This window comes from Protomyctophum parallelum (assembly GCF_964188405.1).
Source record: "Protomyctophum parallelum genome assembly, chromosome: 12".
Lineage (NCBI taxonomy): Eukaryota > Metazoa > Chordata > Actinopteri > Myctophiformes > Myctophidae > Protomyctophum > Protomyctophum parallelum.
In genome coordinates, this window is record NC_139712.1 from 5,011,700 (window position 1) to 5,083,788 (window position 72,089).

Genomic DNA, 72,089 nt, shown 5'->3' on the forward strand with positions numbered 1-72,089 from the left:
GACACCGTGGACGCACTTTTATTTCTTCATGCGTATGGTGAAGGTGAATAGAATAGGGCAGCTATAAGACCTTTGTGAAGAACTTGTGTTTGCACCTTTCTTGTGTTTGTTTATGTAAATTTATTAAAATAGTAGTGTTTATTTTTTAGATGTGTTTATTTGCAATCAGAACTCGGTCTCTATTGCTTAATTTGCTTGCTTTTATTCTTAATCTTAATTAACTTTATTGCTGCTGTTTTTAAAGCACTGTGCATAACAAGAAACGCGGTTTCTGTTATTTATTTTTGCACCTTAAATTGCTGCTGTTTTTAAAGCACTGACTGACTGCACAACAAGAAACACGGTTTCTGTTATTTTGTTAAAGTTTAGCCCTATATATCTGTGTGTGTGTGGAGTCTGTGGACCTGTGTGTTTAGTATTTCATATTTAGTTTATGTGTGTGCACTGCTGCGTGGCCTATTCTTTGTCAATAAAGTGTTAAAGTATTGTTTGCTTTTGCTGTGTTTGTGTTACACTTTATGAATATTATAAATAACTTATGGTCAATCATGAAATAGGAAGGAAGAACAAACTGATTCAAAGCTTTTATTTGTCCCAAAATGATTGATGAGTATATAATTAGAAACGAGTGCCGACTGAGTCTGCCAAGTGCCAACTGCTGCAGAAGAGTTCCTCTCGTCATGATAAGGTAGTGCGATGCGAGAGCAGTGAGAAGACGCATCATATATGCGCTTAGTTCAAATTACACTATCTGACTGTGAGTGTGACTGTCTCACGTCGAGGCGGAGAGAGAGAGATGCAGGATAATAGGATTTAACAACTTCCAGCATCTCTCTCCGCCTCCCCAGGCCCCCCGCCCCGACAAGAGAGACTATCACAGTCAGATAGTGTTATTTGAACTAGCGCATACAGTATGGTGCGTCACTGCGTCTTCTCTGTAGCCTATAACCTATATACCCCTATAGTGTATACTGTATACTGTAACTATACTATAGGCCTGCCGCCTAATAACAATTTACAATGTGAAGTTTCCATTTTAAGCGACTAATACTATTAGTCCGTTCTGCAATTAAAATCAATTCAGGGCTTTTTTTTGGCACTGCAGCGTCAAAAGGAAGCCAAATGAAGCGCGGTGGCCCCGCCTAGTGGCTATCTTCTTTTTTTTCACAGTCGGGCTTTTGTCGGGCTTCGGGCCCAACATTATGGTAATCTTTAGGGCCGGGCCGAGCCTCGGGCCCACCCAGTTAGGGTAGGGTCGGGCTGGGCCTAAATTTTTGGGCCCGTTGAGAACTTTAATTTCCGCTCCCCACTAATAGTTCTCAGGTCTGGTGTTTGGCCAGGCGGCCGTTTGGCCTCGCCTTACTGTAGATACATATGCAATGTATCATTTATAATTATACTCCAATATTGAATTGTTCGATTTGAGCATTTAAAAAAAAAGTAATATGTAATAGTAATATTAATATATTACTCTTGCTCAGACAGTAATATGTAATACAATATATTACTTGATAAATTAAGGTAATTAAGTAATAAGAAATATATTCCAAATATAAAGTAATATTACCCAACACTGGTGACATCATCCTTTGGTCCGGCCGGGGTACTTCGTTTGAGATGTTCTCATTGCACCGTCCTTAACCCATTCTGACCTGAGATCAGATTATATAAAGGTCTTCTACATCCTGACAGTTTACCATTCTGACCTGAGATCAGATTATATAAAGGTCTTCTACATCCTGACAGTTTTCCATTCTGACCTGAGATCAGATTCTAAAAAGGTCTTCTACATCCTGACAGTTTTCCATTCTGGCCTGAGATCAGATTCTAAAAAGGTCTTCTACATCCTGACAGTTTTCCATTCTGACCTGAGATCAGATTCTAAAAATGTCTTCTACATCCTGACAGTTTTCCTTTCTGACCTGAGATCAGATTCGATAAATGTCTTCTACATCCTGACAGTTTTCCATTCTGACCTGAGATCAGATTCTAAAAAGGTCTTCTACATCCTGACAGTTTTCCATTCTGACCTGAGATCAGATTCTAAAAAGGTCTTCTACATCCTGATAGTTTTCCATTCTGACCTGAGATCAGATTCTAAAAAGGTCTTCTACATCCTAACAGTTTTCTGAAAAAGCTATGTTTCTATGTCAGTCGTTCTTCGATTTTTCAAAAAATAGCAGACCTACAAGCTCGTAGCGCGCCACTCGGTGGCGCGCTACGAGCTTGTAGATCTGCTATTTTTCAATAGCTTAAAGCATAACCTAATGCTAACACCAAAAGGGGTTCCGCCCAAAATGGGTTAATAATGGACCCAGGGCTATATTTATAAGAGGTTACCAGATCCACTGTCTGGCCATTCATGACACTATACTCTGAGGAGCTGGTGGACGTATCGTCTGAAATCAATCTTTAGTCTGTGTGACATTAAAGGACAACTTTAGTTTTTTTCAACCAAGGTTCATGTTTTAGGTTGTTATTAGAGAAACTAAAAGGTGTGTGTAAATTTCTTTTCATTTGCTGCTTTCTTTCGTTTTAGGGATTTTAGCAGTTTTTGACAGGGGGGCGGGCGCATTCGAGCATGGGGCTAAACATGTATTTTTTTTACAACATTTTATGGATATGTCTTTTTTATTATTTACTATAGTCCTACTATACCCCAAGAAATTACATCTGATCACAGAAGATCACAGGATCTACTGAATGTGTCAAACTAACACACAGTATAAGCCTCCCCCAGTAGGCTACCTTCACATTCAGTAGATCCTGTGATCTTCTGTGGCCAGATGTAATTTCCTGGGGTTTATTAGGACTATAGTAAACCATAAAAAAAGAAATCGCCACAAAATTGTGTAAAAAAATACATGTTTAGCCCCATGCTCGAATGCCACCCCCCGCCCCCCCCTGTCAAAAACAGCTAAAATCCCTAAAATGAAAGAAAGCAGCAAATGAAAATAAATTGACACTCATCTTTTACTTTCTCTAAAAACAACCTAAAACATTACATTACAAAACAAAAGTTGTCCTTTAAGTTGTATAAACTATAAATGCCTTTTCACCTCCATGTCTTTAGTCTGTGTGACATTAAGTTGTAGATAATAGACATGTCTGATTGATAAGAGCGCCCCTCACTTCACACGAGTGTGATTTTTCTTTTTAGATGTAAATGCTGGCTTGAAACCTCTCAAACAACTCATCTTCTTTAAAGGACCACTTCACCACTTTTCAACCTTCATATAATTGGTCCTCGCTAATAATCATGAAAAAATGGTGCGATTTCTTTCTACTCAGTCTGTGTCTCATAGGAGGGCTGTGGGCAGTACAGAAACCGTCTTCCAGTGACATCATCGATGGGGAATACAAGCTAATAGAAACTGCAGGCTTTCTAGTCCTGAAAAGTTGCAATGCGAAAATGGAAGCCATCGTTCTCACGATAATGAAAATCTAAACATTTTTGTAAAAAAATCTTGTTTAAAAAATAATCTGCCTAATGATGATGTCACTGGAAGACGGTTTCTGAACTGCCCACAGCCCTCTTATGAGACACAGACTGAGTAGAAAAAAATCGTGCCATTTTATCATGATTATTAGTGAGGACCTATTATTTGAAGATAGGTTGAAAAGTGGTGAAGTGGTCCTTTAAAGCAATGTACACAATTTAAGGAAATGTTGTCCTTGGAATACGAGTCAATCAATAAATAGTGAATAAATACATAAGCTTAAGCAACAAAATATAGTTTATTGTTTTATCAAGGTGGTACTGAACAGATCAGTGCAATTCTGTAGCAACAATTATAGGAATATATTCAGGATTGGGTAGCCTATAAAGGACATTCTGTATAAAAACAAAACAATACTTCAGAACAGTGGAATGCACATTGTGGTGCGCGATTAAAATTTGTACATTTGCGTTCTTTTTTTTTCTATAAATAATGAATTTGAAATGAATCAGTAAAAATCCCTGCGCTAAATAAAAATATCTTTTTTTTGCTCTGCTAGCTGAATATCTGAACATCATTATTCATGCATATTCATACATTTAACCCATTCTGAACGGGAACCCATTTTGGTGTTAGCATCATGTCGTGCTTTAGCTATTGAAAAATAGCAGATCTACAAGCTCATATCGCGCCACCGAGTGGCGCGATACGAGCTTGTAGGTCTGCTATTTTTGAAAAATCGAAGAACGACTGACATTTTTAGAATCTGATCTCGGGTCAGAATGGGTTATAATCAGACCAGCGGGTGTCCAGTGGAAACCTCGTATGAATCTCGCACATCTCCAGGAATTCTACAGGTGCTGAACAAGAAATATACGTACAGTGAAAAGGAAGGGATGTCCGTACAGTCGAGCGGACAACCCTTCCTTTTCAACAAACCGTACTATAGCATAAGAAAGAGGCAACACTTGTGAAAATCACTGATCTACAAGCTCACTTGTATAGCAGATGTACAAGCTCGCGTAGCGTCAGCGTGCATGGCACCGAGTGACGCGCTGTGTGAGGGCTTGAATATCTTCTATTTGTGAACGCTTGAATCTAAAATGACACATGCTTTCCTGGTGTTAATGCGTTAAAGTGGTTAAGGCTACAACAGTTTGTACTCAGTGGTCTAAAGTCATTGAGACTTAAAATTAACCCATTCTGACCTGAGATCAGATTCTAAAAATGTTCTTCTACATCCTGACAGTTTTCTGAAAAAGCTATGTTTCTATGTCAGTCGTTCTTGGATTTTTCAAAAATAGCAGACCTACAAGCTCGTAGCGCGCCACTCGGTGGTGCGCTATGAGCTTGTAGATCTGCTATTTTTCAATAGCTAAAGCATAACATAATGCTGACACCAAAAGGGTTTCCCGCCCAAAATGGGCGTATTTGTACTTTACTGAGTATTTTCAATTCAAATACTATAAGTATTTCTACTCCACTACATCTCAGATCCTAATATTGTACTTTTACTCCACTACATTTTTTTGGAAAACTTTACTTACTAGTTACTTTGCACATTTTTATTATTATTACAGTAACAAGTAACTTCAGCCCAATATACATTTCCATCATTTGATCTTACTAGCTAACATTATTGTGACTCTGACGCATTGAGAGCTTGTAGATCTGCTATTTTCAAAACGATTTTTAGACATTTGAAAACTTGAAATGATAGACATCCTACATAATGAGTACTTTTACTTTTGGTACTTTTAAGTAAATCTTAATGCCAGAACTTTTGTAGGCCTACTTTTGAATTCCCGTCTTTTACTTGCAACATATAGTATTTTTAATTCTGCAGTATTGCTACTTTTACTTAAGTAGAAAGTACTTTTCCCACCACTGTTTGTACTTAAATGTTTGGGTTTATATGATCTTCACTACTGATTACTACTGTAGCAGAAACACTGAGCTGCAGTTTGATCAATGAAGTGAAAACCATCACTTCTCACACATTGAGCGCTTTGTATATGAACATAACGTATTAACCCATTCAGGTATAATGTGTTCCCTCAGGTCAGTCCAGTAATGGTACATTGCACAGTCTCCTTCATTCATTGGTCCAGTTCTCCAGTACCTGCACAATAAACACACTGTATTGAACCACATGGACTCATTCACTCACATACAGTACCAATATCTGCACAACAAACACACTGTATTGAACTACTTACAGTGACTTTGATAGAATTACAATATAAAAACATGTTAAATGTCTCACGTTGTTGTCAGTGGTGTTCCATCCAGCCACGTCCAGCCGTCCGTCTTGACAGTCAGACCATTCCTGGTCAGACCAATCCTTGCAGTCCTGGTCAGACCAATCCATGCAGTCCTGGTCAGACCAATCGATGGAGAAGAATAAGTAGCAGGGATCAATCCACGGATGAATACCTGATTATGAATGAATGAATGAATGAATTTTATTTGTATAGCACCTTTCCAAACGTATAGATACAACGTGCTTTACAGACAGGTTATAAAAACAGTAATCATAAAAACAACAAAACATCAGGACATCAGATATAATAAAGCATGAAGAAAATAACAGGTCAATAAAACAATAAAAAACAATATTAGGAAAAACACTTGGCATACAGATGTGTTTTTAAAAGCGTTTTAAAAGAAGGCACTGATTCTGCTAATCTAAGAGCCAAAGGCAGGGAGTTCCAGAGCAAAAATGTGAAATCACGCACATGCTCACGCACACACACACACACGGACACAACTAACCTGTTCTGCTCTACTGTTAATGACCACCAGATCAGCTCCCAGACTCCGACATTCGTCTCTACCATCCCACCATTTTTTATCTTCAGTAGTCAGGTAGTAACAGCTGGGTCCAAACTTCTTCCACGGAAATGGACACGACTTGTCTAAAAACATCAAACAGGAGATTTACTGATGGATTTTCAATGTACTGATAATGAATTCTAACACATAGTTGTAATAATAACAGTATAGAGATGTAGTGGAGTCACTGGAGTGGAGGCTAAAACTATTCATCTATTATATCAATGGTGTTTTCTACTCCACACATTTACTCGAGTAAACCTTTCTGCTATTTGTACTTAGTTAATTAACCCATTTTGGGCGGGAACCCCTTTTGGTGTTAGCATTACGTTATGCTTTAGCTATAGAAAAATAGCAGATCTACAAGCTCATAGCGCGCCACCGAGTGGCGCGCTATGAGCTTGTAGGTCTGCTATTTTTGAAAAATCGAAGAGCGACTGACATAGAAGACATTTTTAGAATCTGATCTCAGGTCAGAATGGAAAACTGTCAGGATGTAGAAGACATTTTTAGAATCTGATCTCAGGTCAGAATGGAAAACTGTCAGGATGTAGAAGACATTTTTAGAATCTGATCTCAGGTCAGAATGGGTTGAGTATTTAAATGTTGTGGTAGGCCTATGTAGCATTACGCAGAAGCGTGGATTGAACCCGGGGGCGGGGCTCCGTGCAGCCTACCGTGCCAACAGGGCTGAGCCCGATTAGCAGGACTGTTGCATGCTGGGTCTTGGCTGCATGGAGGCTACACCTACTTCCTACTACTACAAATATTGTAGTTTTTACTCCACTACATTTATTTGACAGATTTAGTTATACTTTATATATTTAGATTATTAATATGAAATCTATTTCAGCAGCCATCCCCCTTGATGATGTCATTGGTAGGCAGGTTTCTTAACTGTCCACATAGACAAATTATGCCATGTTATAAATAATGAGCATTAGTGACGCCGATTATAAAGATGAGCTTGAAAACGGGTGACGTGCATCATCTGACCTGAGATCAGATTCATACGAGGTTTCCACTGGACACACACACACTGGTCTGATTAACACATTCTGACCTGAGATCAGATTAAAAAAATGTCAGTCGTTCTTCGATTTTTCAAAAAATATCCATTACCATTTACTTGCCGAGCACAACAAGGAAGTGATGTGGCTCTGGCTCGCTCGCTCTGATGGCGCAAAGCGTAGATACTTTTGTGAATTTAATAGTTTTATTAGGTTAATATTGCTATATGTTTGTAACCGTTTTTAGAAAAGCATTAAGCCACTGGAGGCCCCAGGCAGCTTACCGGGTATTTTACACTGTCTGGGGGGTAGAAGACCCTCCGCTGCGCGTGGGGTCTGCCTACGCCCCCAGCCAGTGTAAAATACCCGCTAACCTGAGACCTCTCGTGGCTTATTGCTTAAAGCGCTGCTGATCATGATGAGGTCAAGCATCTGCGGTGGAACACTTTATTTGAGAAAGAAAATCTCAACGTTGTTAATTATCCTTTTTTCATGTGCATTGTCACTTGTCAACACTACTTTATTCATCATACTTTTCAGGTGCATATCATGCAATGCAATAATACAAAAAGAAACGATTAATTTGATTACAAAAATGAATAAATAATAATAATAAAAAGGTCAACATTTTGGGTTAAAGCTGTGGTGGCCTTAATTGTTTCCTGTATGGTGTTAGAGGGTTAATAGTTGTTTCCTGTATGGTGTTAGAGGGTTAATAGTTGTTTCCTGAAACTAGTACTTGCGGAGTGGTGCAACTCCCCTCTCTCTCTCTCTCTCCCCCCTCCCCTCCTCTCTCTCTCTCTCATTAGCAGGCAACAGTGCAGCACTGTCTCTCTCTCTCTGTTTCTGGCACAACAGCGCCCCTACTGGTACTCGTAGTCATACTGGTGCTCATTAACGTCAGGTTAGCCTCGGTAGCAGGCTTTCATTTTTGTTGCTGCAAAAATGTAAAGCCTGGAGGAACGCATTGGCTGCTCTGGTCTAAAAGTGGGAGTCAACCCTTCCGGGTGGGCTTCGCTCCAAATGATGTGACGTAGCGCTGCACTAGGGGGGAGAGGAGGGGCCGGGGGTGACGGACAGATCGATGAGATCCAATCAGGGCGTACGCAAATCTCAGCCGCGACCCGCCCCTCTAGACCAGAAACCTAACACGTTAGCTCAGGCTAACGTCAGGTGAACCAACACATAGGTGAACAAGGACTTTGCTGTTCCTTGGAGCGGTTGCACCACTCAAAAACATGTCAGTGTATTTTAAATAGTTACTGTACCAATTTCAAATCATTGAATCATTGAAAGTAAAGAGAGCCTACTGGTAGACCTGAGGTCTACCATTGCGTGTCATATCATATATGCACGGAATGTTCACAGGCTTCTGTGTGCGGCCTACAGGGCATCTGAGCATGTGCTGCACCATACCTCTTACACCATGTGTCCTTTGGGAAACCGGGCCATTATTCTAAAAAAATTAAAAATAAATTAACGCTAAACTAAAGTAATTTTCTATTCTCCAAGCATCAAATGAAGTAATTAAAATGTATTATTATTATATTAAATTAAGTATTGTTTTCCCTCTCCTGCCTGCATCCACTGGACGTCATGGAGTTCTGATTACCTTGACTGTCCTTCTTCAAGGCCTCCACACTGGTCTCACTGCTGCTCAGTCTGCTGCTCAGTCTGCTCTGAAGGTCTTCCCGCTCTTTCTCACCGGCACTCAGTTTGGCAGCCATTTCTGAAGAGAAGGAAATCACAGAGAAACTGTTACACATTTTAAAACGCACACATCAGCCCTTATCTCCTTTAACTTTAACTTCTTTAACAAAAAAGAATGAATCACATTTTCCACAGGCACAAAAAAAAACATTGTAGTTTCTTAAATAATCCATTCCTGACCTGTAATCTCCTTGGCCATCTGTTCCATCTTCAACTTGGTGGTGAACAGCTCCATCTCGGCTCTCAGTTTCTCAGTGAACTCGGCTCTCATCTCGGCTCTCAGTTTCTCCAGTTGGGTCGAGTGGTCGGGTTGTAAGACGGTGGCTGGTCCTGCGCCGTTGCCTCTCTCACTGGCCGAGGCCACTGGGTCTCCCCGAACTCGGACCTCAGAGAGACACATGAACAGCAGAACCAGCAAAGCTCCGGCAGCGTTCATTCTGGATGCAGAGTGGAGATACTTCATCCTGGATACAAGTTAACACATGGTAACTATCTTGATTATTACTCTTAGAGTCCTTGATTGGTTTAATGAAAATGGCACTTATCATGATTTTTAGTAAATTATCTACTTAGTTAATTCAGTCAGAGAACTCACAAATAGACATAAGATGTAATGCGAGCGTGAATGCTCTTTTATCTTGGCATTCGGGGCTTTGCTACAGTTTCTCTCTCTCTCTCTCTCTCTCTCTCTCTCTCACACATGCACACGCACACACATGCACACACACAAACATATACATACTGTAGGAGAAAGGAGGGAGGGAGATCATTTAAAATCGTTGACCCTATGGTTTTAAAAGGTTTAACCCTCTAAGACCCAGCGTTGCTTTTTAGCAACAATTCTATTTTAATTAATTCATTACTAAATTATCTTATTTTTTCTGTTCTTTTTTCACCTAAACGTCCTCAGTGATGTTCATTGCAATGCCATTTCAATGCCATTGGTCATGACATTTGCATATAAATACAGATGCTGAAATACACACAAATTAAAAATGTCTGGACATTGTCTGAACATTTTTTAACCTAAGACTTTTGACCTTTACCCTAATAAAAGTAGGTACAATAATTGTAACATATGTTTTTTTGTGATCATTAGAATGTCCAGAACATGTTTTATTCATTATTGTGAAAGATATCCCCCAAATGTAAATTATGAATTTATTATATTATTATATAATTATTATAAACTTTTCATCAAACTTTATTATTTATATTTTTTATAACATATTTTTTTGTCTTTAGTCCTAGTAGTACAAAGTAGTAGTAAGGTTGAAATCAATTTTTTACAAAGTATAAATTAAAGCGGGTCTTAGAGGGTTAAAGGTGTTTTTTAGTCTTAGTAATATCTCTTACCAGACGGCTTCTTCTGGCTCCGTAGATCTCAATAGACGCTGTAGTTTTACTGTAGTATATTAATGTTGATAATGGTGGAGAATACACCATGCGGGTTCAAAAGAACAAAGTGAAGTCCCTTTCTTTCCAATATCCTTTATCTCAGATCAGCCAAAAGCCTCATGACAGACCGGAGGAACGCTTTCCTGAAAGTGAAATGGTGCCCAACACGAGGCTCTTTATATACTGATGGTGTCTATGTACATGTACTAAATCCTGTGCATGTGTGTGTGTGTGTGTGTGTGTGTGTGTGTGTGTGTGTGTGTGTGACTGTGTGTTTGTGTATGTGTATGTGTGTGTTTGAGTGTGTGTTCGGATGTGTGTGTGTGTGTGTGTGTGTGTGTGTGTGTGTGTGTGTGCTTAGAAATGTGTGTGTAGCTCAAACCCTAATATCACCCAGATGTTACTTGTTGACCTGGCTCCCTGACCTGTATGACCCCTGACCCCCTGTATGACCCCTGACCCCCTGTATGACCCAGGCCTGGACAGAGCATTAGCTTAGCTCTCCCTTTAGTATCACTCATACCATATCTTAAGAATAGGCTCACTTTAAACATGGGCTATGTATGTGAATCTAAACAACTGCTCATCTCTCAATGTGAAATACATGACATAGCATATAACATTGTCTTGTTGATGTAAATACAGGTGTACCTCTATGTATTTATGACTTGATGAGAACAGAAACATCTTGACATAGTAGGCTACTAACTTCTGTTCTACCTCTGAGGGGGAAGGGTGGCTTGGTTTGTGAACTGATCCCTCTGCATGCCCAATTTGACTTCCTCCAGCTGTTTTAGTTGGAGGCATGCAGTCAGATTACTGGGTCTCTCCACATATCTACCCCATATTGTGTCCCCAACTCTATTTATCTATATATATATATATATATATATATATATATATATATTAAGTGCACAAAGGGCAGCTGCTACCCGGCCACAGGAGACCTCCTCATCGGTAGAGCCCACCAGCTCCACAGCACCTCAACGTGTGGAGTCAAACAGCCAGAGCCTTTCTGTATCGTCAGCCACTTACAGGTAATGCTGTGCTGGAAGTGCTGCTGCTGTAGTCTCAAAGGGGAAACCATTGCTTTCGTGACTACAACTGTCGTGGACGTGGGATGTATTTTTTTTTTTTTCCCTATACAAAATAGGCGTTTTGTGTTTTGTCTGACATGACTGGTCAGTTTAAGGCTAATGTTAACAATTTAATAATGACCATGTAGGTTAGTACGGTTTTTCACAATTGTCTCCACAAATCAGTCCAGAAAAGAGCAATTATTAAGCCCACTCCATATTAACCTATTTAAGCAGAAGATTCTGTAGAAAAGTCTAATATTCATCACAGTTCCCTAACTTAAATTGCCCCTTGTTGTTGTTGTTGGCATTTTGGCATTCACTTTATTACATTTAATGAAAGGTTTATAGTTCAGCGCATGTCCACTCCATGGGGGTGGAATTTATGAATAAACAATCTCCAACTTTTCTTTGAACGCCTGCTCTCGTTGTCAGTGCAGTGTAGCCAGGAGGAGTGTGACTGCAGCAAGAAGAGTGGAGGGAGGGATGGTGGTTCTTGAATGTCAGGACCCTCTCTCCCTGACTTGTCTAGACTGTTTCCTCTGCCTGCAAAATAAAAGGCACCCCTATTAAGAATAGTTGAGGTTGATGATGGCGACCAACAAAAGGCTTTTCTTGAAATTAATTTGTGTTCTGTCAAATGTTGTAATATATCCAACAGGCTGTGTACTGATAACAGGTACTTGTACGTGAATATGCAATGTACTTATATATGTGTATGGTGCACTGAACTGTAACATACTTTATGAGCTGCTAGGGCACGCTGAAGGCCGCATGCTGGCAGGCAGGGATTGTGATGTCTAGTCAGTGACGTCAGTAGGACATGAAGTATCCAAGCATATATATGATCCTGTAAGTGTAATAAACCTTGTGAGTGAATTGATGTGACCCAAGTCTCGTGTCATGTTAATCTCTTCTCCCGAGCAGGCCTGCCCGTATATGTCCGTCTGTCCGAACCATGGAAATGTCAACCGGGTCGTCACACACCAGAACCAGACGAGGGTCCGAGTACTTAGATAAATAACATAACAATCAAACATCTGCTACAGATGGGGGTTTATTGTTCTCGCCCAGACAGACGTGGATGGAAGAGGCTGCTGAAATGTTTAACCCATTTAGACCTGACCTTTAGACGATTCTACAAATGTCTTCTAAATCCTGACAGTTTTCTGAAAAACCTCATGTTTCTATGTCAGTGGTTTTCAAAACATTTCATGTCAAGGACGGCAAACATTATATGTAATTGGCCGCCGACCCCCATCTGGAAATATGTTGTTGCAGGGATCCCCAGAAGCAAAGATTTGAGTTAAAAATGTTCACTCTGAAATAATATATATTCAAAGATTTGCAACACATTTTCACAATTTTTCAAAAATAGCAGACCTACAAGCTCGGCACGCTATGAGCTTGTAGATCTGCTATTTTTCAATAGCTAAAGCACAACATAATGTTAACACCAAAAGGGGTTCTCGCCCAAAATGGGTTTTAAACATGGGCGGAGCTTGAGGGGGTTCAGGGGGTGCACTGCACCCCCTGGCAACAAAAAAAAAAACTTTTTTTTAAAGTAGGCTATGGCTTTCCCGATGTATTGTGCAGGAGGCCATCCAGCTGGTTTATGCCAGTACAAGGTTTCAGCCTCCTGAAGGCCTTATGACCCAGGGTGCTGCCATACCCTGCGTAGAGCAGGGTATGCTCTGCTGTGGGCCTCTGCTGGAAGCAGCAGCATCAAATATTTGCGAGAAAAACAAAATAGGTCAAAATGGGCATATTGTTTTACAGCCCAATAAATCGTCTTCCATTGGCCTTCATTGAGTTGATTGATTGACAGCTGACATGACAAGCCTCTGTTACGGGTCTCAGGGCTGCTGAGTACCTCATTAATAAAACTGAACGTGAATAAACAGGGATAAAGACGGAGCAATGAGTGTTGCTTTTCTTTCCAGAATGTAACTGAGGGGAACCGGAAGCTGCGCTCCTTATATTGGGACCCCAGAGAACCTGGGCTAGAACAAACGTTCCGTCCTCACTGCATGTTACACTTTGCTAGTGCAATTAATTCACAGCATTAATTGTAATTGTAAACCTTCATGAAATTATTAAATAATTAAACAGACTCTTAAAACACATTAAGTTGGGTCACACTCTCCTGGTGCTGCAACACCTTTGTTGATTTAATCACCATTGGGGCTAATATGTCAGCCCCAGAGCCTATAGTTCAATCACATTGGAAGTGGCTCGGGAGGCATCCTTTGGTTAGACATAAGGTTGGTGTGGGGTGCCTTAAGACGACCGGATTAAGGTTGGTGAGCGTTAAGGGTTAGGTTAGGTGTGCTGTCCCGTGGGAGGTTAGGTTAGGGTGAGGGTTTGAGATGGTTAACATCGGTAGACAACTTGACTGCATGTGCGTGCGTTTATCTTGATTTGTGAGTTCTCTTGTCACAGTACCATGGGTGTGTACGCATAACAAAACCATGCTGCTTCTATGCAACGATTGGTATGTGGTAATGTGTTTGACATGCACTGTAGGAGGAGAAGATGAGTTCAGATAATATGTACCAGTGCCACTGTCTGCTATTTTGTTTAAAGCGGCATTACACCTCAAGCAGACTGTAATTATGAAACCTTTTAATTCATTGTCTGGTTTGGGTGTTATTTTGTTCATAAAGTGCATGCTATTCTTGTGTGATCCTCAACACAGGATTTGATATATCCAGACTAACATTATTAGTATTGCCTTCACCACCAATAACCATGATAGTACAGCAGCTATCTGCACCCGGGGGCATCACTATGCCAGCTTGTGCATGTGATCGACATTTGCATTAATGTTTTATTTTTGCCACGGACATGCAAAACAAGTGATCAATGATATTACCAGAACACAAATAGCCTACAGTACTAATAGACTCTTGACGTGTCATATATTGTCTACTCTATTCCACTGCGCTACACATTTTAAAATAAGTCACTTCTTTTTGGGGAAAAGCTACAACACATTACGGCATGTTGTGACCTTGTAGATCAGCAATTGTCCTTTCTTCTTAGCCTATAATGACATGCCCAAAATCAGGATGTCAGGGTTAAAGTAGTTAGATATATAGTTACCCAACTAACTTACCCAGCAAGACTGGGAAGTTACTGCTTGTTTTTTAATGTCGTTGCCTTGCTTTTCTTTTATTCTCCATTGTTCTGTAAAGCACTTTGAGCTGCATTTCATGTCATGAAAGGTGCTATACAAATAAAGTTTTATTATTATTATTATTTTTATTATCCACTGTATACTGGCAGGTGGCCGTCCTGAGACAGGCATTATATGTTCTTTTGACTATTTTTCTGTACTGCATCTCGGTACCCTACTTGTTTGTTTGATTTAAATATTGTTTGTTGATCGCTATCATCTAGGCTTTTATGTGATGAGTTTCCTACGAATATCATTGGGGCTCACCCACAGAGTATTGATTGCCCTGTACCCCTGCAGCTACTGATACACTACCCTATTATCTCAAACTAGTACATTGGTTAACAAATACCTCCTAACCTCTGTGACTATATATATTTATCTTATTATATTTTTCTTCAATCATGTCAATTTTACTTTTCACCAGTCAAGACAGTCACTGTCCAACAGGTGGAGTCAGTGTATCATGGTAGCAGACTAAAACCAATGCAGCTGCGACTGCTTGGGACTAATTATGTACTCATCACACTGTGTATATACAGCCTACCACCCATAGTCAGATCATTACCTGAAGAAGACCCAAGAGGTCGAAACGTTGTAACCTTAAATAAAGAATTGGAGCTCATAACAGTGTGCGGACCTCCCTCCTTCCTTTCCAGGCATTATATGTGGCATAATGCATGGTCCAAGTATATTCCATGTTTGGGATTTCAATAAATGGGTCTTATACAGTAAGTACAGTTGCAGTCCGAGAAAGGGACCCTTAGCTGCAAAGGTGAATGGTGAATTATTGCAGATGGCCTTTCAGAGGACAGTGTTACTTGGGGACATGAGGAGACAGGAAGTTCTACAGGCTAAACCAGTTTTGTTTGCCAACGTAGCTTAAATAGTTGGTGTCAGTTCATTAAAGTGTATACTCTAGGTTGATGAGACAACTATGCAATGGAAACATACCTGAGATTCAAAACAGATAATTAAGTACATGATGAGTGATTCATGAAGGCCATGCATGTCAGGATTTAAAAGGAATGTTTCACTGTTCACTGTTTCACTGTGTTGTTGTGGAGCATTTGCTATAACAAAGTAGATAGACTAGACCAGTGGTTCTCAACCTGTGGTACGCGTACCACCAGTGGTACTTGAGCCCCCCCCAGGTGGTACGCGGAAAATCTTCCCAAAAGATCAGGGATGCCGTGATCTGATCCACAGATCGGATATCAGGTCGATATCAGCCAAAAAACGTGATCTGGATCAGATCGGACTACAGCGAAAATGACCGATCCCAAGCACTGCAAGCACTCCACTCCAGTCCATTCCAGTACTCCACTCCAGGCCATTATTCCTCCAGCAGTGTTCATAGACTGCTACAGACACAGTCATATGGACAGTAGCAGACTGTGCAGGCTGCTAGGCTAACCACTAGCCAGCACTGCTGCTCAGAAAGCAGCACTGACAGCCGCTCGCATGGGAGTATTATATATTATAAAACGAAAAAGACAGCCGAGTGCAAAAAAATAAAGGGATGGATTTGCCACCGTGGCAACTACAGCAGCAAAGTTTCAGCCTTAGCTCCATGCAAGCTAATCTTTAGCATTGATTAGCATCAACATCTTAGTAGACGAGAGAGACGGAACAGCGCAACAAGCTGACAGCTGAGCATGACGACATGCTCATGTTCTTAAAATTATATCTCCCCACAGTCCCCAACAGTTTTGTTTGACAAATATGACCGCTGTTTGTCAATACTTATGTGACAGACCATGCTATGATGCTAATAACTGCTTAAGTGCTAACTGCCAACCAATGCTTAAATAGAACGGACATCACTATAGTTACATTGTCACGGACAGACACAGTGCTGTGTAGGACAGTAGGCTATGGTTTTTAAAGTGGGATCAGGGGTCCCCACTCCCAGCCAAATGATAGGTTCCATTTGTACACTAAGAGTTAAATTGACATTGATTTTACAATATGAACAAATAGAAAATAATAATTTGGGGTCCCAGAGATACAAATGGCTGGGTCCTTAATATTAAAATGATGTGAATTGATAGATCCATAAAAACACACAGCTGCTGTATTGGGGCAAATGAGTTTCAAAACCTGTATTCAGAATTAATGTGTATAGCCTACCTATGCTATTGATTCATGTATTAACTCAAAAAACCTGGGGATGCCTGTATGGCTCCTCATTGTAAAGTAGTTAAAGTGCCTGTTTTGTACAGCATGATTTTGGCTGACGTCTGTGAAAAATAAATAAATATTCTTAATTTCTTATTAGGAATATTTTTTTCTCCTGTGTGAACTGTGCATATATGTATATATTTTCACATAAGTTATAATGGTGGTCATATTGTCATTATCATTTTGATAACAGTAGGTAGGTACCCGAAATCCATCATAAACCAGCCAAAAAAGCATCAATAACCACTAATAGCACGCGCGTGCACGTTTGGCGGTGGTGGTACTTGGAGTGATAGAAAAAATCTGAGGTGGTACTTGGTGTAAAAAGGTTGAGAACCACTGGACTAGACCCAGACAAATTGACAATTGTCAATTTGTTTAAGATACGTTGAGCAGCTTGAAATGTTTTCTGTGTTTTATTGATTGCTCAGCATCTCGTGGTGCAGCTGCTATAGTGGACGCTATAAACACAGGACTGGAGGTTTAAAAAACATCCCAATTGTTGCTCAGAGTTATGACGGTGCCTCCGTAATATCGGGTCACATTTCAGGCGTGCAGCAAAAAAAATGAAACCCCGTGCTGTGTGTGTGTGTGTGTGTGTGTGTGTGTGTGTGTGTGTGCACACACACAGCACTACGGGGTTTCATTAGTACAGCAGGTAGTAGTGTGCTGCTGTACTACCTAAATAACTATTTTTGTAAGGGGTTAGGGCATTGTAAAAACGCTAAAATATTAAAATAAAGGTTTAAAAAATCGCTGGTCGCTCGCCAAGCTGTCGCACCCCCTGGCGTCTAGTTCAAGCTCCGCCTATGGTTTTAAACAGCCCACAGCTGAACTTCAAAAAGACTTTTATCGTACAATGTTTGTTGGTTCTTCTGATTAATTCCCTTTTATGGTTTAAACGAAATTGCAACCAGATGTTGTTGTGTTAACACACATTATTTCTTATTCCATTCAGTTCCCAATATACTTATCTAGTTATCAGATAAGTTCATACAAAAAAAACCAAGAATTCACTGTAAGGAAAGTTAGACACAGAGAGGCTTTGGTCCTTGCAGAGAGCCTCAAATTAAATCAGTATGCAGCAATGAGCATGGCCTGAGTACTCTCCTTTTAGAACTTATCCTAATGTTATCACTGAAATGAACAACACGTTGAAGGAGGATTTTTTCCCACTAGCCCCGTGTTTAGCCTTAAATAAATAACGACGTTATCACCTATATTTGGACACACACACACACACACACACACACACACACACACACACACACGTTAAAGGTATATTCAGTGATTTCACTTAATTCAAATATCACTTATTTTTTTGTTTTGTTGTGATAATCCTCTCTACTATAGAGTGTGCTGACCATATAAGGAGTTCCTCCCTGTCCCCAGTTAACCCCTGGGGGTCAAAAAACCTTAGGTTTCGTTTTTGACTCTCTATCCTGATTGGACGAAAGGCTGGGTCCCACAGCCAAAAACGAAACCTAAGGTTTTTTGAGTGAAATCACTGAATATACCTTTAAATATAGGCCTATGTTGTTCTGTGTTTAGTCTAGGGGAAGAATACAATGTGATTCATTTACATGTGTCAAAGTCAAGAAGATAGACTCCCATGCATGAATGAGCTCCTCAAAGTCCAATCCTTATCTCCTCTCCTCGTCTTCCATTCACTGGAAGAAATCAGCACGGCATCAGAGGAATTCCTCTTGACAATAGTCCCTTCTCTCTCCCTGTCTCTCTGCCCTCCCCCCCCCCCCCCGTTCACCCTAACCCAGGAGGAGAATAAATGCTTCACGTGTGACTCCCGGGTAAACCGTGGGGAGCGAATGGACCAGAGCAGCGGTCACCTGATCGAGAACGTGGTCACCATCTACGGCCCCAACCGCCTGAAGACATGGTGGCAGTCAGAGAACGGTAGGAAACGTCCTGGTTGTGGTGGTGGGAATGAAGACATGGTGGCAGTCAGAGAACGGTAGGAAACGTCCTGGTTGTGGGGGTGGGAATGAAGACATGGTGGCAGTCAGAGAACGGTAGGAAACGTCCTGGTTGTGGTGGTGGGAAGGGAAGGGAACGCAAAGAAAACGCCATCTAGATTTAACGCGTTTCGGACGGGAACCCCTTTTGGTGTTTTAAGCATTATGTTATGCTTTATCTATTGAAGAATGTGTCTCAAATCTTTGAATATATATTCTTTCAGAGTGAACGTTTGTAACTCAAATCTTTGCTTCTGGGAGGTCCCTGGAACAACATATTTTCAGATTGGGGGTCGGTGGCCAATTACATATATTTTTGGGGGTCCTTGACATGAAATAGTTTGAGAACCACTGACACAGAAACATGAGGTTTATCAGAAAACTGTCAGGATTTAGAAGACATTTGTAGAATCGTCCTCCGGTCTAAATGGGTTAAGACCCGAGGACCAGATTATACAAAAATGTTCTTCTAATCTAAATCGATCATGAAAGTTTTCTGAAAAACCTTATTTTTCTATGTCAGTGATTATCACACTTTTTCATGTTAAGGACCCCTAGAATGATCTGTATTTAGCCATGGACCCCCCCCCCCCCCCCCATCTGAAAATATGTTGTTCCAGCCCCCCCCCCCCCCCTAGAAACAAATATATGAGTTAAAAAACGATTGCTGTAAAAGAATATATATTGAAAGATTTGCGCCACAGTTTCACGATTTTTCCAAAATAGCAGATCTACATGCTCATAGCGCCGCACCGAGTGCCACGCTATATGAGCTTGTGGATCTGCTATTTTCCAACAGCTGAAGTTTAAAATAATGGTTAAAAGTGGTTAAAACTCTTGGTGACACAGATTGCGTTCCCGTAACCAAAGATCCCAATAGGAGGACAGATAACATCAAAGGGAAAGCCCAGTAATGGTCGACCAGCTAGACACTGTGACCTGGCTGTGAACGCTGGAATTATAGGGCTGACCCTTTGGGAATGATTACCTTTATGATGTCAGGATGTAGCTTGGCTTGTAAATATCCCTGGAAAACACTATTATTAACGTTATTAATGCAGTTTGGTGTCCGGGAGAGAGAAAAGAAACATCTCTTTTGGGTCTCTCAGACCAATGCTCGTGGATTTCGCAGTGTCATGCTGGTTTTGGAAATAAATGTTACATACTTACTTTAATGTATGTTTAATGTATGTTGTTATGTGTATAAAATTATGTTTTCTGTTTCTGGATCAAACCGGATACACTGAATCCAATAAAGACATTGTAATCAAATATATGAGCCATACTGAGAGAGAGAGAGAGAGAGAGAGAGAGAGAGAGAGACATGCATTTGAAGTTGTTTAGTTTTTCTAACCCAAAAAACATTAATCCAGGGTGACTTGCCTTCCAGTAATTCATTCGGGAGGTCTTTATTATTTTGGGGGGATGGGTGGGGGGGGTAGGAAAGCGCACTGGGGAGATTCCTCAGGAAGAACGGGATCGATGTTAATTCTCAGTGGACTTTAGCTGCCAGACAGACATGAGGAATAGAGGCGAGGAATGTTTCATTCATTCACAGAGAGTTTACTATTGCAGTCCAACTCTGACCTAGTAGTAGATACACCAATTCTGTACGGTCAAAGCCCAAACCACACCAAAGGGTCGGGTTGGGACGAAACGTAAAAAAGAAACGTAAAAAAAAGTTAAACCACACCAAAGGGTCTGGTTGGGACGAAAGGTTTTTTAAGGTAGACCACACCAATGCAACTCACTGAGTTGCAAGGAGTTGCATTGGTGTGGTTTAACGTAAAACCGTTTTGTCCCGACCCTTTGGTGTGGTTTGGGCTTAAAAGGCAACTGGAAATGGATTCAATTCATGTGGAACGTATAACTCTGACAGACTGAATGTCTTCCTCGCTACTGTGGGAATTAAAAGTTCATTCAAGGATATATAGCACCAATATAATCCCACCATGGAACATTAAGCCCTGCACACGCACAGCAAGCTCCTTTGTTGTAATTAGCCTTTCTTTCGACGCGGAAACTAACGATGTTTGAAATGAGCATTGAGACTCCCGAAGAGATTTGATGGGCTCATTTGTTTAACAGCTTCGTAAAAGCCCTGCCGACATGCATTGCAATCTGGAACAGAGGAGCAGAAAGAGTCAAGCTGAGGAATCTATCAATCATCTATCTATCCAATACATTAATTTACATTAGTGGATAGTGAAGTGGTCAGGAGTGGATAACTGATGTATATCACTTGTTTTTCTTGGCCTGGGGAAAATCCAGCTCGTGTTGATGTTTTCGTTTCTCCCTCTTCTCTTCCTCTCCCTGTTATAGTTTGACCATGTCCCACTTTTTAAGAGTACATTATCTCTTGAAATGTCTCTCTCTCTCTATCTGTCTCTATCTCTCCATCTCACTCTCTCCCATATGTTCTATACTTGTCTTTCATCACTCACTTGTTTCTTTCTGTTTGCCCTCTCTCCTCATTTTATCCTGCATGCACAGTTAAGTGTTTAGTGTTAATTTAACTCAGAGAATATTGTTAAAGTTGTCATTTTAGGCAATGCATCTGATTTAGAGTAACAAAGTAAAAGAGTTAATTAAAACGTAAAAGGTGTGCAGCAGCAACACGTTGCAGCAAACAGAAAGTGAACTGCACAAAGCAAAGCAAAATGAGAATACAACATGTTACGCGTCCCCGTTGTGACAAAGCCCACACACTAAACCCTCTACTACTTCCTGCCTCCCTTTCATTTCCAGGCAAGGAGAATGTGACCATTCAGTTGGACCTGGAGGCCGAGTTTCATTTCACCCACCTTATCATGACCTTTAAGGTAAGGCTGCAACCAATGGGAACTCACCTTATCATGACCTTTAAGGTAAGGCTGCAACCAATGGGAACTCACCTTATCATGACCTTTAAGGTAAGGCTGCAACCAATGGGAACTCACCTTATCATGACCTTTAAGGTAAGGCTGCAACCAATGGGAACTTGAAGCAGTCTGGAGTCCAGCCTTGGTAGGGGGGGGGGGGGGGGGGCGTGAGGGGCCGGATGGCCCACAGCAGGGGGGGGGGGGGGGTAAGAGGATGCCGGGTCCAACTTCATATTAAAAAAGAAAGAAGAGAAGTTTTTGGGTACACCCAATATTATGTTTGCGAAAGGACATGGGTGAGTTCCACACAACAATACAGGAGCTCAAGAAATACCCCAAGAAATTCCATCAATATTTCCGAATGTCCCTCGGACAATTTGAAGAGCTTCTCCGTCAGCTGACTCCACGTCTCCAGAGGGAGACAACCAATTTCAGGGAGCCTATTGATCCCGAACAGAGGCTAGCCACATGTCTGAGGTAAGAAACCGTATTAATATAATATATAGAGGCTATAGTATATTCTATATGAGGAGTCCCGTTATGTTGGGAAGTCCCGTTATGTCCATATGCAGGCTGCGTCGACCGCCTCCTATGTGTGCATTCAGGAACTGAATGGGATGGCCTATTGCGTGTTTAATAAAATGATAAACAGGGCTCCATACATCTGTTCTATTCAATTGGCCTCTCTGTGCGCTCCAAAGAAAGACATATTTTAACTTTGAGATTAATAACTTTCCCATTAATTTGTAGGGGTGTTATATTTTATGTTATATTTAGCCTACTTTTAGGGATACGATTAAGCATAATAATTCATAAGCCATATGTTTCTAAATAATAACATCTGCATCACTGCATGTTTTAATAGTGTAGGCCTACCACGACTACAACACTGTTCATGTTGCCCAACAATACCTATAGCTATACCTAGTAGGCTGCAGCCTGTTTTTCAAATCCCTTTTTATATATCGACAGGCTATAGGCTATTTTACTCCCAGCCAAGAAGGATACAGGGCAGGATATAAAGATTTCCTCACTAGCCTATAGTAGTCACTCACTAACCTGTGAAGACAAATAACTTTGAGCATTGAATAGACAAATAATAAAATTAAAATACACCTTATAACAATCTGTTTTAACCCGTGACGGTCAAACTTCCTCACCTGGGGAAACCGTGCACCACACCCACAAAAACAATACTAATTATAGGCTATTAATCAGGGGTCTGCAACCTTTTTGCCGTGTCTTTATTATCTTGATAGTCGGCGTATCGACATTACGTTTAATTATGACACCACATCCAAATTATATATTTCCATCCGATTTTGATTTGTAGCCTACATCTTGTGATATAAACATTACCTGTATAGAAAATAAATACATATTATAAGTGTGTGACCATAAGGATAGATAAGTAAGAAAAGCTAATACTCCTTCTCATGTCTTTGCAGATTCCTAGCCACCGGCGACAGCTTCACCACAATCGCCACAAGTTTTCACCTTGGGGTATCTACTGTGGCACAGATTGTGCGGGAAACATGCGATGCCATATGGGATGTGCTGAAAGACTCCCTCATGCCTGTTCCAGACAGGGATAGGTGGCTGAGCATTGCCAGGAGGTTTGAGGAGCGCTGGAACTTCCCGCATTGTATCGTGGTTCTGGATGGGAAACATGCCGTAATCCAGGCCCCTCCCAACTCCGGATCCCTGTTTTATAACTACAAGGGCACCTTCTCTGTAGTTTTGATGGCCATGGTCGATGCAGACTATGAATTAATCAGTGTCGACATCTATGGCAACAGCGACGGGGGAATTTTTGCCAACTCTAAGCTGGGCAGAGATCTCCAGGCAGACCAGCTGGACATCCCTCCACCATCTCTCCTACCATCGGCAGCAGAGTTGGGACCTGTGCCATATGTGGTGGTGGGTGACGAGGCCTTCCCCATGAAGCCGTACCTCCTCCGGCCTTATTCGGGGCGCCGTCTTCCTGAAGACTCACGGGTCTTCAATTACCGCCTCTCGAGAGCCCGTCGGATCGTGGAGAACGCCTTTGGCATCCTCACCCAACGCTGGAGGGTCTACACTGGCAGACTGCAAGTCGGCCCAGAAACAGCCGACAGTGTGGTGAGGGCAACCTGCATCCTCCACAATTTCATCCAGTCTTCAAAGACTGTGGGCCAGATTGAGGAGCCAGATGAGGACGACTCTGAGGATGGTGAGAGCATCCTCAGACCACTGAGGAACCTGCGGGGGAACAGGGCATCGGAGGAGTCCCAGAGAACCAGGGACACATTTCGCCAGTACTTTAATTCACCAGCTGGAGAAGTGCCTTGGCAATATGCCCATGTTCGCCGTGGTTCTCGTGTCGTGTGAGGAGCTTGTTTAGCACAAACTTTGGCATGCCACTAGTCCTACTGTATATTTACACCTAGAAACCCCATTCAAACCCATTTAGGTTCATCTTACGGTGGACATGTTTGCCTGAAAAGGAATCTTTGAAATGTTCATGTTCAAATTGACATATTGGTTGTTCAGTTTGACCCACCAGTTTTGGAGATTTGGCTTATAGAGTAATGTCTTGCAGAGAAACAGCGAGTTGAGAAAACAGGCTTGAAAAGGTTCACTTCTGTGGACTCTAACATTACACCTATAGCTACATGTTTAAGCATTTATTTCATATTTACATGTCTTCTGTGGTCTCTAACATTACGCCTTTAGCTACATGTTTAAGCATTTATTTCATATTTACATGTCCTCTGTGGTCTCTAACATTAGACCGTATACATGTTTAAGCATTTATTTCATATTTACATGTCTTCTGTGGTCTCTAACATTACACCTAGCTACATGTTAAAGCATTTATTTCATATTTACATGTCCTCTGTGGTCTCTACCATTACACATAGCTACATGTTTAGGTTTGTTATGGGCCTAATCCTTGTTTTCAAACTTTTTGTGCCCAAGGCAGACCAAAGGTCAAGTCAAAATCAGTTCCTCCCTGTTTATCGCTGCCCTGCTCCTATTTTAATTTCCCTCAGCCTCTCCCTGAGGCCGAGAGTCTGATTGCAGTGCATCTCCTGTACAGTTGAGCCTTGACTGGCAGACGAGACTAAAGACTGTGTTCTTGTTATGTGTGTGTTTAGTGCTGGCCTGGGCGAGTGTACCGTCAGCTAGGTTCTGTCAGTACCCATTTAGAGTTTAGACCTGGTGTAACTTGTACTTGTTTTACCTTTCATGCTGGGAGCTACCTGTGTCTCATACACGTTACCATATAGTGTCTCCTGAACCGTGTCTCCTGCGTTTGATGTTTGAGTTCCTATAAATAAATAATCTATACATTGAAGACAGCTATACAAACATTAGGATGCCAGGTCAACAAATGAACCCGTCACCTGTCTTAACAATTACATTAATTACATTAATGGATGTATATATTGCAATAACAGAGGGTAGTTGTAACACACATGGGACACAACGGTGTGGCTAGGCAGTAGGCACACTGCAGTGGGGTGCTGTGAGACAATCCGGACGGGTTTCTGATGATTATTTTTAAGAGTGGCTTGATGACTGCAGTTTTCAGGGCTTCTGGGAAATAACCTGGGAAAAGTGATGTGGTGACATTTGACAATTTGTACAAGATCTGTAGCCAGTGAAACATTTTTGATAAAGCAGTAGGAGGATTTCAGATGTTGTATAATGTCCTCCATTGATCAAATTAAATTGGGTAATGGTATATGAACTAGTTTGGAAACCGGATCCTACATATCCTGTACCTGATATGGACTTACTGACTGCTTTTCAAATTTTGAAGAAGGACCGCCTTGCATTTCTCAGTTACAAATAATTAATGCAATGTCTATCTTTTTAGACGTCATAATGACTGTTTGTCACCACCTACAGTACATTCAGCCTCCAGCTGAGTCTGTCCATAATTATAGTAAATTGTGCGTTTATATATAGCGCTTTTTTTTTAATCGCTTTTCATAGATTGTGCATTCACCAAATCACACACAAATGCATACACCGATGGCGGAGGCATCAATCTGCACATCAGGAGCAATTTGGGACGTCTTGCTCAAGGACACTTTGACAGTTGACACTAATGTGTAGCCTAATGTATAAATGGGGCTCAATGGCAGACATTGGCATGTCAAAGAAATCACCTAGAAACTCCATTCACACCATTTATAATTCAGCTTACTGTGTAGACACATGGTGGTGGTGGAACCTTTTACTTTGAAATGTTTTGTAGTTCTCTATCGTATCAGAGACTATCTCTCCACCCAACATATTTCATATGTATGGGGAATGTCCCCACCTCACTTGTGACGTGGATACCTCTTTAAGACACACCAGTGCACTGGCACGCACGGGTATATAAGGCCCAGGTGGTGCGTGATTACACTGCTTTTTTGATCTCCACCGAGCAGTCCAAGACGTGGTCTCCTCAACGGAAGTGCAGAGCAAGTTATCAACAATAACTGCATTTTTTAGACTTTTTGAAAAGCAACTACTCACGAGTTCTGGCAGCCGGATTAATCCACTGCTGGAGGCAGGTTAGAGAGCTGGCGTGGATCGCTCCTCTCTGGATTGCTGTCACACAGCTCGTTTGTAGGTATAGCAAACAAAAACAGGGTAACACCAGCCAAAACACCGTTACAGGCGTATTGCTGACATAGTGTTAGTTTACGCGTCCTGTGGTGTAGCCTGTCTGTCGACCTGTGGGCAGGGACACAGACAGGACCATTGGCTCTGTAATCCTGTAAAGCAGCGGAATAATCGCACTATACGTTTGTATCACTGGCTTGGTGTCAGTTAACGCATCCGTGATGCATATTCCGTGGGCTGGAGTGGACCTGCGGTTGGCGCAGCGAAACATCAGCCCCGCTATAATCATTGGCTCTGTAATCCTGTAAAGCAGTGGAATAATCGCACTATACGTTTGTATCACTGGCTTGGTGTCAGTTAACGCATCCGTGATGCATATTCCGTGGGCTGGAGTGGACCTGCGTTTGGCGCAGGGAAACATCAGCCCCGCTATAGGCTTATCATTTAACACAGCACACTATACACTAGTGTATAGTATACAGGCGTATTGTCGCTGGGGCGGCTTCCGCGTCTTTGGTGCTGTGTTCTTTTGCTTCGCCTCGTGAGAGACAAAGCTCCCTGGGGTGTATTGCGGCTAAAGCCGTTCACACACCCTGGTGTAGACTGCGTGGTAGAACCCGTACGGACGGGGGAAGCCACGGAGCAAGCTTATCCTCCGAACCGTGGGTCCTGTCAGTCATAGACAGGACGAGCTAATTCCACAACAAACAAAGTTTGGTCTCCAGTGCACGGTGATATATCGTAGGGTAAATTGTTGCCTGGAAAGTCGAGGGAGACTCTCATAAATCCCTGTTCTAGTGGACCAAACAGTGGAAATTGGTATACGTATATACACTATATAATGCAAAACGTTTGGAGCAGAGTGTTTGTCTCCAACTCAAACACTCTGTGTCTCAGTGCAGCTAGGAAATTCAGGTGCAACCTCCTCCAGAGAGAGAGAGAGAGAGACTATAGAACTCAGCTGGCTGTTGTTTAGTTATTTTTCTATTTGGAAAGATCCCCATTAGCTGATGCCATGGCAGTCAGCTAGTCTTTGGGGTCCACATGAAACATGTTACCGAGAAAAAAACAAAAAAAAACAACACATGAATATCAATATGTGACTGAGAGACAGCAGTGTAAATTGCACATAGGGTAAATTGTGCCCTCACTTCTCAAGCACATTACTATACTCCCCGTTTTTTGAGCATGTTTAAGCAATTAAATTTGTATATATTTAATATAACATATTAAAATAATAGTGTATATAGGTATTGAATTAAATGGAAACAGCAGGGGTTTCTCTGGGGCTGCGTGGGGCACATATGCCCACAGAGGATGGCCATGACCAGTGGGTGACCTGTGGGTTCCCTGGTCATGCTGATAGCAGCTCATGAAGATCCTGACTCCTGTATGTTTTTCTTCCTCTTGCCAGTTGAGGCTAGGAGGAATGAAGGAATCCGACGGCCATATAACACACTATACAGGGGTATTGCTGGCGGGGCGCCAGTTTACGCTCCTGTGGTGTAGCCTGTCTGTCGATCTGAGTGCAGTGACACAGACAGGACCAGTGGCCCGGTAATCCTTAAAGGCAGTGGAATACAACGCACTATATGGGTGTATTATTGGCATGGCGTCAATTCACGCATCCATGCTGCATATTCTGTGGGCTGGAGGGGACCTGCGAGTGCGCAGTGAATATAGTTGTGTATATTCGTACGTCTCTAAATGTTTTGATGAATTGAAGATGGTGGGCCCTATTGTAAACAAGTGTAATGCTTTATGGTATCGCCCACTCTCTGTTAACAGTATTTGTATTGAGTTGTACTCGAAATGTACTGTAATTCTGCAAGCTGTTAGTAAATCAGTAAATCAATCAATCAAAACAACAGCCCGGCCAGGCTATAGCATTAAAACGCACTATACAGGCGTATTGTCGCTGGGGCGACTTCCGCATCTGTAGTGCCGTGTTTTTGCCTCGCCTCGTGAGAGAGAGCTCACTTGAGTGTATTGCGGCTAAAGCCGTTCACGCACTCCGGTGTAGACTGCGTGGTAGAACCCGTGCGACGGGGGACGCCACGGAGCAAGCTCATCCTCCGAACCGTGGGTTCTGTCATAGACAGGATGAGCGTATGGCTGCCGTGGCAGTCAGCTTTCCGCGTTCAGGTGTAGTAGCGCACTATACAGTGTATAGGACGTGCTGAGTCTGCCAGGAGCAAGCCCTGAAATCACAGCCATTTGCACACTACTGTATATACGGCGTATTGCTGACCGTGTCAGCTCACGCGTCCGTGATGTAGTTTCGCCAATGTTGGCAACTCGAGTGTGCCGCGGCTGTCGGGCGGAATACTCTGTACGGTGTATCACGGCAAGGCCGTTCACGCACCTATAGGTGTAAACTTGCATGGTATAATCCGGTTACCGGTTCGAAACCACAAAGTAAGCTCCTTCTCATCCCGAGAATGCACTATGGCTATCTAGGCACAGCTAGTCAACACAGGGTTATTCTGTCACTGCTTCAGCACCGGCTTATATGTGGCACTTATGTGACCATTAGGGCCCGGACCTTATTGAGGAGCTGCAGCGACTGGCTTTCAGGCTCCCCAGGCAGTGGCAGCAGGCATGCTATTGATGCCCTTTGGTGAGGTGCCGTCTGTGGCAGCCCCAGGCCAAGCTGCGATAGGAGGACAAGCTCCCCCACGCTGCCTATTGAGCCACCGGCCATGTTTGGCCAAAAGGCCAGTGCTTTGCTACAGCATCCTAAGGAGGCTGTGGAGGTGCACAGGAGGTGCAGGAATGCTCCGGCAAGGCCATGAGTAGCCTGCCTCGGTCACCCCTCAGGCTGTGCAACCCCAGTCAGGTTTGGCAGTTCCAGGGACCTACGGGTCCGGTTACAGGCCAACCGGCAGGGTATGGCTAAAATGTGCTCGGCGGGCTAAGCCCATACCTCAGTCCTGACAGTTAAGGCCCCAGACCCCACCCGCTGTCTCTCGGGACAGCGGTTGTCCTGGAAGACAATTCAGGTGGACCCCTGGGTGGGTTCCACTATGTCTTCGGGAGGGTGGGGTGCTGCTTACAGCACTCCCGGCAAGGAAGGGCTGAGGGTCTTACAGGCCATCCTCCAAGGCGACTGGCTTGCCATGCTCGACCGGGGATGCTTATTCTCAGATCCCGGGTCTGACGCACTGACCGGCTTGTCTTAGATGACAGAACCTTCGAGTCCCGTGTCCTCCCATTCGGCATATGTCTAGCCCCCCGATTGGACATAGTCCTTGGCGGGAGGGCCTTTGCATCCTAAATTGGATAACTGAATGGTGTGTGCTCGCTCAGAGGTGCAGTGCCACAACAACGTGGCCAGGCACCTGCAGCACTTTGGGCACCTAGGCCGGCACCTCAACAAGAGGCCTTGCAGGCGTCAACTCTCACAGTCCGCAGCGCTCCTCGGCATGTGTTAGAGGGCAAAGCAGGGACTCTGTCCCTTGCTCTAGTGAGTCGGGCCACCCTCAGGTTGTGCCTCCGCCCCTTAGGGCTGAGGGCAATCATGGTGCACTTTGTGCCTCCGGCTCTTCTGAACATGCAGCCAGTGCATTATCTGTCATTCACAGTCATGCACTACGTGGGCGTATCGTTGACAGCGTCAGTTTACACGTTCCACGTTGTTCCAGCGAATTCACACTGCTGTTCACACAGCAGAATGTGACGAGACTGTCAGGGGTGAGCAGAACCACCATAAGGTTGTATTACGGCATGGCCGTTTAAACACCTGGGTGTAATTCTGTGTGTTGGAGACCGGTTGAGCTCCCTCCTCATCCAGAGGTAATCGTGTGGCTAGGCCAGGGATCTGGCAACATGGCGGGCCGCTGTCCCACACAAGGGCGACACAATAGTCACCCAGTTGGTCCTCATACCGTTCATCCCTCACACAATAGGCCAGCAGTCCCTCCTCGGGGAGTGGTATTGTCTGCCTTACGGCATGAGCCAATTAAGCCCGTGGAGACTTGGGCTGCAATGGCTTCTCACAGGACAGCATTCTTGCTGTTAGCACTGCAGTGTCAGCCACAAGAATGTCTCTGTCAGTGAGGGGTGCTGCCGCTTCCTACATGGCAATGCTTAGGTGTTGTCGCCATCAATCCCTGCATTTTGCCTACGGCCTGATCAGAGTGTGAGCCAGTCAGTCTATTGATTTTCACCCTTCCCACCCTCCTATAAGCAGGGTGGTGGAGCAGGGTAAATGGGCCTAACTGTCTTAGGCAGATAGTCTCCAAGACTGGACTTCACTCATTGGCTTGTGAAACAATCCAGCAGGCATACAGGTGGGCAGGCAGGCCAGCCCCAACGGGAACATGTGCACATTCCACACAAGGCCTCGCTGCCACATGGGTTTACGGCGAGATGCCCTCCAATCTGAGTTTTGTGGGACAGCCTCTTGATCGATGCTGTCAGCATTTATCAGGTTCTACCATTATGTGGTATCAGTGTGGCATCCAGCACCCTTCTCACTGGGTGTGTGCTTAGCTCCGCAGCATAAACGCGATGGGAACTATGCACAAAAACGAAGGCCATCCACTTTTTACTTGTAAAACCGTGATGTGACATAAGGATCATTCCGGTTCAGAGAACAGGGCTTCAACAGTCAGCTGACCGAGTGTTCGGCAGGCTGACTTGAGCGGGAGCGCAGGCCCTGCAGACTGCAGTAACCTCGTTACAAAGAAAGGAAGAGCATTTCCTGAAGGGTGCCCTGAGGCCCAGAGGAGCTCAGGTTAGGGACCCAATCAGGCCCATCTGGGGTTAGCTCCGGAGGCTCTACGACCTTTAGTCAGTGAGCGTGACATGCTCAAGACAGCAGTCTTGTCGGTGTCACATCTGCAAGGAGAAATGGGGGAGTTGCGAGCTCTGTCAATCCATAATGAGCTCTGCAGGCCTATGCCGGATGATGGTATAGTCTTGCCCCAAACCGGCCTTTCTCCCCAATGTTTTCAAAAGGGCACGTCTCAATCAGGTGATTGAGCTCTGTCCTACCATCGTCATACAGACAGTAGACATACAGAGACGGAGTCGGTCCTCACTCTGCCCTATTGGAGCATTAGATTCGTATGCCAGGGCCACGCAAGGCCCACAGAGTAACGAACCAGCTCTTTGAGTGCTTCAAGTGAGAGTGCATGGATCACAGAGGTTATCCAGCACACAAACAGGTAGGAGTACCAGTGCCGCCTGGAGGGCAGGCACACTCCACCTGGGGACGCTGTGGAAAGGTGCGTCTCTGACAGACCTGCACAGCGGCGACATAGTCTACTCCGTCTAATGTACATTCACCCGGTTATACCGGCTGAACATGCAGCATTCGCTCCCTTCGGGGAGTTGGTCTCGCATGCTACTCAGCGGTGGGTGTCATTGTCACCTTCACCAGTCAAGCCAGCCTTGCGTCTAGTGGGCTGGCTTGGGCGGCCCTTCACCCCTGTGGTCTCTGGCCTTAGCGTCTTGCAGGGCCGGGCTCTGGGTGGCGCCTAGCGCCTGAGCATTTGGCGGCGGATGGCGTCTGGCTGTCCGGCCGTTCCAGGGGTTGTAAATACATTACATTGAACATACATGATGAATCATTCCAAATTCAGTATGTGCTGGGTCGAAGCCCACTGGTGTTGTCTTTGGGGTTCTGGGACTGCTTCGCTTCCTCACGAGGTGTCTTACAGAGTTCCCCATACATATGAAATATGTTGGGTGGAGAGATAGTCTCTGATACGATAGAGAACGTGTGGTTACGTGGTAACCTATGTTCTCTGAGTGAAGAGACTATCTCTCCACCTCGATGTCGCTCAGAAGCGGTGTCGATCAAGTAAACCAGTGTAATCACGCACCACCTGGGCCTTATATACCCGTGCGTGCCAGTGCACTGGTGTGTCTTAAAGAGGTATCCACGTCACAAGTGAGGTGGGGACATTCCCCATACATATGAAATATGTTGGGTGGAGAGATAGTCTCTTCACTCAGAGAACATAGGTTACCACGTAACCACACGTTTCTTATTTGTGTAGTCTACAGTATGCCAGTTTGAACATTTTGTTTTCATTTTGTTTTTGAAAGAAATACCTGTAATAACACTGACGAAGGCCACACAGACCGAAACAACGTCAGAGGTAAATAAATTCATATAAAAAGGACCTACAATGAGTGCTGGCATTTTCTTCATTTCAACTTGTATATTCGAGCCTTGCACCGTAAGGACTTTATTCTAACCTGGAGTGCTGGGTTGTCTGCTTCGGCAGTACTTTCTTACTCAGATTTTGTTTTTGAACACATACCATAAATAAATGTTTCTTGACTTTGTTTATGTAATAAACAGAACAGTTACATATAAAAAAAAAATTAAACAATTAAATGTAACAAAAAAACTAAAAGTGCTTAAAAAAGTGCTTCAACAGCGAACAAGAACTCAAAATACTACTACTGCTGTGGGCAGTTCAGAAACCCGTCCACCAGTGACATCATCGATGGGGAATCCAAGCTAATAGAAACCGCAGGCTTTCTATTCCTTAAAAGTTGCAATGCGAAAATGGAAGCCATCATTCTCACGATGATAGAAATCTAAATCTAGAAATCTAAAAAAAATCTGCTGCAAATGATGTCACTGGTGGACGGGTTTCTGATTGTGGTATTTTATCATGGACTTATATGAAGACACATTACAGACAGGTAAAATCCTGGTACTGCTGCTGCTGCTCGGAATAGGCCGGTCCAAATCCGGCCTCATGGAACAGCCCCATGTGATCTTGTGCCTCAGCCAGGATTGCCTTTCTTGGGACAATCGCCTCATTGCAGGTGCTAAACTCAGCATGAACAGAGAAACATCGTCTCTCTGCTCTTCTCTGTCACGCTGCTCTGCCCTGGCTTCCTTCCTCAGAAGGTACTCCTCCAAGAAGGTGTCGTCACTTGCCTTTCTTTTTGGCCTGGCTTGTCTGGGAGTAGAGCTAGAGGGGTGCAACAGGTATACTAATCTGTTTGATCGATAAGCTCATAAAGCAACTAATATACTGTAAGTAATTGATCAAATAATTGCTAAAAAGATAATCGATAGTTGCAGTTCTACCTGAAGGCTACAGCAGAACCACTGCTGGGCACAGCATGGTCTGATGGCCCTGCAGCACCATCGTCACCCTCCTCACCATCCTCCACCATCCTCAAATTGCTCTCTGTCCTATTTAGGGAGAACTAATTAGAACTGTGCCACCACGTGGTAATGAGACATTTAGGAGTGCTTTGTTTTAAATAAATAACATTGAGTGACAGAATGACAGTGACAATTTACAAAAGACAAGATACGTTATGACCTTTATATTATCCCCTTTTATTACAGTAGGTTGATGACATTACGAGTTGCAACATGGCTATATCCTACAGCAGTGGTTCATGGATCATGTTTGAACTGGTAGTAGTATAATGTCTAGTATTATGTCTCTGGCGAAATTGTGTAAAGGCAAATATTAATTCACTAAAATTAAATAAATACACATGGAAGTGTGAAATTTGTGGAAGTGTGAATTATTTTCCAGCACATTATCGGTGAATATCACTGCCTCACTTGTATACAAAACTTCCCATATCCTTAAAGGACAACTTTCGTTTTTTTCAACCAAGGTTCATGTTTTAGGTTGTTATTACAGAAAGAATCAGGCTCAGAGTGCATCCACTATAAGGAAAGTAGGCTTTCTAATAACACAAGTGGCCTTTGTATTGCTGAGGAGGTAAAACGTTCCTTATATTTCCGCAACAGAGACGAGGCTGGTCTGCATTTCATGCGAGGGCAGAACAGTCCCATATCTATACTATACTAGAACTAAAAAACATCATGTACTAATAGTACTATTTTTCATTTATTAAAATGATGTGGGGAGTGACCCATGGGTGTCCCGACCCACAGTTTGAGAACCATGGTCTTACAGTACCTCCTGCATGCAGTGGGCCTCTCTAACAGGGCATGCATGGCATCCCAGTGTGCCCACTTCTTCTTTGGCTTGCCTGCTGAGCCACTCCTCTCCTCATCTTTTCTCTCCTTCTTGTGACGGATGTAGGTGTCCCGCAGGTTCTTCCACCACTTCTTTGCCTCACCAACTATGAAGTAGAGGCATAGTAGCTTTCAATGAATTGAGTACAAAGGACCACACAAGGTCTCAATGAATAAGGACCCCAATATAAACAAGCCATAGTACTTTCTTGGGTTTAAATCAGAATCATCTGTATTGTCAATTTGTCACATCACAAAAGTAGACCTTGTATGAGAACAGTACTGCCCTGACAGCCCTTTGCTTTTCCTATGTGAACTGCTAATAAAATATTACCTCAATATATCACTCAATAAATTGCTTTGCCCCTTTCAGAACCCTGTATAAATTGTAAAGTGAATCATTTTTTTGTATTTGGGATGACGGTATCCCATTCACTCACTGGTATTACTAGCCCTCCAAGCAGAACCCAATGGTACTGAAGTTTCTGACATTTTGTTCAAAATTTCAGAAAAGCTTTATGTAGGGTCCCGAAAGGGGCTATGGTATTACATACAGCCAACTAACTCAACACCAGAGTCCAGACACAATATATTACATGCCAATAATAAAATAGCACAATTGACATCGTTAAACAACTACCTATGAAACCATATACAAACTTTTAGTTGACTCTGAAAAAGTTACAGCGGCAGCCGGGCAGCAGCCAGGCAGGTTAGTTTAGCTACTTAGCTTCATATGCTAGCTACGTTACATACGTTTGAGCTGGGGATATATATATATATATATATATATATATATATTTATACTCACCACCGAGTTCGAGATCCTTCTCGATCTCTATCCAATTGTTTTCCTTCAGGAGAATGTCCCTAAAGTCGTTATGGGACTTGTCCCATAACGCCCGGTGCTCCTGCACATATGATATAAAAGTTTCCGCCATGATGAATGGGGACTTGCTGGTTGTTGTTGTGACGTCAATCACCCACATGTCAACAAGACAACAACATGCGTTGTGATTGGTCAGAGGTGCTGCAGTTCGCCTGCGAATGTCTGCAAAATTCGACACCAGAGCGAACAAATAAAAAGCGAAAACTGTCGCATTTTCGCACATTCGCCACTGATGTGGAAGCTTGCATTGACTTCAACTGGTTTTAAAAAAATGTGAATTATTCGCACGAATAAATCGCGTCGCCAATTCGCCAGTGTGTAATGACCTTAAGAGTTAACAGTATGTTTTGTCTCCCCTCTCCCTCCCCCCCGCCAGACCTTCCGACCAGCTGCCATGGTGATTGAGCGCTCGTCTGATTTCGGGAAGACCTGGCAGGTGTACCGGTACCTGGCCTACGACTGCGAGGCGGCCTTCCGCCAAGTCTCCCAGGGTCCCATGCAGAATGTGGACGACATCATCTGCGATTCGCACTACTCCGACATAGAGCCGTCCACCGAAGGAGAGGTGCGTTCGTCTTCAGCGTTAGCGAACGTTACCTGGAGTCATTACCGCTATTATTGTAGTTTCATGTAACTTGTTTTAGGAGTATGCAGGTGTCGGTATATGCTGACTTGTTTTAGGAGTATGCAGGTGTCGGTATATGCTGACTTGTTTTAGGAGTATGCAGGTGTCAGTATATGCTGACTTGTTTTAGGAGTATGCAGGTGTCAGTATATGCTGACTTGTTTTAGGAGTATGCAGGTGTCAGTATATGCTGACTTGTTTTAGGAGTATGCAGGTGTCAGTATATGCTGACTTGTTTTAGGAGTATGCAGGTGTCGGTATATGCTGACTTGTTTTAGGAGTATGCAGGTGTCAGTATATGCTGACTTGTTTTAGGAGTATGCAGGTGTCGGTATATGCTGACTTGTTTTAGGAGTATGCAGGTGTCAGTATATGCTGACTTGACATGGTGTTCTTGTTTCAGGTCATTTTCCGTGTTCTGGATCCGGCGTTCTACATCGATGACCCGTACAGCCCCAGAATCCAAAGTATGTCCTGGTGACTTCCAGTGTTGATTGATTTAATTACTAATACTAATGACAATTATTTTTTCGTCTAATACCTTTTTTCACTGACGAAAACTAAATGGAAACTAAATCAATACTAAGCTATGATGACTAAAACTAAGACTAAATATATTGACAATAATTTGTCAACAACTAAAAACTAGACAAAATCTTTAGGAAGGTACTAGTGGATAAGAGATCCAGACAGCAGTAAGTAATTTTACAGATGAATGCATGCATGCTGAAAATAGCTGATCTACAAGCTCACAGCTCACAGCTTGTGTGTGTGTGTGTGTGTGTGTGTGTGTGTGTGTGTGTGTGTGTGTGTGTGTGTGTGTGTGTGTGTTTTAAATAATGTTTAAAAGTGGTTCAAAGCTAAGGTGGCACAGGTAAAAAACAAAACACAAGAAAGTAGACATTTGGAGATCCACCGTTTCTTCTTGCCCCCGACTGGGACCATATATATATATATATATAGGTTGAAGGCTCCACCGATCACCAACCTCTAAACCCACATCTTCTCTCCATCAGACATGCTTAAGATCACCAACCTCTAAACCCACATCTTCTCTCCATCAGACATGCTTAAGATCACCAACCTCTAAACCCACATCTTCTCTCCATCAGACATGCTTAAGATCACCAACCTCCGGGTGAAGTTCACCAGGCTCCACGCGCTGGGCGACAACCTCCTGGACTCCCAGGTGGAGATCAAGGAGAAGTACTACTACTCCATCTACGACATGGTGGTCCGCGGGAACTGCTTCTGCTACGGGCACGCCTCCAAGTGTGCCCCCGTGGACGGCGCGCTGGCAGTGGAGGGCAAGGTGAGTCCTTCTTCTGTCCTGTGGAAGACCGGTTCATGGTCACCATGGTGCAGATAACCCATTCTGACCTGAGATCAGATTATACAAATGTCTTCTACGTCCTGACATTTTTCTGAGAAAGCTGTGTTTCTATGTCAGTCGTTCTTCGATCTTTCAAAAATAGCAGACCTACAAGCTCGTAGCGCGCCACCGAGTGGCGCGCTACGAGCTTGTAGATCTGCTATTTTTCAATAGCTAAAGCATAACATGATGCTAACAAAGCAAAGGGCTTCACAGTATGTCCATCGGCGGCATAGAGATTAACGTTTAATTTATACTTCCTCACGCGACACTTTTGAGCTTGGTGTGTCAGGGGGCTTTAGGTGTGTGTGTGTGTGTGCGTGTGCACGTGCGTGTCTGCGTGAGTGCAACTAAATATGATTGGTGTTACTTAGTGTCTAAAGGTCATTACACACTGGCGAATTGGCGACGCGATATATTCGTGCGAATAATTCGCATTTAAAAATAAACTATTGAAGTCCATGCAAGCTTCCACATCAGTGGCGAATGTGCGAATGTGTGAAAATGCGACCGTTTTCGCTTTTATTTGTTCGCTCTGGTGTCGTATTTTGCAGAGATTCGCAGGCGAACTGCAACATGCAATATTTCGCATTTTCAGATCGCTAATTCGCCAGTGTGTAATGACCTTTAGTCATCATCCAATATTGTGTTTATTACTTTATTTTTGATGAGCCTAGCTGGGCTGTAGACAGCTGGACGTGAGTTTCTGTTTATTCATACTTATGTGTGAGAGAGTATTGACAAAGGAAGGAAGAGAAGAGCAAACAGAGCGGTTCCTGTTTAGTCTAGTGTTATCCCCCGTTTGGTTTATACAGTGACCGTAAAGCAGTATGAAATGAGGGAGGTCTACTCTGTACAAAGCCTACAGTAAATAGGTCTCAGAATCGTGTCACACACACACACACACACACACACACACACACACACACACACACACACACACACACACACACACACACACACACACACACACACACACACACACACACAACTTCAAACACCAAACTTTCCCAAAGCAAAGAGAAACATAAACCTATTAGGCGGTGCTTTGTTTCCATGATTTTTGTGTTTTCCAAATACATTTTGGAAAACAGGCTGCTAGGGCCCTATTCTCGTCGTCAGTGCTAAACCCTTTATCCCTAAACTAGTGAAAACAAAAGGCAAAGACGTTTAGGCATGGACCGCTAAACCCCTTATCCCTAAACTTCTTTGCCTTTTTTACTATTTTGAAAAACATTTTTGAATAGTTCAACTAGCCAATCTACATTGACACGTTGTGAGCTTGTAGACTGGACATTTTAACTATTCAAAAATGTTTTGCAAAATAGTAAAAAAAAAAGGCAAAGAAGTTTAGGGATAAGGGGTTTAGCGGTGACGGAAATGGAGCCCTAGATTCGTGTCTCTTTTATTACCAATTTACATTATTATTCATTGTCCAAGGAAGCTCCATGTGGTCATTATTATATGTAGCACCTCTGAGTCACTGGGCCAGCATGTCTGCATTGTCCTCACAGACTAACTAACACAGACCAGATGTGGTGAGGCTGACCAAACATGTGAACATTTCCTGCTCCCTTTCAGAGGGGTTAGATGAGGCTGGAATGAAAATATCTCTCATATTGTTCTTCTGGGCTCTCCCACCATGCTTTTGGAGTGGTAGACTATGTGTGTGGCTGGGTCTGTCACTGGGTCTGTCCCTGGGTCTGTCCCTGGCTTTGTCCCTGGGTCTGTCACTGGGTCTGTCACTGGGTCTGTCCCTGGGTCTGTCCCTGGCTTTGTCCCTGGGTCTGTCCCTGGGTCTGTCCCTGGGTCTGTCACTGGGTCTGTCCCTGGGTCTGTCACTGGGTCTGAGCATTCCTTAGCTCTCCCTTTAGTATCACTCAATGCTCATAACATATATTAAGAATAGGCTCACTTTAAACATGGGCTATGTATGTGAATCTATACAACTGCTCATCTCTCAATGTGAAATACATGACATAGCATATAACATTGTCTTGTTGATGTAAATACAGGTGTACCTCTATGTATTTATGACTTGATGAGAACAGAAACATCTTGACATAGTAGGCTACTAACTTCTGTTCTACCTCTGAGGGGGAAGGGTGGCTTGGTTTGTGAACTGATCCCTCTGCATGCCCAATTTGACTTCCTCCAGCTGTTTTAGTTGGAGGCATGCAGTCAGATTACTGGGTCTCTCCACATATCTACCCCATATTGTGTCCCCAACTCTATTTATATATATATATATATATATATATATATATATATATATATATATAATTATATATGCCTACTGTATAATGCCTACTGCCTATGTCTGGGCGCCAATATAACGGCATCGCCTATCTTGCCCAGATCAAGACTCTCATAATGTCCTTCTTCAGTAGTTCTTCTTGTAGTGACGGTGGTGTCATTCTCGTATTCTGCATGGTCTTGGTCTCCATCTTGGACTTCGATGTTTTCAGAATGCCTCGCTACAGCCATCTGTACCGTTATGACTTCATATTCTTCCTGCAGGTTTTTGACCTCTTCACAACACACTGTGTGTGTGTGTGTGTGTGTGTGTGTGTGGTACGTGCACAGTTTATATGATCAAGGTAAACTTTATTGTCCACAAGGGACAGTTTGTCTTGGGCTTTCATCCTTGCTGCAGGCGCACACACACACACACACACACACACACACACACACACACACACACACACACACACACACACACACACACACACACACACACACACACAGGTCTGTCTGTCTGTCTGTCTGTGTCTCTCTCTCTCTCACACACGCTCTCACTCTCTCTCTCTCTCTCTCCCTCTCTCACACTATCTCTCCATATCACTATCTCTCTCTCTCTCTCTCTCTCTCTCTCTCTCTCTCTCTCTCTCTCTCTCTCTCTGTCTCTCTCGCTCTCCCTCTCTCTCTCTCTCTCTCTCTCTCTCTCTCTCTCTGTCTCTCTCTCTCCCTCTCTCTCTCTCTATCTCTCTCTCTCTCTCTCTCTCCTCGCGTCCTCCACTCGCTCCTCGGCTCCGCCCCCAGCGAGGAGGAGAGGATTCCATGCGAGGACAGAGTGGTGGTCGAATTTTCCTCTAGAATCGGAATGTACTACGCTGTCATTTCAAAGCGACGGCACATTCCGCAATCACTAATGACGTGTATCAATTCAATTCAATTCAAAGGGCTTTATTGGCATGGGAAAACATACGTTTACATTGCCAAAGCAAAAGTGGTGGAACAATACAGTGTCACACAGCTGGATCACTGGAACTCCGAACAGAGCCGTACAGTCTACAGAATAGACAATTCATCATTGTGTGCATGTAACCGAGGCCAATGTGTATGTATTGGTAACATGTGCCAGGCAAGGCTATTTATTCCTTAAATAGTGAATAAGCGCCAGGATGCGCACACGTATAAATCACCCCCCCCTCCTCCGACGGTCTTTGCAAATAACGGACACTATAACAAGAATTAGGTATAGTCTCTCTGACTTACATAATTATTCAGTTCAGTCCACATATAAATAAATACATTTTTGTCACCGTCATTCATAGCAGTCTGTGCATTCAGGCATGCACAGAGATAAATTAACTATAGCTTTTGAGGTGCGCACAATATAGCCGGCCTAATTTATATATCCTACTTTTATTATGCTTATATCACACAACGCAATAAAGCCAGTGGCTTGTTGTGGTCCTTTCACTTTCACATTATGTATGCACAGTGAGTGCATGTGTGTGTTGGGTCAGCGACTCAGCCGGCCAGTGGATGGGGGGGGGTGCATAGTATCGGGTTTCAAGCAGTGTTTTCTGAAGCCACATGTGGAGGAGGTGGACTTGTCACTGGAGAAGGAAAAAAAACATGTACACGTGATGCGGAAATCCGCTGCGAGGAGACAAAATACCCCACCGAGCCTGCACCTGATGTACACTCGCTCTATGCGCTCTAAAACACCACCGAGCCTTCACCTGATGTACACTCGCTCTATGCGCTCTAAAACACCACAGAGCCTTCACCTGATGTACACTCGCTCTATGCGCTCTAAAACACCACAGAGCCTTCACCTGATGTACACTCGCTCTATGCGCTCTAAAACACCACAGAGCCTTCACCTGATGTACACTCGCTCTATGCGCTCTAAAACACCACAGAGCCTTCACCTGATGTACACTCGCTCTATGCGCTCTAAAACACCACCATAGAGCCTTCACCTGATGTACACTCGCTCTATGCGCTCTAAAACACCACAGAGCCTTCACCTGATGTACACTCGCTCTATGCGCTCTAAAACACCACCATAGAGCCTTCACCTGATGTACACTCGCTCTATGTGCTCTAAAACACCACCGAGCCTTCACCTGATGTACACTCGCTCTATGCGCTCTAAAACACCACCGAGCCTTCACCTGATGTACACTCGCTCTATGCGCTCTAAAACACCACCGAGTCATTAAGACATGTGAATCCCTTGACTCCTTCAAAACCGCTCTCAAAGGGCACCTACGGATGGCTGCAATTCGAAACTGGCCTCTGTAAAATCTGAATAAAAAAAGCAAATGTGAGACTGAAAGATGTTCATGTATGTCTGCAAAACTGTCTTGCACTGATTTATGTCACTGCCAGGACTGTGAAAATGTGTCAAAAGAAACAGAAGAAAGAGGTACATGGGATGATGACTCTGATGAAAGTGATAGGGATGAGTAACCCAACATGTTACCATGTAGGCCTACTACTTGTTTTGTTCAACAATTATTAAGATGTTAAGAATTGCCACACTGCCGTGCCTACATCCATTTAAATGCAATGCATAAATGCAAACAGCACAGACTACTTACACAGTAAGGGGGGGGGGGGGGGGGGGGGACAGATGCTGTGACACTTTGCGGAACTTGTAAATGAATACATTTTTCATACCATATGTTGTGATAATTCTGACCTCTAGTACTTTAATTTTTAGTCTTGTCCATTTCTTTGCATTATTCCAATTTAGGGGGCGTGGTAACATTTGGATAGATTAGAAATGTGTGTGTGTGTGTGTAGCTCAAACCCTAATATCACCCAGATGTTACTTGTCGACCTGGCTCCCTGACCTGTATGACCCCTGACCCCCTGTATGACCCCTGACCTGTATGACCCAGGCCTGGACAGAGCATTCCTTACCTCTCCCTTCAGTATCACTCTATGCTCATATCTTACGCTCACACACACACACACACACACACACACACACACACACACACACACACACACACACACACACACAAACACACAACTTCAAACACCAAACTTTCCCAAAGCAAAGAGAAACATAAACCTATTAGGCGGTGCTTTGTTTCCATGATTTTTGTGTTTTCCAAATACATTTTGGAAAACAGGCTGCTAGGGCCCTATTCTCGTCGTCAGTGCTAAACCCTTTATCCCTAAACTAGTGAAAACAAAAGGCAAAGACGTTTAGGCATGGACCGCTAAACCCCTTATCCCTAAACTTCTTTGCCTTTTTTACTATTTTGAAAAACATTTTTGAATAGTTCAACTAGCCAATCTACATTGACACGTTGTGAGCTTGTAGACTGGACATTTTAACTATTCAAAAATGTTTTGCAAAATAGTAAAAAAAAAAGGCAAAGAAGTTTAGGGATAAGGGGTTTAGCGGTGACGGAAATGGAGCCCTAGATTCGTGTCTCTTTTATTACCAATTTACATTATTATTCATTGTCCAAGGAAGCTCCATGTGGTCATTATTATATGTAGCACCTCTGAGTCACTGGGCCAGCATGTCTGCATTGTCCTCACAGACTAACTAACACAGACCAGATGTGGTGAGGCTGACCAAACATGTAAACATGAACATGAAAATATCTCTCATATTGTTCTTCTGGGCTCTCCCACCATGCTTTTTGAGTGGTAGACACTAGACAGCTATGTGTGTGGCTGGGTCTGTCCCTGGCTTTGTCCCTGGGTCTGTCCCTGGCTTTGTCCCTGGGTCTGTCCCTGGGTCTGTCCCTGGGTCTGTCCCTGGGTCTGTCACTGGGTCTGTCCCTGGGTCTGTCACTGGGTCTGTCCCTGGGTCTGTCCCTGGGTCTGTCCCTGGGTCTGTCCCTGGGTCTGTCACTGGGTCTGTCCCTGGGTCTGTCCCTGGCTTTGTCCCAGCACGTCGTAAATAGCGATATAGCATTTGTTCAGGTGTCACTGCTGCACAGCCTAACACAGTACAGTACAGTACAGTACAGTACAGTACAGTGCAGTACAGTACAGTACAGTACAGTACAGTACAGTACAGTACAGTACAGTACAGTACAGTACAGTACAGTACATATAGCTCCCATCAGCTGTTCATTTCTTGCCTCTTTCTGCTTTTGGGGTTCATTGATGACAATGTTCTGTGATCAAAATGAGTTGGTCAAGATTATATATAACTCACACGTTTTTCTTTTGACAAGCCAGTGTATATTATGTGGAAACGTATTTGTATTGTAAATAAGATAAGAGAGACCCTACGGGTGTGGGTGGGTGGGGGTGTGTGTGTGTGTGTGTGCGTGCGTGTGCGTGTGTGTGCCTGCGTGCGTGCGTGGAACGAGCTTAAATCTTTACCTCTTCTTCCCATTCTTTGTTTCTTGGGGAAAATAACATGATGGAAACTATATGCATAAAAACTAATTTCACCCACTTTCTAGCTTTAAAACTGTGATGTGACAATACAGATGATTCTGACCTGTGTGTGTGTGTGTGTGTGTGTGTGTGTGTGTGTGTGTGTGTGTGTGTGTGTGTGTGTGTGTGTGTGTGTGTGTGTGTGTGTGTGTGTGTGTGTGTGCGTGCGTGCGTGTTCTCTCAGGTGCACGGTCACTGCATGTGGAACCACAACACCAAGGGGCTGAACTGTGAGAAGTGCCAGGACTTCTACCACGACCTGCCCTGGAGACCCGCCGAGGGGCGCAACACCAACGCCTGCAAAAGTCAGTACCCGTTATTTAGACGAAAAAAAACGTCACGTCACCCATAGTAGGTTTTAGGTTTATTTATTTAGCACGTAGTACAAAAGAATAGACAATAACATATCAAAGAACAAAAATACAATGCAAGGAAGGGAAGAAGCCAGCTGGCTTATTTGGAATCCTTTCCTGTATGGAAGAGGTCATTGGTTTAAACAGATTAAAAGTTCATTAAGAACAGTACAAAAGTCTACAAGTTGGCAAGTTGTGCAATAAAGAAATAAGAACACAGACTGCACAAAAAATGGAAATAAACAATACAACAACAAACAAACAAAAGAAAATATAACGCATCAAAGTAAAACATGCAATCTACAGAGAGGAAGAAATAAGATATTTCTTTAGATGTTTTTTTAATATTGGCAAGGATAATGAGGATTAAGTGAAGCATCTATAGGGAATTCCGTAGATGAGGGCCTCTAAATTTGATGAAAGATTGATGTTGGGAAGTGCGACAATAGGGTAATTCAAGTACGTTGATGTACGTCAAATACAGAAAGTCAGTTTTCTAAAAATACCTCTGTCTCTATGTCAGTGGTTCTCAAACTATTTAATCTCAACGACCCCTTGAATGAATGAATAGCCATCATCACTGCAGGCGAGATGCTTGTCATTGTCTGCAGATAATCCTTTCAGCTCGCCGGGATTTGTGTTATTTGTTCAGCAAACAAGAGTAATTGCATTGCCTGTTAGCCATTGTTTACACTTTACAGCACAACATCTGGCCGCTGTAAACAATGAATGAGGGGTTTTGTTGTTCTCCCCACTGTCCACAGGCCACACCCACCCTCTGATAATGGTGGAAAGTGTACTCAACTGTTTGACTTAAAGTGGCTGTAAAGCAAAATAAAAAGATGATACAATTTGTATTCCCAGTTTGTCACGCCACAGAGTAATATGTTATTAACCAACAGACCAAAGTTGAATGATGAAGAAAATCGCTTTGTTTCAGGAATGATGTTTAAAAATGGATGAAATACAATGCAATATTTTCTGGCCTCTCTGACAAGGACTGTAGGGGCGTGTCCATTGTACAGTTCGCGGGAAATATCTCTCCCCGTTTCGTCCAAACGCTATGTCGACAAGCTTTCCTCACGGACTGTACTGTTTCAATGAAGTTGCTCGCTGGTCGCTAGTGTGCCACGTGTGTGTGTTGACAGTGTGTGTGTGTGTGTGTGTGTGTGTGTGTGTGTGTGTGTGTGTGTGTGCGCGCGCGCGCGTGTCTAAGCCACGCCCATTCGCGGAAGACAACAAGTATTCTCGTGTCGCCCGGTCTTTTGAACAAGATAAACATGTATGCAGCACCAAATAGTTCCATCGGCAATGTACAGCCATACATGTTTGAGCCACCAGAACCAGAGGAACCAGATGAAGAGGAACCAGCTCAAACTCAACCTCAAGGAGAATGGTGGGTTATTTATTTCCCCCATACTCCAGTCTACTCTATTATTCTACCACTGTCTGAACAACGAATTGAACAACAAACACTGGTCCGGAGTGCATACCATTAGCATACCCCATGCTATTTATAAGTAGCATAGAACAAAAAACATTGTCATTTTACCAGTTCAATATTTTTGTATAAATCAAACTGGCAGCCAGCCATCATGTTTTTAGTTCTGTTGCCTAGCCTAGCAGAAAATATTGCTACAAAATATTATGCTCTGAACTGTAACTTTATTGTAAACTGTATGACTCAATTTAGTTCAATGGTTGACAAAATATATAATCCAACTGAAGGGCAATCCACACCAATGCAACTGCCATTTGGAGATAATGGTAGCAAGTAGTTGCATCATGGAGTTGCATCGGAGTGGACTGGCCTTTGGGTAGCATGATGACAGCTAGATTTCATTTCATTTTTTTCATTGTTTGTAATAGTATACCGACATGATGCTAGGTTATTGATTTACCTGGGATAGTAGGTTATTGAGGCACTAGTGTCTCTCTGCTGTCTATGTACGGTATAGTGGAGATGAGGGTCTGCTAAATGCATACATTGTAAATTGTACACATCACTGTGAATTGTAATCATACAGGTGCATCTGTGGGAAATGCAGACCAATGGCCGATGTGAATCACAATATCTGCTGCAAGAGTGTTAATGTGGTATGTAAAGAAACATCTTCAACAATGCAACAATGATCACCACAGAACCAGTAAAGTACTAAAATATCTTATACTCCAACAGCTTCAGAATATGTTTAGCGAGCTTCCAGAGGACCTGGAGTGCATGACTCTCCATCCAGGACTAGAACCTGTCTGCCTGAACCCCTGGTCCCTGCAGAATGCCCTCAGACAATATGAGGCAGAGCATGGAAGACTGAGGACGAAGAAGAGAGCTGAGTATGTTAGACCATCAAATATTTATTTGGAATGTATAGGGATTACTTTTATCAAATGGCACACATGCCCTTCATAAACTGGTAAGATGTAGGACAAGAAAAATATGTTATATAATCATTATACAAAACAAACTATGGTCACTTAGCTGTATGGTCATAGGCATTCAATGTTATTGAAATGTTATTTCAAGAACCTCCATTTGTATATGCATTAGGCCACAGACCCATTTGATTCAATATGTATCTCTGGGACACCGATCAAGATGACAATTGTCAAGTGTTTTGTACACAAATGTGCACAGTACATTTGTTACGTCTTGTGTACCAGGTACATAAGAGTAAAACTTATTTGTTTGGCTTCCTTACAGACTGCAGCAGCATATAGATAGCATAACATTCAAACAACAAAACACAGCAAACAAAAGGGATAGAATATTGAGGGCAAGAGCATTCAAAGAGTAGGCTACAAATAAAATAAGTACATGCTTTCCCTGTAGTAGCAAAAGTTAGGTAAACTTTGTGAACAGCTTCACAGTGGGTTATGTATGTTCCATTATATACTGTATGCAATTCAGAGACATTGAAGTATTTTCTTCCAAACCAATTTGGTGTTATTATAAGGCACTTTGGGGTGATCCGTTTAGCAGGCTGACTACACTGACTAAACTTATCAACGCAATCATTGAAGCAGATTGTGATCCTGCAACCCATATAGTATATACAGTAGATGACAGAAGACTCATACTCATGACAGAGACCAGTAAATGAAGACTAAGGTTGGTGATCAAATGGCAGCACAGCAGTGTGCTTGACAACCAAGGAAGCTTTGAGAAGGAAGCAAAGTGGTTACGTGACTGGGCTGCGCCATGACACTTTCATGGACGCTTTCATGGGAGCTACCCAGAGGTTTGGCAGAATGCACTGGAGTCAATGAGAGCTCAGTGACCAGCTCATGAACAAACATTATTTATGAATGACTGAGACCTGTTGTAAAGTAATCACTTCTGGAAAATAACAAGACATGTAACACATTATTGTCTGCTGTGTTGCTTTTCGATGTGTACACTGTGTAATTTTTATAGAGGTATGGTATTTAAAGAGCACAAAGTACCTTTCTGAACGTACAAAGTATCGCAAGACTTCCCACCGTTTCCTGTCTGTCAGCCAAATCTTGTGATACTTCGGAGCCAGAAACGATATCTGCTGCTGTTTAGATTCTCAGATAAAATTATATACTATGCACATCGAAAACAACCTGTGATATGTCTTGTTTTATATTCCTGAACCGATTATATGACAAAGGTCTCAATCGTTCATAAATAATGTTTGTTATGAGCTGGTCCAGCCGGCTCCATTCACTGCCATGCATTCATTGCACTGCTGGTGTGAGTTAGGCTCCCATGAAAGTAACATGGCGCAGCCCAGTCACGTGACCACTTCTCTTCCTTCTCAAAGCTTCCTTGTTGACAACCCGGAAGAAGAGAAATGGAACTGGCATTAGCAGGTGTCATTTTGAAGTTGGCGCCATGCAGTTAGTCTCCAGTGCATTCACCACCTGGCTGTAACTCAACTGAGAAACACAAAACAGAGCTAACAGCACCACCCTCAGGCAGGGAAAGAAAACGGCACACAAGTAATTTTATTAATTCTCTCATTACAGGCGTGCTCGCTACCTGGCCTACAGGTCTTTCGTGTCATGGTGCTGGGGCTGCCTGGGTGCTGGGAACCGGAGAATTTTGCCATCCTGTATTGTGCACCGGATACACGACGAATACCCAGATGAGGATGGCGAATACACTGGATTTAGGCCTTCCATTTAATTTGCCTGAATACAAGACATTTTTTTCCAATGGAAATATCCTAAAACTATAAAGAGGTTTTTGTTTAAAAAAAAAGTATGTTGCTGTGTGTGTATATATATATATATATATATATAGCTAAAATATAAAATTACAGATTGTTGGAGCCAAAATGCTTTGTTTATTTTGTATTTATTTGACGTCTTAATTTGGCTCTGGGTGGATGAAGCGGGACACATGTGCAGCAACTGCAGCAGTCTTCTCTGGATGCTCGTACTGTGAGCACAGGAATCCAGGGACAGGCACCTCTTCCAGCTCAGCCACAAAATGTGCAGGGTTAGGGAACACCTCGTCAAAGAGGAGGTCTGTAAGCTCTGTCACATATTCTAAAATACACAAGAGCACATAACCGCATGTACAGTAGTTTGAGTAATTCATATGGTCTCAATTGCAACTAGAGCATTTATAATGCAAAGTTTCACTGATGACCATGGTATTGCAAGTTTCACTGATGACCATGGTATTGCAAGTTTCACTGATGACCATGGTATTGCATGTAACTGACCTGTAGTATAGTTGGTCTTAACCCTGTTGACAACGTGGTCCCCTTTCTTGGCCTTGGGAAACGTTATTTTGTGCTGCGGAACTCCTGACGCAGTTACCGCTTGGAGACGTCCAGCATTTTCGTTGAAATGCAATGCAGCGAGGTAAAGCCTGAAATGAGAAGAATGGGATGATATCATGAACCCAAGATAGTTTTTAGATGGCTAGAAGATCACATTTTACATTGTTCAAGTGGCTGGCTTTTTTTCCCCCTTTTTTAAACACTGGCAACAAGCACATAGGCAGCAGATGCACAACATTTCCAAATGAAATGGCACTATAATATTAAATAATAATACATAACACTTGATTACAACATGATATTGATTACTATATAATTTACCTGCAAAGCATTCCCAAGTACGAAAAGGCGACATTTTTCGGAGCAAATCTCAAAATGACGCTATGGTAGCTCTCCAAGGCAGATGTCTGGTAGAGAGGGCTCAGCTTCTTCACGTCTCCCAGAATGCGCTTATTAGTCAATGCCGTCTCCAGCTTGCGGATGGCCGTTGATCCTAAAGGGGGAAAGAGTATACTATTATAAAATACATTCAGTCAGTGGATTACATCTTGAGCAGTGTTGATTTCGTCGACTAAAGCTATGACAAAATGTTTGTCGACAACCTATTTTCAATGATGAAAACTAAGCTATGATGACTAAAACTAAGATTAAATGTATTAATGTACAATTTTGTCGACAAAAACTAGACTAAAGGTATCCAGTATACATAAATGACATTTTACACTTTGTGCATGCTGATAATAGCAGCTCTACAAGCTCATGTGTTGTGCTGCATTGTGACTTTGTGAGCTTGTAGATCGGCTATTTTCAGCAAGTGAAAAATGAGGAGACTGCCAAAATACATTTTAGTCAACCAAATCAACTGTAGATTTTGTCGATTCAAATCTTATATTTAGTTGACTAAAGCTAAATGGAATTTTATTCGAAAGACTGACAAAAAAATAATTTCTGCCAAAATCAACACTGATCTTGAGAATTTTGTTACAACAGCATTCTAATGACAAAAGGTTACTATTGAATAGTGGCATACCAGGCTTCAGCCACTTGTTCTTGTCAGTGGAGGGGGGGTGGAGGCACTTGGGGAAGTGTGGATTGTCATGGACATGAACATTGGTGATGTGGTTGATCACAGATGTCCACTTTGCCACCGTTTCCTCTCCACTGGAAGAACCAGATGCTGACCAGTAGAGATGATTTTTTACGCTGTTTTTCCACAGCTTGACCTTAGCGCATTCTTTCAACTTTGCCATGGCAACCAGCTTCTTGGTGAAAGCTGTTTAAAAACATATAAAATATATTTTATTGGATGGTGTAGCGGTGCTACAAATGATCAATAAACACTATTTTCCATAATATCCTACCTTTGCATAAATGCCACACATCGTAATAGTGGGTAATAGTGGGTTTTTCCTCCCTCATATTTTCTCCATATGGACACTGCTCTTGACTTCATTGCTCTGTGTATCATAAACACACACATGAATACCAGATCTGCCTCATTGGTGAAGTTCTGCGCTATTGCTATACTGAGCACATTTTCTAATTTTACAAACAATTTACCTGTACCAGCTGGATATCAACTATCTTGTTGGTGTCGAGGTCCATCATGGAGTAAGAGCCGTACTTTGCACAGTGGCCTGGGCTGTCCGCTCGCATGTCTCCACCAAGAGATACTTTTTGGTTCCGTTTAAGACCCTCCAGCAAGCCCGCCTGGTGTAGCCGCCATTTATGCAGCACAGAAGCCTGGATGTACTGGTGAACGTGATTGCGGTGCGACATCCTGCTGAACGTTCTGACGTTCATTGCATTGAGCACCTGCAATGAAAAATATGAAAGCTCCTCTGTAACAGTGTTCATACCACATCCCTCTGTAGCAGAGTGGGATGCACTGAAAAATGAAAACACAAAGCTGTGGGAGAAGACTCCATTATTTCTTACCAACCTTGTTAGTCTGGATGAAAGAAGAGCCCGTGAAGTACACAGCAGCCGATAGCTGCAGATTCCCTGCTGGTGTGCTGCGCAACAGTGGCTGACTATTCCACTTCCGGCTGAATTCACAAAACTCATGGCTGCAGGTCTGCGTCACACTAAGGAAAGTTCCTTTTACAAATGTGCGCACCTTGCAGACACTAGAGCATGTGGGGCAAATACGGAAAAGGTCCAGAAGGCAATCCTCATACACCAAGTACTTCACTGTGTGCTGTGGCTGTGTTGGCTCTCTGTTGACAAATACAAATACTTATTACAAAGTGTATACTTTTCTAGAATAAGGAAGGCACTGGAGCAATAAAGGCTTTAATATTTACAATGTAAAGGTAAATAACATTACAACTTTTCTATGTCAATACATCTTCATCAGGTCAGGATGTATTGACATCGAAGTGTCGCAGAGTTTGTTCCAGTGCCTTCCTTCTACACATCACATACCAGTCCCACTCCTGAGATGCACCGGACTAGCCAGAATTTGGCTTGAGGCGGGGTGGAACCCCTTTGTTCTTGTATAATCTCTCATATTGCTATCTAAATGGCTTTCTCTTTTCAGCATAACTGCATGAAATCAAATAATGAGGAATATATATATATATATATATACACTATGTTGTACATCAGATAGAGAGAATAGAAGATCTACAGATCTTTTTCATTTTGGCTAAATGTTCAGCTATGGCATGTCCAGAATATGGATGCTATGGATATAACAAGCAATTATTGTTTTACCGTTCATTGATGTCGTCGTCTAATTTAGACGTGGTGGGATGGTAGGTGGGGTCCTCTTCTGAACCGAGGGATGGGACCTCAGACTCCTGAGAAGACAGCAGCTCTAACAGAGGTTGCTTTGCTGCCGGGCTCTCAGCTGGCACTAAAGCTTTCCTCTTCAGAGATGTGCCTAGAGGCAACTGAAACAGAGTTCCCACACCAACAGTCTTAGTGGCCACCGTAGCTTGAGAACCTGGAACATATAAGAATAAGAGTGTTATATACAGTTTAGATGCCTCCAAATACACCCACCACAAAAGTAGCGTCTCTCTGTACCAAGGAGGAGGGACTGTGATGGCTCGCAAAATGTACACAGAGCAATGAAGCAGTTAGCTCAGTTATTGCTGGACTGAGCTTTCTCAGTCACCTTCTGAGGAGGCGTCACATCGTCCAAAAAGAACATTGTGTAAACACCAGTGTTGTGTTTTAAACTGTGGGTCATACAGATTATGTTTGATAACTCCAACTTCACCCCCTCTCAGTCTCTCAAAAGATCAACAACCTCAACAGGGCAAAGTAACTCTGAAAAATTGCAAAGCCAATGTTTGTCAAGGAATGGAATAGTTAGATATATATATATATTTATACATGTCATGGCATGCCATGTATAAATATATTGTAACCCCACAATGAATAATTACTGTCTCTAAGCCAATAAGAAGTGGTAATCAACTGAGTCTGACATAATATTTAGTTTAGTGATTTTACCAAGCTTTACTGTGTCCAATGACCGAATAATAGATTATAGGATATTGTGACAGCAGTAATTAGATTAGATTACATTTATTGTCACTGCACATAGTATACAAATACTTTGACAATGAACATCAGTATGCAGCATAATGTACTGTCTGTGTCCAATGACTAATGAATAGGTTCTGTTATATTCTGTTTAGATGGTTCTGTTATGACTTCTCCTCTGCATGCTGTAGTGTTTAGATGGTTCTGTTATGACTTCTCCTCTGCATGTTGTAGTGTTTAGATGGTTCTGTTATGACTTCTCTTCTGCATGCTGTAGTGTTTAGATGGTTCTGTTATGACTTCTCCTCTGCATGTTGTAGTGTTTAGATGGTTCTGTTATGACTTCCCCTCTGCATGCTGTAGTGTTTAGATGGTTCTGTTATGACTTCTCCTCTGCATGCTGTAGTGTTTAGATGGTTCTGTTATGACTGCATGTTGTAGTATTTAGATGGTTCTGTTATGACTTCTCCACTGCATGTCGTAGTATTTAGATGGTTCTGTTATGACTTCTCCTCTGCATGCTGTAGTGTTTAGGTGGTTCTGCTATGACTTCTCCTCTGCATGTTGTAGTGTTTAGATGGTTCTGTTATGACTTCTCCTCTGCATGCTGTAGTGTTTAGATGGTTCTGTTATGACTTCTCCTCTGCATGCTGTAGTGTTTAGATGGTTCTGTTATGACTTCTCCTCTGCATGTTGTAGTGTTTAGATGGTTCTGTTATGACTTCTCCTCTGCATGTTGTAGTGTTTAGATGGTTCTGTTATGACTTCTCCTCTGCATGCTGTAGTGTTTAGATGGTTCTGTTATGACTTCTCCTCTGCATGTTGTAGTGTTTAGATGGTTCTGTTATGACTTCTCTTCTGCATGCTGTAGTGTTTAGATGGTTCTGTTATGACTTCTCCTCTGCATGTTGTAGTGTTTAGATGGTTCTGTTATGACTTCTCCTCTGCATGTTGTAGTGTTTAGATGGTTCTGTTATGACTTCTCCTCTGCATGTTGTAGTGTTTAGAATGGGGGTGGGCAACTTTGACGATGGAGACTATATTTCCACTATATTTCCACTCTCACTCCAGAGGGCCACGTTGCATATTGCTGTTGTAGCAAAAATAGCCGATGTACAAGCTCAAAACGGGTCACAGTGCAACGCGTTTGGGGCTTATTGATCAGCTATTTTTTTCCCCCCAAGACGGTGGATTGTGGCCCATGCCTTCCTGCTGTTATTTGTCATGTTGGTGTTCTCTATATCTTTTCGTCCTGGGCATGACGTTAAACTGTTCCGTTCGAGAGGACCGGCGACCCTCGAATGTAAACAGCCACGAAAGGAAACTATGTGTGTGTGAGGTGTTCTATCATTTCATTCCAGTACTACTACTTTGGGTAGTGGCTGGACGTTTGTGTAGATATTGAAAAGGAGGGGGCGAGCAGGCTACCTTGTGGTAGGCCGTTCTTTTGGGCTTTCCATTTACTCCTCTGGTCATTTAACTGGACATAGAAGCGCCTGTTGTTGAGGAGGCTTTTCCCGACCATTGTGCGGTGTTGGACAGTGTCATAGGCAGCAGAGAGATCTCTGAATGCTGCTCCAGTTATTTGTTTTCCCTCAAACCCATCCTCCATGTGTTGGGTGAGGTTGAGCTCTGTCCAGCACAGGAGCGGCCAGGACGGAAACCAGCTTGGTCTTTAGTCAGCTTGGTGTCTGTGAGTGGTATGAGGCGTTGGAGTAGCAGCCTCTCTTGTAGGTGATGCAGAGGAGGGAAATGGGTCGGTAGCTCTTTGGGGGTGATGGGTCTTTGCCAGGTTTGGGGATTGCAACCACTTTGGCCTTTCTCCAGACAGAAGGGATGGTTTTCTGTGCCATGCATTTATTCAGTATCCCCACGAGCCAGGTCTTTGCGTTAGGTCCCAGGTGCTGTATCATTTCTGCCAGTATGTCATCAATCCCTGCTGCTTTTCCGGGTTTCAACTTTCCCATTGCAGTTTCGAGTTCTTCTAGGTCGAAGGGTTTGGTTTGAGGGCTGGCTGATTGAGGTTGGTCTGATACCACTGTGCGATGGTATTCTATGTGGGTCGGTGGCGGTGTTGGTTACGACTGGTTATTATTGTGGGCTCGCCACAGCGAGCACACAATAGTTCTTGTCAGTTTATATTTATTCTGCTTCTTCTTCTTTATTCCACCCTTTTTTTTGCGACCTTATAACTTCCACATACTTTACACTAGAAATTTAGTTCAAACTTCAAACTGTTCAGCTCTTTGCAGTGATGTGTGCTTGTATTTTTATTTTTACAAAGTTTTATACTTTTTATACTTTTTAACTTTTTAACTTTTTTTTACTTTCTTTATAGTGAGAGTCGATGGAAGAAAGGTCCCATTTTTCACAGTTAACTTTTTTGAGCTCTTATTACTCCGTCATACTTTCACTTTGAAACTTCATTCAAACTTTATAATGTTCATCTATCTTTGAACTTTCATTGGTGAAAAAGTTGTTTTGAAAAAGTTTATACTTTTTAAAATATTTAACTTTATTTATTGTTTTTTCCTCCCATTGACAATGTATGGGATTTATCTCTAAATCAACCTCACTTTTGCAGCCTCATTACTCTGGCATACTTTGTCGTAGAAACGTGATTTAAACTTTAGAAAGCTCACACGACTCTGGACTTTTTCCTGGTTCAAACCGTATTCGAATACATTAAACGGTTTTTCCGAAATCGCAGTTCAATCGCAGGCCGTTTCGCCTAATTAGTGCCAAGTTAGAGTGCAGGGCTTCTTTCACTAGAGTGCGTGAACAGAAAATCTTTCCTTGAAAATTTACCAAACAAATTGCCGTCCCGGCCAAAATATTCACTTTACACGCATGTCCTTTAGGCATTTTGTAGCCACACATGTCCTCTTTCACACAATGTGACCACCAAAACACAGAGACATACAGAATGTGAACTACGGCCTTTTAAGTGACACAAATACAGTCAATCTGCTCATTGACCTCAATTGTAAAATCCTTACGAGGAAATTATCGCGATGACAATTCTTAACTCGCTCTTATAACCACATTTTCGATCGTACCAACACCACAATCGCACATGGTGTACCTCAATATCTCAGGCCACTCACAGCGAAAAAAATATTTGCATTCGACTTTTACTTTTTGCGATAGAGCAATTTGTTCGGGCATAGTTTCCCCCCATTCAGAACCATTGTAAAATAAGAGATCAAGTTGCGCGCCACTTGTTTGTCTTTTACACTTCCACAGCTGAGACATATAAGGGCTTAATTACAGGGCTGAAATTAAAGTTACAAGATCTCAATGAGTTGCTCTGCGATACCTTGTGGGCTTGTAGGTCTGCTATTTGTGCAATTGGATGGCCTTTACACAGCTCTCGCAAGAGCACGCACGCACGCACGCATGCACGCACGCACACACACACCCTGTCTTCCTATTGGTTGCCCTTTAGACAGCTCTCGCAAGCGCACGCACGCACGCACGCACGCACGCACGCACGCACGCACACACACACACGTTTATAAAAAAAAATTTTCAAAAAAAATTTTCAAAAAAAATAAAAAAAATTTAAAAAACTTAAAAAAAATAAAAAAATAAAGAAAACTTAAAAAATGAAAAAAAATTGAAAAAAATTGAAAAAAAATAGAAAAAAATGAAAAAAATTGAAAAAAATGAAAAAAATGAAAAAAATGAAAACTTAAAAATAAAAATTAGCATGTTAGCATTAGCATGTTAGCATGTTAGCATTAGCATGATAGCATTAGCATGTTAGCATGATAGCATTAGCATGTTAGCATTAGCATGTTAACATTAGCATGTTAGCATGATAGCATTAGCATGTTAGCATGTTAGCATTAGCATGTTAGCATTAGCATGTTAGCATGTTAGCATTAGCATGTTAGCAAGATAGCATTAGCATGTTAGCATTAGCATGTTAGCATGATAGCATTAGCATGTTAGCATTAGCATGTTAACATTAGCATGTTAGCATTAGCATGTTAACATTAGCATGTTAGCATGTTAGCATGTTAGCATGATAGCATTAGCATGTTAGCATTAGCATGTTAGCATTAGCATGTTAGCATTAGCATGTTAACATTAGCATGTTAGCATGTTAGCATGATAGCATTAGCATGTTAGCATGTTAGCATTAGCATGTTAGCATGTTAGCATTAGCATGTTAGCATGATAGCATTAGCATGTTAGCATGTTAGCATGTTAGCATTAGCATGTTAGCATTAGCATGTTAGCATTAGCATGTTAGCATTAGCATGTTAGCATGATAGCATTAGCATGTTAACATTAGCATGTTAGCATGATAGCATTAGCATGTTAGCATGTTAGCATTAGCATGTTAGCATGTTAGCATTAGCATGTTAGCATTAGCATGATTAAAAAATTAAAAAATTGAAAAAAATGAAAAACATTAACAAATTAAAACTTTAACTTTTTTTTAAACTTAAAAGGAAAAAAATAATAATAAAGAACTTAATATTTTTTATCTTAATATTTTTTTTAAGAAATATCTTAGACCATTATCAATAATCATTGTGTTTATGCTTTTAAAGATAGGCCTATATGCTATTTGAACCTTCTTTTTACATGTAAAAGTATGCTATTTCTGTTAAGCTCATGAATGCTTTTATATGTATACTCCATTGGATTGACTATTTTTTTTCTTTTTTACCTTTTCTTGATTCATCAAGAATACATTGTAAAGCATTATTCATACATTACAAATCATTAGTAGACAGTAATACTTTACTTACTTTATTCTGCCCCTTTTTGGGCATCATACTACTTCCACATACTTTATTTCCGCTTTATGCAGTTATTTATGCTTAAACTATAGTTTTTACAAATGTTCATACTTTTTTAACTTTTACTTCAGCTTTAATACATTTTCTACTTTTCTTTACAATATGTTACAGTCCAGAAATTTTGATTATGGACTTAGACCACCAATGGGAACACTATTACTCCAGTCCCCAAGTTTCAAACTTGACACAGCAATAACTTTATACATTGCGTTTTATGCGCAATGTAAGGCTTTAAACAGCCAATATAAGGCTTTAAACAGCCTTAACTCTGTTTCCCACAGGTCTCAAAGTTTGTGGGTGGTCTTACTATATGTTACAGCTGTATCATGCCCCACCCACACTGTCTTCCTATATTGGCTGGGCCATAACTCCAGATAATCTCTAAACATGCTACAGGTCTCAAACTTGGTGGGTCGTCCCACAGACCCCCAATTTCATAAGACAATTACAACTTCCAAAACATTTGTAGACAAAATTATAAATGTTTAATTCCAGGTTAATAACATAATCTTTAATGTGCTTAATGATGGTATGGACATTTTCTATATAACTGCTTCTATCTCATGTATACATACTTTACAAGGGATAACAAGTCCTTACTTTAGATGGGCTCTACTAGTATCTACTGTACCTTTAAAAAATCACGAGTTTTTTTTACATACAAGGATTTGTATTTTTGCATTTTGCATACAAGTTCATCTGTGCAAAGTTTAGATTGATAAAAACAAAATTGACATACATTTTAGACAATAATTGAGCCATGCAATATATATAGCTTAAGTATTTATCAGATGTATTAATAGAGGACATTATTGATGCATTATAACAGTCTTAGTTTAAAAAAAATATAAAAAAAATACTTTAAAATAAAATAAAATAAAACCTTAAAAGAAACTAAACTTTTAATAAAGAACTTAATTATTTATTTATTTTTACATTGAAAGAAACACTTTTAAAAACTTTTAAAACTTCTACAAAATGAAAGAAAAATCTATCAATAATCATTGGGTTTATGCTTTTAAAGATAGGCCTATATGCCTATCTATATTAAAACATTTTTAAAACATTACTTTAAAATTAAAAATTAAAAAACCTTAAAAATAACTTAAAAATTAAAAACTAACTTTTTTAAACTTAAAAAGCTAAAACTTAAAAAAAACTTTGAATTAAGAACTTAATATATTTATTTATTTTCATTTAAAGTAAAATCTTAGATCATTATCAATGATGTTAGATACATTATTGATGCATTATAACAGTCTTAGTGGTAAACTAAAGTAGCTATTAGATATGTATTAATAGAGGGCATTACTGATGCATTATTATTATTATTAACAGTATTTTGGGTGATCTTTTTTGACATTGACATATACAAGAACATTTTTGTTCAGCATAAATTTAACAAAGAGTTGTGACCTCCATGTTTAGGCTGTGGTTAACATTTTAACACTTTCCATCATCCCAGTTTTTCCCTGGCACCCCCCCCCCCCTCCTTGCTTTAGAGTAAGCAACAACACATGGTAATACATCAAATACACAATAGTCATCAAGAATCATGCGTAAGCTAAGAACTTAACATCCCTCTGACAGTGGAATATCTATAATGAAACTATGTGTATACACTGTAGAGTGCTATGTCTACATAAACTGATATCTAAAAGTTGAGCCTTTGCATACGCTTGTAAGGTTGTCGAGGCTAGGGCACGTGCACACACACACACGCATGCACGCGCACACACACACGCACACACACACACACACACGCGCGCACACACACACACACACACACACACACACACACACACACACACACACACACACACACACTTGTCACTCGTTGGTGAGATGATACTCACTGTGACTTTAAGGCTGAGTAATTGTGACTGTGCCTGTCTTAGGTTGTCCCGGGGTGTTTTACCCATGTGGGATCTTACCCGTCATTGGCTAACCAGCCTGCCATACTCGCCTACTTCTGGCTCCAAACGTGGAATGTAATTATCCAGTGCTCCCCAGTGTCCAAGATCTTATGCAAAGTAAATTAAACGCAGTAAGTCGTCAGCCCAGATAATTGTCTTGTGTGTTGTTCAGCAGGTAGCAGTAGTGCAGGAACTGTGAGACGTGGTACAGAATTGACTGGCATTCTCTGGGAATGTGAAGCTTTTCATAGTGTGGTTGATACCTCCTGCAAAAACACACACAAGAGCACACATGTATAGCAATACTGTACATTGCATTGTTGCAAATTGAGTAGTGAATGCTTAATCGTATTATGTAGATTGTAAAACATTTTAATATACAAATAACTTACAGGTAGGGTATCTATGGAAGGGTGGATGGGCTGTCTGTGGTGTGTTCTTGTTTGTGGGAGGGGTGGGGTATCCTCCTTCCATCTGTTGCTCCTCTCAAACCAAGAGTTGTGGTGTTGTTTGCAGATAGCTGTAAATAGCATTTGGTTAGTTACAAAATAAGCATTGGATGCTTACTCACATTACAAGGATTACAATACATTATATTTGGCATGCCATGGAAACAACTTACTTGTAAGTTGAATAGTCAGGATGGTGCAGCTATGGAATCGGGGGCTGCAGGATGGATGGGCTGCGACTGGCACATCCAGTGGTTTGGTATTGTTATGGGAGGGGGGGGGTCCTATTTCTGTCTCTTGGAAACCAAGTGTTGTGGTTTTGTTGTGGGGTCCTATGTCCATCCCTCTTTCTTTCTCAGCTTCAAAGAGGCTGGGGCAGCCAAGGCAGGTGGTGGAGCTTGGCTGCATTGGAGGACCCCCCCCCCCCTATGAATTAGTTGTATTACATTATGTTCTGTTAATCTATTAAAAAGCTTAATTAAACTACATTGCGTTTTACTCTATTAAACATTGTTTTTCTAAACTAAATCAAAATGTCTATTATAATAATATGCTGAATTAGTTGTATTACATTGCTTTCTGTTAATCTATGCTTAATTCAACTACATTGCATTATGTTTTGCTATATTAAACATTGTTTTTTCTAAACTACATAAAATTGTACAGTGATATCTATTATGATTATATCGTGTTGACTTTGTTTAATTACATTATGTTCTGTTAATCTATGCTGAATTAAACTACTACATTACATTATGCTTTACTCTATTAAACAATAATTAAATATAGTGCATTGTTGTATATCAATGTTCTATTAAATGTGACTTTGTAAATCTACTTCCTATCAGATGTTGTCTGTTTGTTTATTTGAAAAACAAGGTGCAGATTATTCACCTGAAATAGCTTTAAATTGATTGTTCATAATGCCAACAGTAAATTGGTGGTCAGTAGCACATAATTTGACATATAAAATGAAAGACTTTTAAATATTGCACTGTAAGATTTCACAATACAGATTTAAGATTTCACAATACAAGTTGATATCGTTTGATAATTGTTACTCTACTGAGACACGTTAGAGGTTATTACACAGTATACAGGGTTGTGGTAACTGTGATAGGTTCGTAATACACCTGACTGGACACAATGCTGTGGTCGAGAGATGAAAATGTGGTCCAACAGTGTGTTCTTTTCAGTGGTCGCAGTTGATGGTCGATTATCTGTGCATATCCTCTGGATTCAAACAGATCAAATATTGCATGCGTTCCGCTGGACAGCAAATTTTCATTGAAGTCTGCACACACAATGATTGGGTGATGATCCATGATCTCTAAAGAGTCCAAGAGGCTTTTCAGGTTTGGGAGGAATTGATTAACACCGTAGTTTGGAGGTCTGTACACAGCAGCAATCAATGCATTCACTGGGGCTTCAACTTTGACAACCACAAACTCCAGGTCAGTTACATTATGTATGTACTGCTTCTCACGGGCTTGAATGTTGTTTTTCACATAATACAGCAACTCCACCCCCGTTACTGTTGGCCATGCAAGAATTGTTAGTGTAGGACACGTGTCTGTTCCGCTTGAACATACTGTAGCCTTCCAAATGGAGACTCTCAGCAACAAATGATCCTTGCAGGTGAGTTTCCGTGAGACACAACACATCTGCTAGACCCAGCTCATGATGACTCTTAATGTCACTGATATGAGGTGCCAGTCCTTCTGTGTTATGATGGATGATGGTGAGAGTGTCAGGCGTGTTCAGTGTTTGCGTGCTGTGAGCAAGTGGCATTATGTCCTCAAAGCTGACTTGGGTCATGCTCTCGAGGCCTGCAGTGATTTCAGGGTTGGCATAGATTTTAGACTCATCCATACCAATGATGTGCATTCCACTGAGAGAGGTTACTCTGCTGAGAGCTACGTAAGCCATACCGGGTTCAAAAATCTTTTTTAGGGACACTACAGCAGTAGAGGTTGTCATGCCTTGCACTTTGTGTATTGTACAGGCAAATGCGAGCTTCATGGGAAACTGTCTGCGTACTGCGTGCTTCAGCTTTTCCTCCATCCTCTCTATGTACACAACATTATCAGGTCCTCCGGGTGTTTTATGACGGTGCCTCTGTCCTGCATTTGTATTGTCCAGCTCAAGCCCAAGCATCTTTGTATATATAGCACCATCTTTTTCACAGGTAACTATTCGGGCAATTTTACCAAATGTGCCGTTCACAAGTCCATCGTCCACATCAATGTTTCTGGTGAGCATAACGCGAGCACCCATAGCAACTTGTAGTGTGTCTGGTAAGTCGTTCTTGGTTCCACGACATGGTTTTGCTTGTCTGGCCATTCTTCCTGAAAATCTGTCCTTTCTATAGTCATCTGCATCAATGTTTGTGACATCAGAATGAAGCAGAGCTAACGTTTTTGCGTTGTGTTCATTGACCTCCTTATTAGTAGGAAAGATGTGAAGTACATCATTTGGGCAAAGTGCTGGTTCGGTGATGGCTTGTGAAAGCAAATCTCTGTCTGGTTCAGACAAGGTATCTGACTTTAGTTTCACACGGATCCTGTTCAACGTCTCAGCATAAGCGATGTCATCCTTCTGACGCATGATCTCTGTCAATGTGATCATCTGAAATTGGTCGCGCCAAAGGTCTATCTGACATGATTCATAGACACAGAGAGGTTTAGCCTGTGAAATTGGTGGAAGCTGATGGAAGTCTCCAACAGCGAGTACTGACATTCCTCCAAAAGGGTTTTGACTTCCTTTGATTTGTTTTAGTCTGGCATCTACATAGGCAAAGAGAGTCTTTGAGACCATGGACACTTCATCAATGACAATAATTTCAGCATTTGAAAGCTCTGCTCGCACTTCATCCAGTTTGTTGCCAAGTCCTGGGAATGGAAGTTGAATGGATCTTGGTAGCTTAAAGATGGAATGCAACGTTTTGCCTAAAATGTTGAAAGCTGCCGTACCGGTGAATGCGGTTAACAGAACAGTAGGCTGCGATATGTCAGTTTCCTCACGATTTCTCTCGAGTCTGGACAATATCTTGGATGCCTCTGAATAGATGCATTTGATTAGATGTGACTTCCCTGTTCCAGCACCACCATTTATATACCAGAAAAATGGCTCTGAGGGTAGATTACAAACACGCTTCATGCACCAGTCTCTAACTGTGTAGAATATGCATGCTTGCTTCTGGTTCAGACCTTGATACATTTGGCGTAATACTACAGGGTCTATCTGAAAGGTTTGTATCATCGGTGCAGCTGTTGTAGCTTCAGACTCAACGCTATAGTCTGGGACATCTTCTTGTTCATGTTGGTCATCCAAATGTTGTGTTTCGCGTTCTGCGATACATTCCAACCTCTCCAGTTCAGATTCAGGAGCCAGATTACACCATTCATCTTGCATGGGCCCGTTCTGCTCATATTCGTCGATGGCACTCTGGATCTCTTCACTGTGTTTTTCATATTTATATTTGTTTTCCTTGACAATGAGAAATACTGGCTGGAGTTGGTTTGAACCAGGTAGCTGAACACAGGCGCTATGCAAGAAGGACTGGTATGTTTGAAAGTTGTCACTTTTCAGCTGCGACTCTGAGCGGTGTGGGAGGTACAGTTTGAGTAGTGTGCCAAAATATCCCTCAGGATTCTTTTCCTCTGAGGAGTGGTAATATCTGATGATGGCAGGTTTCCCCTTTGTTCTTTTCTTCACAAATCCCATCTCATTAAGTAGAGGCACAACATCTTTAGCTGTGACTTTCTGCCTGCCATAGACAATATTGCAAGTGGAAGAAAAATCAGCCAAGCACATCACCTCAAAGTCTGGTCGTTCAGGTCTAGCATGGTATTTTTCAATTAACCCCGTCATCCACACATCTTCTGAGTCTGGTATAGTGTTCTCCAAGCGTGATTGGGGATAACTCATTTTCAGTCTATTGTCATCTGTTGGTATGAAACGGATACTGCGTGAAGACCTCTTCATTTTTATACCACATACACGAGTTACACACTCCTGAGCGCTGACCTCTCTCATTTTGGTGTACGCCTGCATTACTTGCATCATTTCCCCACGTTCGTCTATGTTGGCATTGTCTTGATTTGAGTTTTCAATCATTGTTTTGAGATACTCGCTCATCCCGTGCTCAGCTTTGGTGACGTAGGCTGTGATGTACATGATACACGAATATACATTCAGAATGTACTGGATATCAATATTGGCATCCCAGGCATCAAGAATATAAGGATTGTATGCGTTCACCATGCATGCCTTTGGATCACGTTTCAGTATAACCTTATTGGAGCTGGTCAGTGATTCGAGACATTCTGTATACTCTTCCCTGCTTAAATTACATGTAGCCAGTAGCTGCGGTAAATCCAGAGATTCAGTTTGAGGGTCGTCAAGTAACTCAACCACTGGTTTAAGCTTCGTCTTAGCTGCACTGAACTGCTTAGGATCTGTAGGTCTCGTTATCATGGTCTCACTTGCAGGGGGTTTAGGAAATCCAAATCGGCAGCCAGGTTTGTTGTTTTTGCGACATGACTTGGAGTGATTTCTGCTGTGTGTCTGAAGCTCTTTAACCTTTCTGTATAGTTCCGGCTCAGTATTTGGGTCAGGCAACCGGGCTGTAACGTACTTGTCAATAAAATTGCACACAGTCTCATCAGAGTCCTCATCATACACAGGTGCACCCTCTATCCATAACAGACAGTGAATGTGAGGCGAACCACGCCCCTGAAACTCTAAACGATACCAGTAATCTACAAGCTTGCCAAGTGGCTGCGCAGCACTCAGAAACAGTTTGAATAATTCATCAACACGTTTATCAAACATGCGCATTGTTGTAACCGGATTGCTTCGTAATATTTCACACTTTGTTGCCCAGTCAAGGTCTTCAAAATTAACCTGTTCACCTTGTTGTTTCTTAATTGCTTCAATCACCTGAGGCCATCTCATCTCTGCAGCAGAAGCAGTACCAAACCATGTCGGTTTTCCTAATTGTCTGATGGTAGCAAACAGATCTCTGGTTGTTTTCTCCCAATAGGCAGGGGTTCCTCTCAGTGGCTGCATGAATCTGATTGCCTCTTTGTTTCGCACCAGTTTTTGAACCTCATGTTTGTCTTGCAGCATCCTGGAGGTTATTTTGCGTCCATCTCGTGTCATAGGCTTTCCTTTACGCAGTTGTATTGACATACTGGAAGTAGCCAAATGTATTTCTGTTACGAATTGTGAAAAGAACAAATAATTTGTATCTCTGGCAAAACGACTATCTACAGAGGTAAGCCTTGATTTAAAATAACTGCTGGGTGTTAACCTAATGGGTCTTGCATCATCAAATGTGTTTACACTAGTGGGAAATTGCACTGGGAATGCCATAGACTCAAGTTTAGGTGTTCTGAAAAAGTTGACCGGCTTATTACCTTCAGCAGGCGCAATACAGTAAATTCCTTCACTGAACGCTAATAGCTGGTCTGCAATGTCAAGTGGCTGTAGACAAGATTCGAGGGCAATGCCGCCAGTTGGCTGTTCACCCTCTTGTTCTGTATCGTTTGAGTGCTCCTGCTGTTGATTGTCATTACGAGGCAGGATATCGATATGTTGTTCCTCACCAAGACTATCGTGTGGCTGATTCAGTGCATTTTGCTCACACCTGTCAATGTCCGTCAATGCATCATCATCATACTCATCATCTTCCATGATATCAATTTGATTGTCACCTTCTTCCTCATCGTTAATTGTCGGGTCACACAATTCAGCCTCATCTCTGATAGTTATGTCCTTATACTCGGGGTGAATTTGTTTTAAAGTGTGCAATGCCTTTAAAATTTTAGACATAGTGACAGTCTGGAACAATTGATGTCCTTTGTAGTGCAATCGTCTCTTCAACTTTACTCTCATCACTTGAGAATCACTTCTAAGTCTGGGTAAAGCATTGACAGTCGCCTCTACTTCAGATGGCACACATACTACATTACCGCATAGTGATCTCTGCTGGCCTTTGGGAAGAGGTATGATTTTAGCAAATGTTATGAACTTGGATGAAATATGCCTCTCCAATATGTTAAGATCAGACAATTCAGGGGGGATTTCTACCAGCTCCAAATTATTAGCCATAGCAAGTGGTGGCATGTGCCCTCTCTTAAGATAGTCATGGCAGGTGGGACAGATCCATTCTTGCTTCCTTTCATTGGGTACTGTGCAATGTTGTGGTTCTCTGCATTCATCATTGCAAACATGAACATATTTTCCTGTCAAGCAAGCAGACACCATATCTGGATTTTTTACATAGTCTGTCCTATTGCAGTGCTTTACTCGATCTGGAAACAATGCTCTATGGCATACTGTGCAGACATTAGTGGGGCCATCTTTTATGCTTGTTCTAAAAACAGATATGGCTTGTTGCATTGCAATGTTAATTTTTTGTGCACGTAGTGCATCTTCTTGTCTGTATTGTTGTATTATTTTCCGTGTGCAACGCATCTTATGAAAGAGTCTGTATGCTGCTTCACTGTGATATCTTTTATAAATATAAGCATTACATTTCTGTAAATGAAGCTGTCTGAAATCTGGGTCATTTTTGTATCTGTGTTGATTGATTCGTTTCATGATTCCGATATGTTTGAGTCTAAATGCATGATCATTTTTGTATCTGTGTTGATTGATTAGTTTCATGATTTCGATATGTTTGAGTCTAAATTCATGATCATTTTTGTATCTGTGTTGAATGTGTTGTTTCTTTCTGAGTCTAAATTCATGATCATTTTTGTATCTGTGTTGACTGATTTTTCCCATGATTTTGATATGTTTGAGTCTAAATTCATGATCTTTTTTGTATCTGTGTTGAATATTTTGTTTCTTTCCAAGTTTAAATTCTTCATCATGTATGTACCTGTGCTGATTGATTTGTTTTGTTGTTTGCATCTGTTTTATTTTAAATTCAATATCATTTGCCAAATGTTTTTTCATATACAACTTTTTCCGTTCTCTATAAAATTCATATTTAGCATACAAAGTCCTTTCTTTCAAGTTTTTTGTTTCCTGTCTCTGTATTGTTTTTAATTTCTTTGTTTCCTGTCTCGGTATTGTTTTTTGTTGCTTAATGCCAGTTTTTTGTAATGCAAGTTTTTTACAAGTCCTCTTAAATTTTATTCTTTGCCCTTTTAGTCTAGTGGGAGCAGGGGGGTATCATGCACCCCCCTGAAATATACTTCTAAACAGTGTTTTCTTATTGGAAAAAATGTGCTGAAAATGATGAGCTATGATAAAAAGTTGTCAAAATGTCCCACCTACCTCAAAACCCCCTTTTTGGTATATGGCTCTGGCGAAATTGTGTAAAAGCAAATATTAATTCACTAAAATTACATAAATAGACATGGTAGTCTGAAATTGGTCATGGAGTATCTTGACACATAGGGGTAAGTAGCAGAACAGGATTTGGGGGGTTGCTACCATTATATTCTTAAATATGACCCACATCATCCTCAAAAACACAAAAAAAGATGGTGTCCGCTTGACTAATAACAACAAAGATGGTTATTTTCCAACACATTATGGTGAGTATCACTGCCTCACTTGTTTATAGAAAACTTCCCATACCCCTAAGCTTCAATTTGAGCCCAAGATAACCTTTCCATCTTGTAAATTACTCTTTCTGTAGCCAAAATACTGAACTATACCTCAAATCGGTGAAAATTGTATATTTAGTCAGTATCAGCTATACATTTGGAATAAATGAATGAATGACTGAGTTTGAACTGACTCCACATCATGGAATATTTGTTACTTGAATAAGCTATGTTAAAAAGTTTGCAAAGTGTCCCATCTACCGTTTTTATGCAAATGAGTGCCTCCATTATCAAAATAATCGATTTTCACTATATCTCAGACAATATTGCACTTAAATGAACAAATAAGGTGTCTAGACCTATGTTTTGAGAGTCACGGATCTCAGTGAAACTATTCTCAAAGTGACCACATGTGCCGGTGGCATGCTGGTTTACAAATCAGTGTCGATTAAATCAGTTCCTCTATCTCGCCGGCTTCTTGTCCATGCTCTCCAGACAGTGTCAAGGAGATCAACCAGTGAGGTTGGTAGGACTGCACCGTAGGACACACTGGATTAAAAAACTCAACCACCCCTGTCCTTCATCATAGGGTTTTGGTTTTTCCAAAAAAGCTTCGTCAGCTCGCTTGTATAAGGCAACACGGTGGTTCTCTTCAGAGCAGAGTAGCATGGAGGAAGACGAGCCAGGTCAACTTTAGATTTAGAAATGAGTTTGTCATCTGCCCTTTCACTGAAGACTCACAATTCAAATAGCTCTAGCCAAGCCATGTGGCTCATCGGTCAGGAGCCTAACAAGTACACTCCCTGGCATGACTAGTATGTCGCAGGGACCCTTTGATATTACCCAGCTGGGGATCGAACCCCTGACCATCCAGTCTCAGGGTGGACGCTCTAAGTAGGCCACTGAGCTGTTGATGATATCCAGGGCCTCTTACTTGTGTGTAACTCTAGAGTGTACAAAATGGAACCAAATGGACCTGTAAGCCTTACGGAGCCATGAGGCCCATAGGGCAGGAGCCAATCTCCTGTTTCTGTAGTAGGAGGCAGCTTGATGTACAAGTTCACCCCCTGGACAGTGGACATGACGCTAGTGTAGCAGGGACTTACCCCAATCCAACACTTGATGCTGAGTACCAAGCAGGGAGTCTTTGGTATGACCCGGCCGGGGATCGAACCCTGACCTCCCAGGCTCAAGGCAAATGATCTGACCACAAGGCCACTGAGCTGTTGATATCCAGGGCCCCTTACGGGTGTGCAACTCTGAATGTACAAATGGAACCGTAAGGGCTATGGGGGTCCTTGAAATGTGCCTTGTGCTACACTATATGCAACAGATCCTTATTAGTATAGTTGGAGCAATTCATCTGTCTGCTGTATGGACAGAGTTGCGAGTCTTCAGTATGGTAAATGGTGCATTTATAAAGCGCTTTTATCCAAGGCGCTTTACATAGATTGTGCATTACATTCACCCATTCACACACACATTCATACACTGATGGCAGCGGAAACCATGCAAGGCACCAACCTGCACATCGGGAGCCGTTAGGGGTTCAGTGTCTAGGACACTTCGACACTAACTCTGGGGGAGCCCGGGTTTGAACTGGCAACCTTGCGGTTACCATCCAGCCACTCTACCCCTAAACCACCGCCACCCCAGTGGATGTCACCCGTGCCAAGTTGCTACGGACAATGGTGGGGGCAAAGGACAAACTCACTTCTTAAATCTAAAGTTGACCTGGCTCGTCTTCCTCCATGCTACTCTGCTCTGAAGAGAACCATCGTGTTGCCAGATAGCTGATGTAGCTGATGAAGCCATTGTGGAAAAACCAAAACCATATGAAGGGCAGAGATGGCTGGAAATCCTTGTCATTGGAGACCATGGACAAGCAGACAAAGAAGACTGATGAGTTCTATGAACACGATGACTGATTCATGTGACTGTGCATTTTGTTCTTTATGGTGCAGGCTAGGGTGGTCACTGTTTGTACATGTTGCTTACATTTCTACAGTGTTTGAGTGTGTACAGGAATAGGATGGAATACTGTTACAGGATTGTGTGACTGTTTTTAAATTTGTACTGCATATTGCAGGCCATTCTATAGCCTAGTGTGTATACTGCCGTATACTATTGTTCATACTAAGGATGTTTTTAGTTTGTGATGTTATGCTACAGTATATTCTAAATTTATAAAGCTTGCTTAAAAACACAGCACCTGTCTAGATGTTATATGCAATATTGGTATCTCTTACTTGGTATAGATGTGACTTTATTGCGGCACAGATTTTTACACCAGCATGCCACGGGCACATGTGGTCACTTTAAGAATAGGTTAACTGAGATCCTTGACCCTCAAAACATAGGTCTAGACCATGGACTGTAAAAAATATGGACAAAGCGTTCTCCGGGTCTAACATGAACGTAAAATGAAGCCTGTTATTGTAAGTCGCCATCTTTCTAGATCCGTTTTGGCCCAGCTGGCCATTGGCTGGCCCAGACAACGAGGCGGGACTTCCCCCCTTCTTCTCTGTTGGTTTTTATTTTGACTCGAGTGGGAGGGGAATCCCGATCATAGACTGTAACGGTAGCCACGCCCCTCAGAACATACGCGACTTTATGGCCATTTTTTTAATTAATGGGACCATAATTTTCCAAAAAGAATATTATGACATTAGAAATGAGACTTTAAAATAGTGACTGGAAGAAGAAAGTATTCATGACCATGTTTATTAAGGTAATACAGTCTGGTGAAGTTTGGCCCAAATACATGGACCTCTATGGGGCTATGGGTTTTTTTGGGCCCAATGACAGCACCACAACAGGCCATTATATGAACTTTCATTTCCTTAGTGGCTTCACACAATATCTGTCTGACTGCACCCCTGGTCTAGACACCTTATTTATTCATTTAAGTGCAATATTGGCTGAGATATAGTGAAAATCGATTGTTTGATAATGGTGACACTCATTTGCATAAAAATGGTAGATTGGACACTTTTTAACTTTTTAACATAGCTTATTCAAGTAAGAAATATTCCATAATGTGGAGTCAGTTCAAACTCAGTTATTCAATCATGCATTCAATATGTATAGCTGATACTGACTGAATATACAATTTTCACCGATTTGAGGTATAGTTCAGTATTTTGGCTACAGAAAGAGTAATTTACAAGATAGAAAGGTTATCTTGGGCTCAAATTGAAGCTTAGGGATATGGGATGTTTTCTATATACAAGTGAGGCAGTGATTTTCACCATAATGTGTTGGAAAATAACCATCTTTGTTGTTATTAGTCAAGCGGACACCATATTTGTTTGTGTTTTTGAGGATGATGTGGGTCATATTTAAGAATATAATGGTAGCAACCCCCCCCAAATCCTGTTCTGTTACTTACCCCTATGTGTCAAGATACTCCATGACCAATTTCAGACTACCATGTCTATTTATGTAATTTTAGTGAATTAATATTTGCCTTTACACAATTTCGCCAGAGCCATATACCAAAAAGGGGGTTTTGAGGTAGGTGGGACATTTTGACAACTTTTTATCATAGCTCATCATTTTCAGCACATTTTTTCCAATAAGAAAACACTGTTTAGAAGTATATTTCAGGGGGGTGCATGATACCCCCCTGCTCCCACTGTACTATTTGGGCAATTTTGACATGTGTGCTATCTGGTCCTTGCTCATATTTGTGATTTTGAAAGATTGTCCAGTCACAAACTTACAGGAAGTCATACTTTGAGAGGCTTCAGTGTGAGTTAAGTTAGTTTGTGGGGTTTCAAAATCTGCACTTGATAATTGATTGCAAGTGACATTACAATGTTGATGATCAACAGCAGACGTTATGTCAACCTCTGGTTCAGTCATAGGTGATAATAAAGCACTGTTATCAGTACACTCAATATTGCCGGTGTGAAAATACTGTTCTGCAATCCCATCAGACATTTCTGACAATGAATGTTTAGCCTGCCTGTTTGCATGGTGTGTGCTGTAGACATCTGTGTTTGATGTTGTTGGAATTTCTATTCCAGCTCGTGGTGACAGGTCAATGGAGTCGGCAATAGTAACATGACTGTTATCCAGGTTGTCACTGTGAAATCCTACAGGAATGAGTTCATACATGCATGTTGGTAACGTCTCAAACACCAGTTGGCACTCAATAATCCTGTTAATCATATCTTTCAACTTTGTGAATGTAAGCATTACAGCAGTGCCTAAGTGTTGATAATATTCAAGACATGGGAATCCATCAGGCGATCTAGAGTGTGGGTCAAAGAAACCAAATTGTCCTGATCTGTTCCTGAACACAGCAATTACTAAACCACTCATTACCAGCAATGCATAGTTCACGTCTTTTAGCAAACAGCTAAGTCCTGCTTCTAGATTTAGGCACTCTTCTGCATAATGAGATGGAGGGTCTCCAAAGGTTCCATACTGGGAAAGATCATGATGCTTTGTTACATGGTAGTCATGGTCACGGGCAGACACTTTGTCCGGTAGTTCATCGGTAGCTAGATGAGTATGATCAATTTTATTCTTTGTTTTAGGTAACTGTCCCCCTTCGTGAGCTTGTAGATCGGCTGTTTTTCTGACTTTTGCATCTAACTGACGCTTGACCTTTGTGTACATGGTGTCGCCTTTTTGCAATACAAGGTCCAGGTTTGCTGTTGTAATGTGTTCTTCCTCATGAAGGAATGCCAGAAATATTAGCGAACTACAGGCACACTGCTTATTCCTGGAAAAGACATGGTATTTAGTGCTGTTTTGACTATGGGATGCTGCAACACTTGTCTCATCAGAATGGCCTTTGTGTTGAATACGGTTAGATGTTCCTGGCACATGTCTAACTTTAGGCACATGTTTGACAGCATCAGTGGAAGACATCTTCTGTAATGGTGTTTTATTGCTGTGGGGTGCACATTGTATTTGTTGACCTGCTGTGACATTGT

The 72,089-nt window shown here is 42.0% G+C and overlaps 1 protein-coding gene across 1 annotated transcript; it reads left to right on the forward strand.

Annotated features, from left to right (window-relative positions):
* Positions 1–18,625: 18,625 nt before the first annotated feature.
* On the forward strand, positions 18,626–44,952 carry LOC310868099 (laminin subunit beta-1-like; the record flags this gene model as incomplete). The annotated part of the gene is made up of 7 exons (XM_083778362.1): positions 18,626–18,745; positions 21,553–21,626; positions 35,511–35,699; positions 36,163–36,226; positions 36,872–37,071; positions 43,967–44,087; positions 44,900–44,952. Exons 1-7 carry the CDS (start codon positions 18,658–18,660, stop codon positions 44,950–44,952), a joined length of 789 nt encoding a protein of 262 aa, XP_083634488.1. The 5' UTR covers positions 18,626–18,657.
* Between the last annotated feature and the right edge of the window lie 27,137 nt (positions 44,953–72,089).